Below are 72,089 nucleotides of genomic sequence, written 5' to 3' on the forward strand. Positions count from 1 at the left end.
GCATATTTTCATAATGACGGAAAAAAAACAGGAAGACACAGTGCTGTTCTTAGTTCAGTTGAGCTATAGTGTGCACATTACCTACATAGGTTGCTTTATAAGGGTAGAAAGGGAAGAAAGCCTTTCTTCAGCTCAGTGATTAAACCTTAAGAAGGAGTCAGCTGAACATATTTAATTGGAGAATTTTAAAGTAAATCTGTAGTTTTTGCCCCTTTCCTTTTCCTTTGAGAAATTAACTATTCCATTCGCTGCATAAATTTTCAGGTTTCACTTGTGCGACACTCGGGGGTGTTGAATTTTTTATGACAAAAACGGTCTAATAATTGTTGAACAGATGTAAGTGTTGGAGAGTGGGCTCTGGCAGACCTCATAAAACAGAATTAGCATGTTAACCCTGGCAATGCCATAAAAACAGTGAAGGAACGCAGTGGTCTGGGCCAGAGATTAAAATACACTTCATCACTGGCTTTTTAAATAATTTAGGGTTGACCTGTGCCTGAGCAGAAAAGGATGGAGTTGACCTTTCTTATTTTTTTTAACCATGGGCTTAAAATAAATGAGACACATAATGAAACCTTTACATGTTTCTCATGTGTATGTAATGTACAACATAAAAGCTATATCTCAGATCTGAACTAGTTTAGTTCCCAGCTTGATGTGCTGAGGGAAGCTGGGGCTTATTAAAATCTTTCCGCATCTCTCGCATGTTTAAGGATATGAACAGAAAAGTAAGTGCCTATAAGAATGAAGCAACTTCACCATTTTTCTCCCTTTCTTTCACCTAGAGCTGACCTGTGGCTAATTTACTGCTGATTGTCTATGAGTTCAAAGTATATCACCCCAGGGTATTCCTTTAAAAGAAATATTGGCATATATTTATGTTTCGTGTGTAAGGAAGCACAGTGGTCCCCTGTTGCCCATTAGCCTGTGGCTACCAAATATGTACTGGAACACTTCTGGAAGTGTGACTGGCCTTTCAAGTGCGCAACACGTCATTTCTGCAGGCCTAGAGAGCCTACAAAAACCATAAATAACACGGTGGATGGCATAATTACACATTTCTTGGGACTCACTTCAATGCTAAAATAATGTTAGGCATATCATATTCGATGAGATTGTGTACCATGTATTTACAAACTACATGAAGAAAAACCTCTGTGAATCATTGAAAAGCTTGCAGGCAGTGGGGCACTAAAACAGAGGCTAGTGCTCTGAGACAAAAGGATTTTTCCAAATGGTCCTGCCACCCCCTCCGTTTCTTCATGTAATTCCCAAGGCAGAACATCACAGAGAGACAGGACAATCACACCTGAAGTGTAGTGGGAATGGCGGCTGTGTCTAATGGCACCCAGCTCTTTGATTTTCAGTTTTACATCTCAAGCTCTTGTGCAGAGGCTGTGGTGTCATGTTCTAAATTGGGACTGACACTGTCTTTAAGTGTATAGACTTATTTTTGTATGCAACAATTTAGAATGGCAAGTTATTAATTAACTTACTTTACCACAACAACTGTGTGCTAGGACAGGAAGGACGGAAACAACACACACATCCTCTGAAATCTGTTTGTGTCTCTGTGGGGGTTATTGAGGTTTTCCCAGGGCTTGATCTTTACTCGGAGAGGCCAAAAAGCTATGCTGGAGTTGTTGTAGATAGAGAAGAAAACAGCATAGTGATTTGAGCTACTTTTTATTGTACCTCAATAAATATGCCGTCCCACGATAAAAAATCAAGCTGTTATCTTCACTGAATTTTCCATTTGTACTAAGAAATAGCCACAGTCTCTGTCATTATGGAAAATGAAAGCAGAATAGAGTATTTGATAACAGGCTTATCATAAATTTATTACAAGTAATTCTGTAACGGAGTGCCACTGTTTCCAAATAATTTTGTGTTCAATTATACATTAAAATAGTTCTTCAACTTCAATTTATAAAACCCTTTCCCCCATTAATCTCTTAAAGCTCTTAGGTGGGAGATGGCTATTACAGCTTCTACAACTTGGTCTGAAGATTTGGCATTACAGTAGGTACCAGCACAAAAAACAAGCATGTTGTCTCTTTATAAAAATATCAGATATGCTTACAAGACCACTGTCCTGTGGTTTCTCTATTCTGTGTGTCATCTCCATGTTTTCATAGCTGGAGACACACTAACTGCACTTCCTCTGAGCCAGAATTTCCGTGGCATGAATGGGTCATGTGGATGAGTCAGGTTCTTGTCCTGAACTGCTCTTCTAATATTTGAGAACTTCATGTAACACAAAGACAGCTGTACAAAAGCTACTGAATTGCAAGCATATATTTTAATCTTGAAGTTCCAGGCTCTGTAATAATTTTGGTTCTCATGTCTTTTAATGGCCCAGATCCCCTCTGTTCCCATAATGCACTGGAGCCCACATATTACTTTGTGTGTATATATCAAACTGTGTGAAATATTTCTAACCCTTGAAACCTTTAAGCTAGACAGAATTAATTTTGCATGAGTATCATATTATGCTGTCCTGTCAAAAGGGCAATTTTAAATATATATTTTCATTATAAGAGGTTTCTAAGCCATTTAGCTAAGGCAGATGAGAGATGAGGGGTAGGTTCAGGCAGACACTATGTAGCCACAGTCTAACAGCAATCACAGAAGCTGTGAGGTGACTCAGCTCTGAAAGTTCATCTGTTTTCGGTTTTCAGGAATGTAAAGGTTTTGTGTGGTTCTTCCACCAAAATGGGGAATTTTATTCTCTGTATTTTCCATTATGTGCAGAACATGCCTAGTGCAACAGGCTTCAATCTTCACTAGATAACCTGCTGCTGTTTGATAAAGTTCTTTAATAATATTATATTAATATATTCAACAACAGTAAGTTTTAAATTCAATTGCTGTTAATTACTTGTGCTTTTGAATAATTTACAGAAAAAAATCTATCCCTCTTCAACTGCAGTTGAGCATGCATCTTTAAATTCAGAAGTTAGCATTGTTTAGGCCTCCAGAAGAATGCTTTCTGTTGTAAATAATAATTTCTCTCTTTTAATATATCAGGCAAACGCTGTCGAGCACTTAAAAAATTAAACATTTCAATATCCACAGCCATGTTGTGACATCATATCAATATTTAAAATCTTTTTATGCATGTATGCTGGGTTGTCCAACTTCATTAAGGACATTCATCATCCCTGAGGCAGGAATTTCTCCCACTGGAGCCGTGGGATTGAGGCCTACCAGACAGATTCTTCCTGCTTCCCAATATGCTGCTACTCTCTGTGCTGCCATTCACATCCAAAGACAGATAAATAAAATAAACTACTGCATTAACCTTTCTTTCTCGCCACTCAGGAAAATGAATTTAAAACATAATAATTTAGCATGGAAATGTTTTCTTTTATGTGCATTTTGTATCTAAAATATGAAGAAATACATGTACATCTATTTCTGCCATACAAAATACCTTATCTAAATATGTATAAATGTTTATGAGGTATTTTATACACCCCTCGTTAAATAGTAGACCCATATTTATTTGTGAAACACTGACATTTAGAGAAAATTCACTTAAAACTGAATTAATTTTCCTGTCATTATGTATTATTACAGGAGAATTAGAAGCTTAACTTGTGGTCTGTCTTGACATTTTTGTTGTTTATTATTAATAGCTATTGTAATCTCAAGTATATTATTTATAAAAAGTGTAAAATTAGGAATCAAGTTTTAAATTGTTATCATCTCATCTTTTCAATATGAAACATTTAATTTCCCACAACACTTTTTTTTTTGTCAAAATGCTTCACAGACCCAGCACTTGATGCCTAATGATTCTCTCGGGTTTGCCACTGAGTTGCTCAGTTTTGATGCTTAAATAAAAATAAAAAACCCCTCAATATCAAGATACTGGTATTTTAGTTTGCTGTAGGAACTGCATCTTTTTAAAAATGTTTCCTTGAATGAAGCAAACCGATTACTGTAAAGCCTGAACAAACAGGGTTTGACTTCCGATGAGATGAGTTCCCCTGTCTCCTGTCTCCCCCACTTCTCCCCGTAATGTCATACAAGCAGTATACCTAAAGACTGCACCTGGTAGACTAAAGACCTAGAGATAGCACCTGGTACCTACAGCTACAAGACAGGCTTCACAATACGTTTTGAAGTCAGTTGGCCCATTTATATTGGAAAGCTGTGCTCTGGAACAATGACATTTGTGTGTACAGTCCAAAGAACATAGAAACGACAGTCGGTACTGGGACAACATGTCCAGTGGACATGTAGCCGTATTCCTAGACTGCATGCAGATGTCAGAGGTATTTCAGACAATTCTGTGCCGACTGGTGCCCATTGCTGATGTCCATGGGAGCGTGTTTCTATGGTACCATTTTGCATTTGGACAGAACTGCATCAGTCTGAATGTGACAAAGAGTTTTTTGAAAGCGCAGTTGTTTGAAAAGGCCAGAAAACAATACCAGGGCTCAATATGTTAGGCAGAAGGTTTATACAGTAAATAACACTGTAAAAATACTTTCTCTAAAACCACTGTTTCTTTTTATATCTTCTATTTTAATTTCAATGCCTTTTTTTGAAAACCTCCTGAAATTTCCTTCAAGAAGGAGCACAATAAGTCGGTTCTAAGTGGCGCCTTGTGCCTGTGGGGGGCAGTGCTTTCTCCATTAGGGTGCCCAAAGGGTACCAAGCAAGACAAAAGCCAGGGTCTGCACTTGATTGGCTAACAAAGTGGGTAGAGGCACTTATGAATTCAATTGCATTTACCCATCACCTCTTTTTCCATGGCTAAATTATTCTCTCATACTAACAGCTTCTATTAAATCTACCATTGCCTATTCAGGTGCTAATTGAGATGAAGCTTAGGTTCGTCAAGACGATTATAAGCAATAGCTTAAAATGGCTATAAATGGCCTGTGCAGGAACTGAAACAGTAGGGGGGTATTTCTCTTTTATCTACATGACACTAATAATAATAGGTAAAATTATCGCTATATCACAGCTGCAAAGATGATATGATATCATTATGGGTTTTTTTGCAGTCCTGGATGAAAAATTAATTTTTGTAGGAGATAATTTAGAAAGCATTACATGTCATTATATTAGCTTTACTTTTCACTTGTAATTAACACCACACAAATGAATCCACTCTCATGTCTCTGCCCCCTGACACTTCAGAAGTAAAAGTTTTCTAACTTAACTTCAGGCTGTGTTCTTTTGGATACTCCTAAGTTGACCAGTGTTGCAAGTTTCTAACAGAAGGTGTGCAAATAGTGGATGGTGCAGACACTGTGTTGGGTTTGCATGAGAAGTCTTTTTTTTTTTACATTTTGAAGGTCTAATCTATTTAAAAATAAGAAGTTAGATTATTTCCTAATACTTTGGCACATGGATATTCTCTCCTGGTCCTAAGAGATGTCAAGTTTTCACTGGACTCTTTATGACTTGATTTAAACTAAGTGTAGATGTATTTTCTATTTTAATTTCGATAACTAGATATCCTAATATATCTTCGGATTTGTAGCATTTATGTTTTAATTATACAAAAACAGATGCTTAAGAATTCTTTCCTCTGTAAAATTGCAATTATACATAAGAAGTTCAACAGAGCTAAGTCACATAAAGACATTTCCCCAATCGTAATTATAAGGAAATGTAATGTAGAACATTTCATTTTGTTAATGTAATCTTGCAAGTTATTTAAAGCTTCTTTATCCTGCATCAATTTTAAGATCTTAATTTAGATTCTGGCCATTGAAGGTGTGAATGGCAAACACCCACCGCATTGATAAAAAGTTATGTCACAGATTCAGCGAGCATTCCCTGCATATTTATTTTGGGATCACAGCTTGCTTCCTTCAGAATTTGGAGCTAGTGGTGAATGATTTGTAATCTGTGTAGCATAATGATAGGAAATATGTATCACAGTATATTACTGTTGGCTGTTGTTCTGTTAAAAAATGAAACACAATTGGTTATATCACCACAGTTTATATAAATAGATTATAACAGGTACACTCTTGTCATAGGTTACGTCATTAGCGACATATGTACTGCATTGGTGTCCAAATCACATCTTTACCAGCAGCCAATTTTCAAGGAAAAAAAGAAATGAACATCTGAACCATTTTCAAGTTGCTTTTAGCCTCACTGTGTTGTTTCTGGCAAAACCATGATGCAGTGCAAACAATATCTTCCATTACTATGGAGCTGACAAAAATACAGAAAAGTGAATGTGGTCAAACTGTACAACTACAGCAGCAGGAGACTTTAGCCAAAACAGTATTAGAAATAAAACAGTCCATGGCCTTAAGTCAGATTTTTGTTAAACAGTTTTCTGTTACTTCCATATGAAATTATATACAGTATTATGAATTACAGTGCAGTGTAAGGCTAAATCTACCACACTGCAATCTTTCGTTGTATTACATTGTTATACACACAACATTAAGGCACAGAATTAAATTTAACATTCCAATATGCTTATTTAATAACAGTGGAAAGGGAGCTGGATACGCACAGTTCAGGGCTGATTTCTGTGATGAAAATTAGCTAACTGCACCGAATGGAAATAACACATAAGTTTCATTTCTGATAATGTGATGATATAATTCTCACTGGCTGTGGAGACATTATCATTCCTGGTAATGCTCTCCCAGCTGTTTTCCAGAGTCCTTGTTAACCCGAGCAGAGTCCCTGAGCTGTGTACCAGGGTATACTATCGGCCTTTTCACACTGAGGATTCAGACTGCAGGGGGAAGGCCAGTCACTAATTTAGACTGTGGCCATACATTTACTGTATGTTAGGATGACAAAAGAAGGAAGAGAATAAAGCAGTATATTATCTATTGAGCACCATTTAAACAAAAATACATATACTGTATATAGATATACTGTACACCTGGATCTTATTCACACCCCCACCATATTTGCCATGACTCTTCACATACTGTACATGCATCAGATTTAATGCTGTAGATATACAAGTTCAACTTTCACCCCTGCTCTTGAGAATATACTTTGATTTGTTTCTTTTTCTGAAGACGCTCTTTGAGATGTTATCCTCAGCAGACACTCTTGTTTACCTGTTGATGGTTGATGTTGGGTTCAGTAGTTACCTTACTATAACTCTGCATTGGCTCCTATTTGGAAATGAAAATACTTATTGTAGAAATTAAACTGTCCGTGACTTTTGTATGCGTTTAATTAGTTTTCACAGAGTAATAATACATTTTAAAAGGATTTGTTACATGATTCCTTCCCATGCACTTGCTACTATTGTTTCAAAAAAGCCAAATTTAATAGTAAAAAACACAAAATGCTAGCTAAATTAAGGAGCATGTTGCTCCTAAAGGCCATTCTTTGGCATATTTGTAATGATCCATCTACAAAACTGTAGAAATATCAGAGTTTTAATTATAAAGCATTATTGTTGCTTTTTCATTTGCATTAAAAAAATAAAAAGCCCTTAAGCACAAAGCAAATAACACAATGTTAATGGCTGATTTCCAAATAGGTTCACATTTGCATCACACTAATGGCCAGATACTTTTTATTCACACTTTCCTCTTACTATTGTATAAACATCCAGCGGCATTTTTCAACTAAGGTTTGCAGAACGTCTGCAGTTAATGAATCAGAATAGTGCAGAAGCCTTTAATCTTGATATAGAAAATCAGAACGGAGATCAAAACATATCTAATGAAGGAATTCTTTCACCGGATAGTATTGTTCACATGGAGAACTGACCATACAGGTGAGTAATCCTCAGGTATGAGTCGTAAATTAAATTCTGTTTTCATGAAACTATTCCAAGTCACCATCTTTTATGCTGATCCAGAAATACTAAATAACTGCAATGGCTACATCCTTATTAGTAATTACATAAACAATAAAATCAGTGACATGCCAATAATTGTTCTTTCTTTGGCATATAAAACTGCCTGAAAAGGGAGACAAAACACCATACAGGAAAGACTAGGCTCTGAATAAGTGCAGTGTTACAATTGTTAGTTTATTTAAAATCACAAAGGTGACTGCGTTCCAATACTTATTTTTTAACTATGTTCTTATATACAATAGTCTGGGCCTTATGAAATACCATGGTTTAAAAAAAAGCAACAAACGTGACATTTTCACAGTTTTTATTTCTTTTATATTGCATTTGCTTTCTTAAAGTGTTAGTGTCATTTTCATTTTAAATGTGGATTACCAATTTGTCTTTGCAGCATGGGCAATTTGAATGCTCGGGCTTTTATGCAAAAGCAGAGCATTTTTCCCTAAATTGGACATTTTTATGGTTCTAATTTTGCCATTTTGACTGCAAGAAAAGCTGCCCCAAAGGGACTGTGCCTCTTATCTTTGTGCTCTTACATGACGCCTGGATGACAAGTTTCTTTAATATGCATGGAGAACAGCAATTTTGAGAGACTTTTTGTCCTCAGAGCTTGACATGGCAGATTCTGTTGGAATTAACCATTTCACCATTGAGGTTATATAAAATGTCAGCACTGTTTTTGTATTGGCTGTGTACCATCACGCTTTCAGTCCATCGCCAGCAGTTAAGTGTGAAGGGATGGAAAGAGACACAAACCAGACACCAATACATTAGCTGTGCAAATGAAGTTTTTTTTTTCTGGATGCGCCAACCCTGTTTATGTGTAAGGAAACCCGCGGTGTCTTCTGTTCAGAAAGACAGGTCAAATCTCACTTACTGTACTTGACATTCCTCTGGAATACCTGCTGACAGATTGAGGTTTAAACACTTTTAGTAAGTACAACACTAATTTTATACTTTAATATCATTTACTTACAAAGCACCTTGCTTGCTTTTTTTATTAGATATTGGTGAATGATAATGTACATAACTTAAAAAATACTTTTGAATTACGTTTGAAACACAGGGACAGGGGTTAATAATTGAGATATATTTATCTTCTCCATATTTTTTTAACATATATATGATATATGAAGCAATAGTTATTAGGTAGTTATGCACAGTGACAGTGTCATATAGTAGATATTTACTACATCTACTTTATTTAAAAAACAACAACTGCTCCCCTTTGGAAACAACCAAAATTTATTTTCTAAGTCCCCAACCTTAAGTGGCTTAGTGTTCTAAAGTCCCAGCCTTTCATCCTGGTTGAATGCCCTCTGACCCATCAGTCTTGTTACCAATTGATGAGCCAAGAAAAAAGACAGAGAATTTTCATGTTCACACAGTGATCGAATTCCATACATTACAACTTTCTAATGAAGAATACATCAATTAAAATTCAAAGTATACTACTGTATATATTCTTTTATTTACTTTCTCCATTAAATGTGAATATTTTAATAAAACAGCATGCCTTTCAGTCCAATACCCTTTTCTTTCTTAAAGGAAATTTAAATGCTAAAATGCTTTTTGAATATAAACAAACTTTAAATTGAAACCTTTAATTAAGAAGGCAAGACAAACTGTCACCTAACTTTGCTGAGTATGTGTGCACTTACTTAGCTACTTGGTGGCCTTCAGGCTCGGCATTCTGGTAATAAAATGTTTCAGGACAGTGGCTCTATTTGCCAAATATGCTCAGTAAATAAATACTTTATACACCTGAATGTATAAAGGTTGAATGATGTATAGTGCTCTGGCTTAACAATGAAACCTTGTTGTTCCAAGTGAAACATTACAGAATGCTTTCAGAGAACCATGTTTTCATAGATATAGGACATATTTAATATTGATTGTTTTTTAAATATATACACATACAGTACATTTGCATTTTCCCATATTCCCAAGTTCCCACTTTCACACCTTTAAGTAGTTATTTTTAAAAAGTATGAAAAGTACAGTTTTATACAGCAAGACCAAGGAGGCTTTTTAATAAGCAAACACAATGAAAGTGCTGACTTTGACATGTAATTCCAGATTTATCAAGAATTGTGCGATATAGTTTAATCATTTGCACCCTTTCTAAAAGAAAAAAAAATCAAATCCATTAATGTTACCAATTTAGATTTATTAAGGCTTTGGTAGAGTTCTTAAATTAATCAGCCAAGCTGCTTAGTGTTACTAAATTCTCAGAATTAATAGAGAATGTGGGGCAATTGCACTTTGGTTTAGAGATAATATTATTTCATTAAACTCAGATTTGAATAATTGATGAAAATAAACCTTTATGCAATTAATCATTTAATTTTCAAGTGATAAAGTGCAGCACTTTGTAATACTAAAGTATTTGATATATACTGTATTTTCACAATAAATTAACATGGTGTTTTGGAATATAATTCCTAGTTTTTGTCACTTATTGAAGCAATTTGGATTAGCGAATGTACTCTGTACTCTGTTACTGCCAATGTGAATTCCAGTGATAACTTGATTTATTTTATGAAAATGAAGCCCCTGAAGTGCCCTCTGTAATTATGCAGACAGTCCGGCAGATTTCTAACATCATGGTCTAGTCTTGTTAAGCTGCGGAGTTGCAAGATATTTTATTAAAATGTTTGCAAAATAATGCATTCTGCATTGTTGCACAGTAATTGCATCTGAATGCCTCCAGTTTCTTCCTGAGGTGGCATACTGTGTGGCTCTGCTAATTTTGCTTGACATTATAATGTTATTGGGGTGGGAGGTGCACCTATTACAGTGAGTGTAGCATGCGCGTCCACGCCACAGCTCAGTCTCTGTCTTTTTTTACAATTAAAAATGCATAAGGTTAGGAATGAATTAGATGCACTTTTCCCAGGTTCACTGATCTGTAATCTGAAGCTGTCACACGAGGCAGAAATAGCATTGGCAGACCTTACGACCCTGTGTATGTGAGCCATAGTACTTTCTCCACCTCTAATGAATCACTCACTGTTGGTTTTATTTACTGTTCTTCTTCCAGGTCTCATCCCTCACCTGTCCGACACGTTGAGTAGCCTTTCATCTCTCCCCGATCATGCAGCATCCATTGCCTCCACTGCTCCTGCCACTAGCACATTTACACCTAATCAATCTTGCAGCACTTTTTACTAGACGTGACGAAACATGGTGCTACATCCTGAAAGATGAGGCTTCATTGAAAAATGCCAGATCGCAACTTAAAATAGAATAAAGCAGAGGAAATCAGGAGTTTCTCCTTAGCTGGATTTCCCCTGCATCACATAGAAAAGTGCAAAAATAAAATACAAATAAGTGATAGAATGGTTTAGCTTAAAACTTTCCGCTGGAAAGCACGGATCGCAAACACAGTGTGCCAAAGTAAAAGAGTATTACAGCTGCGCAAACCAGACAGAGAAAATGAAGGTCTTTTGAAAGTTTATGTCTTCTTGCCTTTTATGTTGCATAGCTGCCAGGCTTGCTACAGGAACTCAAGAGATCAATTGTCAGGGCTCAAAGTCATTTGCTTTGAGTACCCATTTAAAGTTGGTAGTTCAAGGATAGGCTGGTTTCTATAAGAGGTCAAAGCTTATAATATTCTGTAAGACACAACAGAGTGCACTTACAGGGATTGCCAGTACACATACAATGTGCAATCAAAAATGTAAATGCCCTGCAACTGTCTATTTTTCTATCACAATACTTATACATATTTTACCTGGCTATACTATATAGCATTTATAACTTTGACTCCATTCTTGCTGTAAAACTGACACTTTTAATGTGACTTGAAAAGCATCACATATTTGGTTTGTTCTATCATTATGGTTTGTAGAACTGGCTTTTGTTAATCAATTAACACAGAAATCAATTACCCAAAGTTTGCTCAAATTTATGCCCACATCGATATAGGGAAGAAACGAGACTTTATGCCACAGTATTATCTTTCCAAGCCTTCATGAGGATAGCATTTGCATAGCCAATCATGGGAAGAAAGAGGCCTGCCCTTGATGTTAAAAAGACCAGTGACCCTGTCAGCTCAGTGTTTATTCCTTCCTTCTTTCCAAGCCTGGCTTGTCTTTTTTCACACTATCAGTTTACCTCAAAGATATACAGTCTAAAACATAAAGAGCACGATAAGGAATGTAAATGGCTAGCATTGTGGATTAAATAAGGCTGTTTAACTTGCTGCAATAATAGTTACATCATCATTTCATCACTGCATAACTAATATAATCATTCCTTTAATATAATCAGACTTTTTTAGTCCACTTCATATTTTAATATTGCCACATTTAAATAAGTATTTTTCTATGGAAATCTTAAAATCAGATGTATCATAAGTATAGTTGGTTATTTTCCTTGTTAGAAAATGTAAAGAAAACAATGCATTGAACATTTAAGCTTATTTGCATATACAGAACAAGCACAAAAAAAAAACTTTCTACCAAATCTCTGTTCTTCAGTAGGTCAGTAGGTGAGGTGAATGAAATGAGTGGTGGATAAGTACTGCTGTTTGTTGATGCAGGGAAAATCCTCATACCAACTAATGTTGAAGTACAGTTCCTCAGTGGTCAGCACACAATTTGCTCTCCCAAGTCTCAGTCTCTGTGACACATGACAGAAAGCTGAACAATGGACAGCAGGCATGTATGCTTGTATAAAGATGCCATGAACATCCATGCTTATACTACGAAAGCTTCCAGTCCTACAATGATAAGGCAAGTTCAAACTGTCAGTATTCGTTGGAAGACGGCTTGAGGATTTTGCCATATTGTTTTCATGCCTCTAATAAAGAGTTTCCTATGATCTCATCAGGCAATTTATGCTGAAGTACTTTCTCTGCTGATATTTAAAGATACAGTACCATCAGATGTGTAATGACTTCACATCATCTACAATAAGTGAAGCAGTGGAGATAGAGTACACCAGCAACTTAATAAATAAAACATCCTTTCTATTTTCATATACACTCAATTTTTTTAGCTTCTGGAGACATTTACCCACACAAGTCTGTGCTTTGAGTCGTCAGACTACAGGGTAACCTACCACAGTTTCCCACTAGAGTGTTGCAAATAACCCAAGGTAGGATATTTTCAAGCACTTCTGTCCTCATTCTATTTGCTTTTTCCCACCGCAGATCAAATGAATGCAGGCAAACCCACTTGCTGATTTCCTCTTGCTTTGGTTCTTTGGATCGCCACCATTCCTGATGGCTTGATATGTCTTCCGTTAATAACTAGGGCATGGCACATGTGCTTAGCAGAAAGAAAAAAACAGGTTCATTTCAAAATCAACACAAAGGCAAAGTATCCAGCAGGAATTAGGTAGATTAACAGTCATTAACTATAGATTAACAGATTGTAATGTCTGCTATTTGATTGTTTCAGCTGGCATCGCAGGATGAAAGAACTGTTTTCCAAGAATGTGTTTCATCTTAAACAAAGAAAAAAATACCTAAGAATATCCTCATTGCACAAGTGTCTCTTTAAATACAATACTTCCTGTTAGACTGAGCTGGTCTTGAAAAAAAAACCTTGCCGCCCTTCTGTTTCTTTTTTCAGTCAGGCTTTGGACATAAAACTAGTGGCAACAAGATTCTCACCACAGAGACAAGATTTCTAATGATTTTATTAGACTGCAAAGAGCAAAAAAAAGTCCCCTAGATATATTGTGACAGGTTAAAATGTGTACAAATTAGATGAACAGAGAAACTTGTAAATCCTGTAGTTACAGAATTGTAATACAGGCTTATGGATAAGCTGGGTTTGAACACGTTTCATCATCACAACCATCCAGGGAACCTCTAGAAACACATGCAGATACTCTTACTGTACACATACTTAAAAATTCCCTTTGCAGAAAGCATACAAACAAATAAAGAAGCCGAGAAAGAAAAACCTCTGTGAAATATCTATTTTACAGCACATGAGAAACATGCAGCTGGTGTAGAAATGAACACAGTAGGTTAAAGACTATGTACTGGAGAGATGCCACTGTCACATGACTGAGCGCCACACTGTTTTCTAGAACACAAAGGACACGGTAGTTCGGACATCTCCCAGCGTCTGCCCTGGACCCGCTCACAGAGGCTCATTAGACAGCCCGGAGAGGCAGCAGTGTCTCCGGCTCTAAGCCTCTGCTTTGACATTCACGCAGAGCTCCGAGTCAGCCGGGTCTCAGCTCTGATAAATTTGCATCTCTTTGAATGTGACGCTTGAAAAAAAAAAACGGGGAAAAAAAAACCCCAGCCACTAGATTAAATTTTGCCGTCTAGAAAATGAGAAAAAAGGCCTCTATCTCCTGGAGTCTACTGGGAAGATCTTTATTCTGATTCTTGTTAGAATTGTTTATCACTCTGACAGAGCAGGCCTGGGATGAGATAAAGGCACCGCTCCATCACAAGCCCTGACAGTCGTAGGACATGCAGAGGAATGAAAGGAGCCAGGGAAATATTATTAATAGATGCTGACTTGATTTGCCTCGATTGCACGTCAAGAAGTGGGGCCATGGCTTGATTGCAGCCTATGAAGTTCTGTCCAAAAGGGAAGCTATTTTTCATTAAGTGATAGAAGTCTTTTTTTTCCCTTCGCGTTGCTTTCCAAGGAGCTGATAACTTATGCAGTTTATTCTAAGCGTGCTGATTTGTGTCAGTGAGAAAAAAATGGAACTTATCTCTTCTTTCACAAAGTAAACTGCCTAGCGAGAAAGGTGGTTTGGTTGAGGTACTAACCCAGCCTGCACACATGGGCGATCTTTTAGTTTGCTTCTGTGTATAAAGGATAGACGTCCAAATGTATTTTGTTGGGTGGGAGCAAAACAAAAACAACAAGAACAAGAATAAAGTGTCATGCATTGTTTTTTATCCTCCTATTTTCTTTAAGACCCAGCTAAATTGTTTCAAGATTATCAAAAATACAAGAACCTGTACAGGATATTTTTCAAAATGGGTTTGCGGAACTGGGGCTTTTCAAGTGTGCTGTTGTGAAAGGAACTGCAGTTCTGTATAAATCTTCCTCACACGCACTCACAGACAGATGGGACAGCTAGTCAACGCATCACATTTCCCTCAGAAAGAACAAAAAATAGAGCTACGATAGGTAATGACAGCCTAATGTTGGATGATGTGTTCTGTTAGGAAGAAGACATAATGAAAAGATTCATTCATTCCGTCTTCGAGGCTGGTTGATCAAGTGGAGCCGCTGAAGTTATGTTAGAAATAAAATATATATATGAGCAGTAAAATTAAAGAAAAATGTGACACATGAACAATAACGTTTGATTTAGGTGGGGTACAGCATGTTCACTGTTTGAAAGTGAATGGTCTTTGCTCTGTGCTGGTTGTTGCAATGTGAACACCTGTCATATGCTCAGGAGGAGGAGTGTAGGGAGTCAGACAGAACACAATGGGGGCCACAGGAGGGTGAGTTTTTTATCTTTTAAAAGACTGAGCTTAAAACTTTGGCAAAAACTTGAAAAAAATGTAAACTAACCTCCTGGAGTTTGGAGGTGGGGGGTTGGGACTCATGCCTTAATATCTTTGCTTCATACACATTTGCAAGAGGAGTAGATCAGCAGAACTGTCAGATCTTCACCACCCATGTAAACCCACTTTGTGCTGTCTTAAAAATGTTACCTACAGTACTTACCAGGTCATTTTTCAGACTAATTGTTTGCTTCAGAAAACTACAGCATGTCATTGAGAAAGAATCTACAAAAAAATACATATCATGATAACTAAGACAACCATGTTTCTAATACAATTGACAGGAACAAGGTGAGCTTTTGAAACTGTTGTGATATTCAAACAGTGATTATGAATTCTGGAAAAAATAAATATAGCAGTACATACAAAACTCATAAGAAATGAAGTTTACAATCTAATAATAATCTTTAATCATTACTTGACCTTTAAATTGTTTAACTTTTAACATAGAATATATTTTATTTTAATTTTGTGCTGTGATACAGTACTTATCTTCCAGAATTTACATCTAAATAATTTTTTAAAGAAATGTGGAACTCGCAAGTCTTCAGAGTTTTCCACCATGTGTTGCCTTAACTGAAAAACTGAAATAATAAACAGTTTAGAAGAACTGTCTGTGTGTGAATGTACTTGCTTTGAACAGTATGTGCTGCTTTTAAAGATCAAGATTAATTCTGCCGCCAGGCGTGTTTACCTGACAAAACATTAGGTAGATCAAGATTAGTGCTAACTGAGGTTTGTGAAACTATTAGCATTGGTTTTAATATATTTTTTTAAATGTACAAAAATGTGACATCAATTTGATTTTAAATATACATGAAATCTGTGAATACAAAAATGTATTTTACAAAACTTCATATATAATGAAAAAGCAAAAAAAAAGACAGTTTATATGTCTACATTCATGAATAGAGGCTTAAAACATTATCAGTATTGGGTATTTAAAAGACATATCTATTCCAGTTTGTCTAAATATGCACTGCACAACTTTTTTTGCTCCCACTCAAAATTTAGTTCTCAAATGTGTTCTTAGTCATCCAGTACTTTAACAAATTCTGAGAGTTTACAGAAGCTTCTGGAAATCACATTGTTTTTTGGAGGCTGCACACAGAAACAGAATATTCAGAAGCATGTCACCATGTGAAAGACAGAGAATTATACAAAAATCTCATTAGGTTAAAGATTATGTATGCAGCTCGAGTGACAACTTTAAAACAATCACAAAGCATCCCAGTTTTGAATGTGGCATCCATATTCAAGAGGTCTGTGAGAAGAGCTCATACCAAGCTGGTGTCCACAGGATATAGTGTGTCTGAGGCCACTGTTCGTGGTTGTCTTTATGAATTTAATGTTTGAGGCAGGGCTTCATGGAAAGAAAAAAAATCAATTTGCCAAACCTTTTGCTTAATGCAGCTTGAAATCAATTATTTTTATTGGCCATCATAGTCTCCAGATCAGTCCAATAGCATATATATGTTTTATGTACTATAGAAAGCAAAAGGCAATTTGAAGTTTGGCATGGGGTAATAGGTAAAAAGCTCTCAGAAGAAGTGCCTGAACTTATTAAAGGTAACAAGAAGCACTTTCTGTATTTTATTTTAAGCTAAGAATCAATGAATCAATCAATGAATTACAGAGCCCTAGGTTGTGATTAATTGTAAACACTATATATTTATAAAAATATCTTAGTCATTTTTAACATTATTTTTTCAATATTAAATATAATTTTGCAATGTATTTGGTTTGCTAATTATATTGCTGTATAACTTGCTCTGTAGATTCAACATATACTGCTAAAGAGAGAAAACAGGTTTTAACATAAAGTTATTTTTATCTTATTGGTTCTCATGACGTAAAAAGAAAAGCATGAAACATGTCCCAAGTGAATCTACATTGTTGTGCTTATATATGTGACTGAGACTGAAGCATATGTTTTGTTGCTACAAACACATATTTCCTCCTCTGTAGGAACAAGGAAACCAACACCAGTCACACGCCTCTTTTCACATTATCTGTGAGAGTTCCTGGGCAAGTATACCGTTATAATCAACTTGATTTCTTAAATATTTCATACAGTTCCTTTGTAACATTTTTTTAATTGAAGCTTCAGCTCCGATTAAAGCCTTATTCACATTTTTGAGGGGCATAGTACCCCCATCAGTGCAATACGCATACACTTCAGAAATACTGCAAAAAAATAATTTAAAAATAATATGTAATATGATCAGTAGATGGCAGTAGGCATGAGATGCTCTCAAGCACAGTGGTACTCCAGGGAGTGTCTGAACGATGACTATTGGAATTTACTTTCTTAAATGTAATTCGCTATAGTATGCTCAGAAAGCAGATTTGTATGTTCCTGATCCTGTAAATGTATAAATTTTGACAGTTAAATGAAACACTTCTGATTTTATGGAGATCAATTGAAACTTCAGCACATTATAATAATGCTATGCTTTAAGATCCTTCAAAGAAGGTTATTGGCCTTTTCTTTAACTAATATTGTTGCAGGGTTGCAGGGAGCCTGAGACTATCCTGGCAAGTCAGGGCAGGTGGGCAAATTGCAAATTAGGGATATAAAAGCAGGTACAGCAGAAGATACAGTACATGGTTATTAGAAAATGGAGCAGACACTGACAATAAATAAAAGCCTTTCTGATAAGAAAGGTTTTGAGTCTAGATTTAAATGCACACAGGGTCTTTGACACTCTGATATCCTTTGAGCTTCTGGGGCACAGCAAGAGAAGCCCCTGTCACCCACTATAAACACCCACTATACTCCAAGACACAAGATTACTTGCAAGCAGCCTAGTCAGGATGCTGGGTGCTGAATTCTGGACATACTGAAGTTTACTCAGTGGGGATTTAAATTCCCTAGTGAGTATGGTGTTTTGTAATGAATTCTAGAACAGATAAATGTATTGGCCAGCTTTTCTTAAGCTTTTTTTAAGTTACAGTTAAAGACAATTTAAGACAGAAACTGGCATTATTTCTAAAGAGTTATGTTTTTACAATATTTTGCCATGATCAAATTTAGACCACTAAAGTTTTCCATTTGGATTGAAATTCAAGCAGAGTGCCATCCATAGAGAGGGTCACTGCATTAGCTTTCTGTATGTGATGGGAGGTGCGGAGTAGCATGACTTCAGTCTTGTTGCAGTTTAAGTGAAGGAAATCATCATCCAGGATTTAATATCAATTAGAGAGCGCAGAAACAGCTACATCAGTATCTGGTTTAGTTTGGCTATAATTTTGAGTATCATCAGCATAGAAATGGTAATTCTGTGTTTTTTATATCAGACCAAGTGGTCACATGTAACTACTGAATAGCAGGGGGCCCAGTATTGAGCCTTGGGGAACACCTGAAGTTCTGGGACCAAAATTGAGCCATTCAAGTCTGAAGTCATAAACTCCAAAAGTACTCTCAAGATGGAAGTGTAAAATGTAATTATTAACAGTGTCAAAAGAAGCATTTAGGTCTAGGAAAATTAGGATAGATAAAGAACATGAATCAGCTGCCATAAGTAGATTTTTCAGAAGACCTTACAAAACGTATTGGACAGTGCCTTACCAGGACAAGGTTTAGATACAGCTGTCCGTATTTGATCTGAGACATTTCCCCTCCCAAGCTTCTAGACATCTATGTAGATAAGATTCCTCCATGTCACATAGTTCCAATCTCAACTTAACTTATATACAGTAGCTACCTACATACCAGCTGCTCTGTGCATTTGTACAAACACAATGACGACATTGTCGTAACTTGCTTACATGGCACAGCTAGAGACAAGAAAACAACACCTGGCTCCCTTGTATGCATCAGAAAGTGGTTCCTATTTCACTCCTGCATCATCTGCTTGTACTGCTCTATACTTCCGCATTACGCTCAAATAACCTTGTGTCATTCACATTCTCTCATTTGTTTCACACTAATATTTTGGCTACAAATCTGCTTTGTTCCAGTGGAACTGCTGTGGAACTGACTTGCTGTTAGCTTAACACTTTGAATTCTGCATCAGTGTTTTTGGGGATTCTTTCTGTGGGGTCCGATGAAGCCATTAAGGTGCAGCAGCCAATTCCCTCAGTCAGCCAAGCTACTGCAAATATACTCTGCATATTTCATCCCTATCTTGCTTTTATTAGGATCTAATTGAACTACTGGGTTAAACTACATGGTCTTCAAAAACCCAGTGATTATAATAAGTGAAAATTATTGAAAATAACCTATGAGTTCAACATTTTTCTTTTCTCATTTATTATAGCTTACTTTTTTCTTCACCAAGTTCAACACTATATTTTCCCAGTGTTCAGTACTGCACCTGTGCAAGTCAGACTTTAACAATCATATTAATATTATATAGTGTAGCATCTCTACAAATGTCTTTGTATTGTAGTTGGCAGACCTGCTCTGCAAGCCAGTACTGGAAGGAATTGTTACTAATTGATCTGAACTCATTCACTGCCCCTTTGGTACAGTATACAGTATCTGTATGGGCACATTTACTTTATCACATACCTAAAGTAGATAGGTGCCTTACTTACTCAAGGTACAAAAGCCTCAGCTGCTAAACTGACTAGTGGTCATCTATGGAAATAATAACCCTTTTTGTGAGCTTATTCCTGCTCTATGTCATGTGTTGACTTTGGAGACTTATGAATAAATCTGCCTGCTACATATTGTCTAGCAGCACCTGAAGGTGCAGCAGGTAGGATTTCCATCCTTCAAACTGGATCATGACTGAAATGTCCTGTAAACCAGAAGGCAGTGAGCTATAATGGTACAATCCAGTCACAATTCCACAGAAACAGTTTTCTCTTTGGCAGAGTCAGCTAACAGAATCTGCCAGCAGCCCTTCTTGAGGTCCAGGGCTGTGAGCTTTATGGAGGACCCAGGTGGTTGATGAGCTCATCCACTTGCAGTAAGCATCAAAACGTGGAAACCATTGAGGTGATGAAAACCTTTGCACATTCTCTTAGACCAGTTGGGTAACTGAGACCAGAGCTGTGAGGCTAGAACATAGACTGAAACTCCTCAATTACTTCGAGCTTCTCCACTTCTGCCTGAAGCACCCATCTTGTAACTGCGGGCACCTACCATGAGGCACCCTCACCACTGCCCCAGGAGGAGTAAAACTGTCATGTAATGAAACAGCATTCATTCTTCCAGGAAAGTTAGACTGTTAAACTGATGTTATCAATTCATTTGCATCATTAGGGCTGGCTTGTCTGTGGCTCTGGGCACACACACTCCTAAGTAACAGATCAAGGACTCCCGTCTGATAGTTGTGGAAATGACAGACAAAATGCCATGGAAAACCAACATTTGTAGACTAGTGCCTTAGTCTTTGTCTATTTTTTTCTCATGACAGGCTGCTGTTCATCAGCTTAAGGAATACATGTTTCTACAAGTATTGACCCACACTTGAGTACAAAGATTCTCTTAGATGAAATGCACTTTAACTTTATTTTCTTTCATGCACTTTGCTTTCTATTGAGAGGACAACTGGTCTGCCCTGGAGGAGCAAACCTTTTCTATCTCCACGTACACATTCTCACAATCTATTTTAATTCTGCTGTATTCTTCAATGTACAGTATCCTCAATCATTAGAAATTTTAACGAATTCAATTTCTGACAAATTGCATGTGTTCAGTTAAGTCAGGTTAACAATTCCAAATGAGGTATTAAATTAGTTGTATAGAGGCAACATCTTAAGCGCTATTGAAGTTGCACTTCATAAGCTACTTTGTGTCTTTAATATGTGTAGCTGAAGTGTGAGAATAATACTAATTAAACAGTTTGATACTGGAATATACTGGCACTCAAGGCAGTTCTAATTATTTCCTTTAAAAAAGGAAAAAGAAACATTTTAAAGTGGATTGTGTCATGAAATTCGAAGTACAATATTACAATGTTCCTGAAATGCCAAATTGTAATTCTCTGTAACATATTTATTCTCCCTCATGCAGAGTGTCCTGAATTGTTTTAGACGTACTAGCATCAGCATATTTTTCTTTTACTTTCTTGTTTTTAAACAATTTTGCTAGCTTTTATACAGCATACAGTGCACTGAGAGCTGAGGTGGAACGTTTTATACAACAGTTTAAAGAGAATGTGTTATTGTTCGTGTTTTCAATGAAACACTTTCAGCTTTTCTGAGTGTCTTCAGGGTGTGCCTAGATTTCTGTCAAGAGTCTTTCTTATGTTGTGTACTTTACAAAAATCTTAAATAATGACCTTGGAGGAGAATTGGGAGTATGTCCTTTACTGCAACACAAGGCATTAAAAGAAAGTAAAGACAGAGTACTTGGATGTCGCTGACATCTGACAAAAGTCTATTATTTAATTCATTATCAGCATTGTCTATCCTTTGCAGTTGACTATGATTGTCTTCCAGGAACCCGAAGGTGACTGATAAGACCCATATGGGATCTATACAATCTCTGGCAGATGGAGCAGGTATTGTCTCTGGAGATATGAGGTTGTGTCCTGTGCAATCTAGTTATGATGGGCTCTCTTCAACAGTCTCACTTTTCTTCCTCTTTTTGACATCTTTGCATCTCAAAGTACTGCATCTCAAATTATGGTCAAAGTCCATAATTTCCCAGGAGTTGATACTGATTTTGCTCTAGTTTGCTTTTACCAAATATTTTAAATAATTCTGTTGTCCCGAAGTGGCTCAGCTGGGAGAAGGGAACCTTCTTTAGGAGTTTGGAGTCTGACATCCCCAACAGAGCTGATAGTGTATGGTCACAGCTTCAATACCTGTAGTGTCTGCTTGTGAGAAAACACTGGAGCTGATGTATCTGTCCTCCCACTTGACATAATACTGTCCTCAGAAGATTGGTGATGTGACTCTACTATATTATCCTTGTTTCAGCCTAGTCTTCTTGTCTTTTAATTGGCAATGCAAACTCACAAACTGGAACCAGTACAGGCTCTGGGACATTATTGACATTTATCATCAGTTACTTTTTAAAAGACAATTGCTTCAAAACTAACAGCACTGTTCATAACATTGACATATTTTATTTATTGCTTTTAGAAAAAATCAAGTCACTTTTTCAAAAGCATAATGTTATCTTATCTTTATTTTTATGCTAGTTAAAAAAATACTTTTTCAGAAGCAATTAATACTGATAGTTGTGTTGAATTATTGTTTCTAGGAGCTTAATAAATAATGAGTGGGACACATTAATTTCATTAGTTTTATCAAAGTAGTGTATAAATAAAATTAGTTATTCCTGTCAAAATTGTCAAATTAACTCTAATATGTTATGCTCAGATGATAGTTATTGTTAATTATTTTTGTTCATCATTTAGCTTACAGATAGTTTAGAGCTCACAATTTGAGTTTGTAAAATAAACAAAAAGTACTAGCTAAGTCTTTCAGTGGATGATGATAAATTATTTTTAAGGAAATATAGCTTTCTTTTATGGCCTTGAATCAGTACTTGCAATAATCTGAGGGCCTAGATATGAATATTACAATTCCCATCAAACAGTTTCGGCACAGATAAACTGGCACTGTTGCACATTAGTGGACAGTCCTGCTCTTCCCTTGCAATGAATCACTCTGATCCTAGTGAAGCAGAGTATCATTGGACCAAAACAGCAAAACTACAGCTGCGAAAGAAGTAAATGCGATGCTGCCCTCTAGTTTAAAACTGCCAAGCAGTAACATAGAATCATTAAAAGAAGATAATACATGTTTTGCAAAATTTGAGAATCAGAATTATCAGTTTGGTGGTCAATTTAATTTAAAACCAACAATATCTGGTGGCTATCCAACTACTTTGTAGAGGTTGTTTTTCACCTCAGTATTTGTAGTTTGAGAAAAAAAATTGCAATCAAATAGAATTTCATAAATTTACATAAGGATCTGTGACAAAATGTTAAACACAGACATTTAATCTAGAACTTAAATGATTATATTGTATGCTTATTCAGGAAGACTAGTTGGTGGTACTCTTCCTTCAGGACAACATTTCCTTGACTAATGCCAGAGTCACACAAGGAGACCAGAGACACTGTGCTGAAGAGACACCTTCCTTTTGAAGAGAAGTTAATTCAAGATCCTGAGTCTCCATAGTTCTTCTTTTATTCAACTGGTGAAGCAATTTTTCACTTCTCTGCCAGTCTGCAGACTTCTCTTCAGTTGTGGGACTGCTGGTGCAGAATGGCTGCTGTGTGTCACCCAGGTGGGGCTGCAACTAAGTGGTGAGTAAAGTGGATCCCCTCCTGTATGTTAGTGTTTTGGGTTCCTTTGGGATGAAATGCAATAAACGATTGGAATTATTTATTGTGCCGCTAGGGGTGGGGGGAGGGTTATTAAAAATATAATTAAATTGCAGTACGGTAATGATAAAATGTTTAAATCTTCCAGTATACAGCAACATTGAAAAAGGAAAGCAAGTTGCTGGAATCAGGCAGTGGTGTGGTTTTTATACAAGAAATAAAAAATAATAATCTGGAGAAAATGTGCTTGAACATATTTTCATTCCTCACAAATGTCAATTTGCTGTTTGAAAATTTTAAAGAAAATCCCATTAAGCACATTGCCAGTTGCCTCCCACTACCAGTTAAAATGATCCATGTCACCACAAGCCATAAAACCAGCAACTTTAATTATAACAGGGAACTTTTGACTGAACTGCTGTGCTTGTCTTTCTGCATTTTCCTCCTTGTCTGAGAACCCAGTGACATTTTTCCTGTAGATCCCAGTCAGAGATAAATGTGCCAGTTAAGTATCCATTAGTCTGTGCCATCCCCTTTGAGTCTGAAATCTGCTCAGATTAAAGTTACACTGCTTTCCCAGCCAAGCCAGCTTCCTTACACTGCACTACAGTAAGTGTTCACAATAGTTCATCAAGACTTTCACTGCAGTATCCAAAGATCACAGCACAGTAAAAGCCTGGTCTGTGTTGCAGTATTCATAAAGGCACTTGGATATACCAGCAGAGCACACTAACCGACTAGTATTGTCTAACGAAACATCAGCACATCAGAGGACTAAGGCCTGGAATTCACTGATAGCTGTCGTAATTGGAAAAGAACAAGTAAAGATGTCCTCAAAAGTGCTCCCACAATACATGGGGGGTCCCCAGAAATATGTTATTATCCAAAGGCACCTCCCTCTATAACTCAAATGAGGAAAGCACTGTACTTAATATCAACTTACATAACCCCTGCAATCAGTATTATTTTGTGGCCTTGCTTTACAGTCTTAATTATATTTTGGTAAATATTTGTAATAAGCATTGTGGAGACTCCAGTGGCAGAACAATAAATCTAAAAAAAATCATAATGTACATGTAAACAGACATTGTAGAAAGGAACAAAAATGCTACACATAAAGTAAAACAGAATGTAAAGCTGAGATGCGTAAAGCTGAGACTTATGAGATGCGTAATAATGCAGATACACTTATAACACACATAATACACTCGCTTATAACACGAACAAAGTACAGACAAATTTCTAAAAACACACATAAGGTGCTCATAACACACACAAATGACACGCACACATTAACACACTGTTGATGTTTATATATAAAGCAGGATGATTCCTGTAGTGTCTCTCAGACATCCTGTTTATCTCTTCGCTACCACTTCGCTGAGCCTTACCGTTAAAGACACTAAAGCGCTGTCCGCTGAAGAGCTCTCAGAGCCATTAGGGGGCGTCCTGTTGCCTTCCTTTACCATTCATTGAGATAAAATACTAATATGAGTTAGCAGTATGAGGTAGCCAAAGAGCGCCAAAAACAAACACATTTTAAATATTTGCAGTCTGGATTCAACATAATTAATACAAATTTAATTGCATTTCTAAATCCAGACCTTGATTTCATAGCTGTAAGAAAATATACAAGCTGAATCCTGTATCAGCGCACCAGTTGTGATAAAGTAAGATGAGCGAGATCTCACTATAGAGTGACTGAAAAAAATCCACTTTGACATGGAAAAGGATCATCTGCACTGATGGAGCTCTCTGTGCAATGATTGACTGAACAGGGATCTTCTCCAATGGTGTTATCAATAGTAGTGGTAAATCCTTTAACATACAACAACTGGATAAATGATAGTCCCTTGTGTTGCATTTTCATTGTTTTTTTAAAGTGCCAAGCATTGCACTTTCCTCTGACTTACTGTGTTTTCTCATATGGTCTACTGTACCAGAAACAAATTAACCCAAAAATAATGAAATGCAATTAAAACAAATACGATTTCAGCACTTTGACAATCTGTGTATTTTAAATGATTTCACATACAATAATTTCGGATGAAGTCTTGATGTTCCTCTCATTTTCACAGAAAGGTGTCGCGAGAGGCCAGTCAATATCTAACAGCGTGCAAGCTTTATCTGCAAAATCGAGAAATTCATGCACAAATGCGGTATGCGCATGTCATAGGTAGAACTCATTACAGGAATGAGAATAAAAAAATGAAAAAATGCAAAAAAAACACAGGAAATTACTGCACTCCTCTGCAATTATTTCCACCTGTCCCCACCCACTGCCCTGGGTAGACCCTTACACTGACGTCCTGCACCGAAACTCCACGTCAAAACGAGCCACAAGTCTTCCTGCCAGAGCCTTCGTACTGGAGTTCAGTTAAATAAGGACTGAATAAGAATAAGCTGAGGTACAAAGGGGTGCATACTCCCAGCTACACCTGCACACGTCCATGAAACAAAACCTGATCTTGAATGGTTCCTGATCTTGAATGCTCTTGGGACCTTATCAGGTGGGATCACTGAATTATATCACATGTAGATATCACTGCAGAAGTACAATTTCTTTATCTTAAAATTGATTCAAATTCAAATACTGCCCTACAGAGTAAAACAATCTCACATCTTTATGGTTCTGAAATGCTCTGTATCCTTAAAATATTTTCTTACTGCATGTATGAATTATTAATTAGAAAACCACATGAAAATATCTTAAAATGGACTAGAGGAACTCCATCAAGATCCCTTTGTCCAATCACCTGTTTTAAAGTAGTTCACCTTTTTAGGGTTTTCACAATGAAGTAACTTGAAAAGATGTAGTTTATATCCATCCATCTTCCGATACAGGGTCGAGTGGGGGCCAAAGACTGTCCTGGCACGCAACAGACGCAAGGAGAGCACTCCCTGGATCGCACATCAGTCTACCGCAGGGCACACACAGACATAACACACACACACTCACACCAGGGCCAATTTTCCCAGGAGCCAATTCACCACCCAGCATGTGTTTGAAACCAGAGCACCTAGAGAAAACCCACGCGAACACGGGGAGAACATGCAAACTCCACACAGACAGCATCCTAGGGCCCCATCCAGCAAAGGATTTACAATTAAATTATTAATTACAATAAATTATAAATACCAAATCATAGAGTTCTTCAGGTCCACAGTCCTGTTTCAATTTAGGATGCCCAGTAATTGTAGAAAAAAAAAATGTAATGCCTGTGATGGTCAGATTTGGTCTTGATCTCTTTTCATTCAGGGAACTGAAGAGGTGTTACAATTCTTTATCGATATTACTTTTTCAAGCTTTTCAAAATCTGCTCAACTTTAGTAAACATGATGGTGCAGTAAAACTTAAAGATGGTTTCATGAAGGATTTACAGTGCAAAATAGAAAGAAATGTACTCACAAATAAGCTCTATTAATTTACATATTAAATACATAATATTTTTTAAAGGAGATCACAAGTGCCATAGTGTTACATTGAGAACTGTACTAAATGGATATCCAATAAGTACTCAACAGACAAAAAGGTGTATTGAATACTGTACAGTATATGCTTCATGAGTCACAGCGGGTTTTAATTGTGCCAAAATTGCATACCACTGCTTATTCCGTATTATTGTGAGACCTGAATAGGCATTTGAATGTGACAAACTATTGATTGTGCCAAAATGGCCAATTTGTATCAGAAAAGTAATTTGAGGAATCAAAAAACTTACTGATTTCAATTTTAAATTGTGAAATTTTGTGTAAACTGTTTATGGTACCAGATTATTAACTGCTGCCATTTAATGGCAGGTACAGTAGCAATTTCCCTGTAAAATAGAAATACTGTATATATTCAGTTGTAATTTAACAACCAAACCATCTATACAGTGTTAAAAAAGAAATTGAAGCATTGTTTTTTATGTCATGTTTTGAATGCGTTGGGTATAAGTGCAGTACTTCCTTTCCTCTACACCAGTGTAAAGTGCACGTCTTATAGTTCCGCATTTTCAACCAAGCAAGGATACAACATACAAGCTTCTAAGTCAGGTTCATGATATCATGCTTTTGTCTTTGTTTTTCTGCTATTAAGTCCATTCAACTTGTTTTCAAATAAAGTGGAAATAACACACAAAGTGTATTGAAAAATGCGGAGGGGACTGTGTTGTAATATTACAAAGTGTATTCTTATATTTACAGTAATAGTGAAACTCACACAAGTGAAGCAGATGATTTAAAGACTTTTTTCTTCAGAATATGTTGTCCCTGCTCATCAAGTGCATCTGTATGTGAGTCAGTGTGTAGCACAAACCATTGTGTTTCCATGTCGAGAAGTCTGACAACGCCACTTGTTAAAATATGATGCAGTTTTGTTTTCCCAGAAGACAGCTTAGGAAGACAGTGCTGGGATGGTGTGTGCGGCAGTGAAATTAAAAGTTTTTGTCATTGCGACACCTAGCTCCCAGTAAAGGAAGGAACAAAACCAAAAAGAAACAATGATAGAAATAAAACTTTTACATTCTTCCTTTAAAGTACCACATCTTTTACTGAAGTTGCCCATTTCTACAGGTTAAGTATGTGGGAAATGATTAACAGGAAAGGGACTTTCCCCACAAATGATAAATGGGTACATAAAAGATGACAGCTTGCAGGTTTCTTGTAAATTTCTAGCCTTTTTTGGTTATCTCTGATGTGCGCGTCATTTCGGGTTATATTTCAAACGCACAATATCCTTTCTGTGAAGTGCAAATTGACCAAACTGGTATCTGAGTTAATGCAAAGTGTCAGTGCTTCAGGAAAAGGGCTGGGGGCCATTTGACTACCCTGTCTGATGAGTTTTCACAGTCAGGGGGTGTTTGAATTTTATACTGGCTTGAAAGCTTTAATTTAATTTGCACAGTGGTTCAGGGAATAAACACCAGTTCTAAATTAATTTCCAGTTTTGATCATTTTTAAAATTAGCTTGTGTTTCCAGAATTGATTTTCTTGATCAGAGGAGTTGCCTGTGCCTCTGGCTAAATTAATATATTGTGCTGTAAACATTAATACAACAACGAAATGTACGTACAGGGATTTTTAAAGGGAAAGTCTTATACTTTTATTTCTTGTAGACACATTTATGACCATTTACAATAAAGACAATACATGCAAAAGAGTGTCAATAGATAATAAATACAGATTCTAAACTGTTTTTTTTTATTTTGACAATAAAACCTACGATCTATTTCACCTTTGAGATTTATTGATTAGAAACACTGTGCTAAGCATTAGACAAGTATGTTCAGCCACACTTTTTGTTTATATATATATTATACTTGAAAGTCAAAATGAATGACTGCGTGGATATAGTAACACATTTTATTGTAAGTATATTTCATAAAACAATGTTAAAAACACTTTAGAAGAAACTACCAAAATGTGCAGATATGCCCTGTACAGCTATATTACGCTTGCTGCAGAACTTTATCCTGACATGCTTCAAATGCTGAAGCTGGTCATAAAATAAGAACAGAGATTCAGGATTTATAGGGAAAGTTAGTCATAGCACTACTGTGTATCTGGGTGCTTACACATAACACTTCAGCATGTATTCATTGACAGTTGCAGCACATAGAGAATACATTACTTAATGAATATTTCTCAATTAACTAGCTATTCTGCAAGTCTGTGCTTCCAGTATGTTCACAGGTGCACCAGAAGTAATCGATGGTGAATAGTGTGCCAGCCTTTCAATAGTATAGAGATAGTAATCATGATAGAGTATGATAAAAACTTATTCTGGATATTTTCTGTAAGATAATCAATTGCAGTGCTATGGTGTGGATAAAGACCACAAAAAGCATTTCGCATGTATTTTATGCAGGGAAACATTTACAAACTGCTTCAGCATGTTTGGACTGTTAAGGTGTAAACTAGCAGTTAGGTGACATACATTTTTTGTACAGAAACCACATACACACCTGTGCTTTGCAGCTTCTGCAAGACAGAGCATCATTAACTGCCTTGTTTGTGGAACTAAGTGGAAATAGTAAGTAGAACTTGAAAAAAAACAAAGTTGTTTATCTGAACATTTGTTAAGATATTTTCAAATTCTTGTGTTTCATGGAAAGAGTCAGGAGTATCAGAAGTACAATGTGAAAAATGGCATGGTTCCTGAGGTGGACACAGAGATGGACACTGAGGTGTCCACTGTCCTTATTCCACCTCTTCAGCTGAAAGGTGTATTGAAACAATTTGCAAGAGGATAAGTTAATGATTTCTGACTGCAGGCAAATGCTTGTGTCCTCGTGTAAGAAGACTTCCTGGCCTACTAACAACCAGTAAAGGTCATTGCGCAGGGGGGGGGTAACTGAAACTTTTAGCTGATACATAGACAACTGCCCTAACTGCCACAGATGTCACCTTTTCTGATGTGAAAAATATGAAAATGATTGTGACAGTCAAAAGAAAAAAAAAAACAATTTATCTTTACAGTAAAGGACCTGGGGCTCTAACCACATGCTTACCTCTGGTACCGGCGAGATGAAGGCGAGTAGTGTGGTTTTTCTGTTTTGTACTTCATTGCGCTAGCCAAACCCCACTCAGGAAAAGGGCGCTTGTTTTCGTGCCGTTATCTCTTCACACTATCCAGCTGCTCATGTTGAATCTCACTTTGTGACATAAACACCTGTTAGCCTTCTCCAAAGAGTCTGATTCTCAGAGCCTCTGCAAGCAGACCTCTCAGCTTCAGCCTGCTTGATGTACAGTATGTCTGCCCATGCATACTGTATAGAGATTTTACTGTTATAGTACTGTAAGATCATCCACATGAGTGTGTTTCAGAGGACTGATTACTCCTATGAGTACCATATTTTATTGCTCTAATATTTTTCTCAGTCTAAAACCTTGTATGTTAATAATTACATCCATAATAAAACAAGCAAAGGAATAAAGCCGGCTTAATAGTTGTACTATATTTTTAAAATAGATAAAGACCTTTTTGCGCGGCAGGATAAGAAAGTCAATAGGTTTAGAATTCTTTGCTGTATGATGTAGTTTAGAAATCACTGCGAGTAAGGCCCAATTTGAATGTGGAAGGTAATGGCCGAAGGTACATTCATCACTAAAAAGATAATTCTGTCATTAAATAGTGATGTGTTAGTCTGAGTCCTTGAACTCGTTGTACAGGAGCTTGTACGCTGGGTCTTCCCTGTTCCAATGAGAAGAAGCCCTTGGAGAGGCTCCATGACATTGAAGGTTTCTCTGCCGATGGAGGGCATTGCTTTTCATGAAGGGCATTGCTGGGAAAAAAAACTGGTATCCAAGGGGTGGAGGGGGATGTGGAACAATATCTGTGGTACTTTTTTACATCTTTACCTCTGGATTCTGCAGCTCATGCCTGCACGTCACGTTATTGTTCAGCTTCATGTAGAGGTCATCTGCTCTGTAGCACCATGATAATACTATATATGCAACATGTAGATAAAGAGTTGATTTAATCCACAGAAAGTTTATCCTTATGTTCTCTGGTCATGAACAAAAATGTAACAATCTACTACACACTACAATTTCATATGGGTTTGGGCTCAGAAGGGAAATTCATTCACATTTATAAAAAGGTAAAAATTGAGCTAAACAAACCTACCAAAAAACAGTACATTTCCAACACAAGGATTATTCTAACAGAAAAATGTAAGTTTGCAGAAATATTTATTTTCTTCTATTGTCTTATTAATGAAATTGGTCATCTTGTAGTTAGTACTAAATTCATAATAAGACAAACCTCACAGAATTAAAAAAACAACAGTATTAGAAGCACTTTGGACATATACTAGTCTGTACAATAACTAGCAAAACTTATTTGACATTACACATGAAATTTTGTGGAGGTATTCATACAGATTAAGTAAAGATCACAGCTGTTGATTTTTTACAGTCTTGTCTGTGTTCATTATCCCAAAACATTCCTGTGTTAACCTGCAATATTTGTCTTGCAGGCCATTTAAGATTCAAGGAATGCATGCATAGCAGCATATTCTGACATAAGGATAGCAAATAATCCTGAACTTTGAGTATCAAACTAGCCCAGTATAAACAGTAGCTTTTCTGATAATCTAAATTTAGAAGAATCACAAAAACAAGGATTAATTACTAATCTATAGTATAAGAGTCCGGAAATTAGCATACAAAGCTGTTTTGGAAGGTTTAGATTTACTTTAGTCATCTCTCATTCTGTTTCTGAATGTTTATTGTCCCTTTTTTAGAAATTCATTTTCTGTTGCATGGGTGCAAAAAAAACTCCTACTCAGAGGGACAGTCCCTCTTTACAACCCAATAACATCGTTCTCTTCATTGCTCTCTTCTGTCCTTGAATATTTCCACCCAAAGGACCAGTTGTCCTTTGTAAACATGAAATGTGTCCTCTGCTGTACTGTGGTAAAGCACAGTAAAGAGCTGTAAAGCTTAATTAAAACATAACAAAATCATTGTAAGACATAAAAAGTTAGAGTCAAACCGAAGAAAAAGAATGTTAATATGTACAGGGTTATTAGTATGGGAAAGTATTAATATGGGAAAATGCAGTACCATGCAAAGTGAAATTGGTCAAATTTTATGTCTTGAGTGCATGTCATTTCAGATGACAGCCCAGTAAGTCTATTAATTCATTATTTTTTTTATTTTCTGCTATCCCTGTTTAAAGGAATAAAAAGAGCCTAAAGATCAGGAATAAAGGATTACAAGATCAAATAATTTTTGGATTTACACACCTCCATAATCCAGTCATACTCGGGTTCCAGTTGCTGGATTAAATATTTTAACTCAAATAATAACAGTAGCCTGCTGACTTGAAGGATTTAAAATAGGCTAAAAATAAATGTTGTCTTTTTCATACTGAAAATATTTATTGGAATAAACTCCAATGAGATAGACTGTGCTAAAACTGGTTCCCTCCCAGATAAGATTTTGTGCTTCTTAGCATAAAGTTATAAAAATATCCTTACAAAAGCCCACTTAGACTTAAAGTGTACTGCACTTCTGTAAGACAAAAGCATTAGACATTCAACATCTTTGTCATAATTTCTAGTTTAAATCATTTCTGTTTCTTGATTTCAGAGAATTACTCAGAAGGTCCCTTGGTCCAGCTGCAGGACTTAAACATTAGTGACTCTATTCCTTGTCTGTGCAATTCTGCCTGACCCGTTAAAGCTGCTAAATGCAGCGTTTACTCCAAACTGTCAATTAGCTGCCATTCCAGTTCTGATTTTAACTAAAAGCAATGCCACACTTCATCTCACTGACCACCGCTGAAGATGCAACAGAGTTTGACTGCAGCTGACATTTCCCTTTCCCTGTACGCAATTAATAAATTTTGTCTTTGCATTTCATCTGCATACAGTGTGAACTTTCTATAAGAGATTACACTGAGGAAGGGTGGGATAGCCGATGGTCTCGATATCCTATTTTCCTTTTTTCTTTTGCCTTGGATTGTTCTTCTGTGCTGCAGATACCCACACATTTCTGAATATTCAGCATAAAAAGTTGGAATCTGGTAAAAGAGGGCTGAGCATTTTTTTTGTATTTGCCTAAGGTAATTTTAAAAAGGAGTTGAAGAGTTTAAAATTAATTAAACTGCTGTCTGCATCCAGTACATACACCACTGGTAATTCTGAAAGGTTATTAATTGAGCTGTGGTCACCAGTTGGCAGTAGGTAGCTGTCCAGTTCTGGAGCTCAGCTGGGATTCCCTGGGTATCTCACTGACTCCAGTACTGGAGAGTGCTTTGTCACACTGCCTCAATAAGTCCAGGCAGCACACCCATAGACGGAAGGTGCATTCTGTGCCCTGGGCAATTTGTTTAATTTAATTGGATGTTTAAACTTTGCTTCATTCTAGTTCAATAACAAGTCTGCTACTGTCCCAGGAGCATGTCCTTACCGCATCCTCTTAAAAACAGTCCATTAGTATCTACTGCTCTTGTGCCTCTGTTACTCCTTTGTTGCCTAGGCAGCTGTGTCGGGCCTACCTCTCCATAGATTAACATAACCTTCTACTGAGATCGCTGTGCCGAACCTTCAGCCACTATGTTCTCCAGGGTAGTCAGGTCTCTGTTTCCATGCACAGTCCTGCTCTGGTCCCATGTATCTGCAGATGACAAACCCAGCAACATTCCAAGCAGGCTGTCTCTGCCTGCACGGCACGGATTTCACCGGGATGCTGAATGCTTATGTGCTCTTGTGTTAGCAAGACTCTGGGACTCTCTTCTCGAGTCAAGCCCCACAGTTCCCCGCAAGGCTTATGTATTACTCTCTGTGCAGGAAAGCTAGCAAATCCAATTTTTCTTGCTATACAAAATATGGAGTTCGGATATTATACTCACTAAATGATGATATGGCATCTCCATTATATACAGTATATAAAGTACAAAAAATCTGGCAGAGAGATTAAGAAACTGATGTAATATGATTAATTGTTTTGTGTTACACTGAGGTTAGAGCCTATGGTACTAAAACAGGAGTTTATATAATTGGTTGGCTGTGGAATATACGGTACGCAGTCAGAGCAGTGCTGCAGAGAGCCTTACAAAGACTATATTCATAGGCAGATTATGTTCTTGTATATGGCCCATAGTTACAGTTCTTCCCACACTGTGTCAGACACTGTAAATTATGTGTTTCTAAGGCTTTGAAATATTCAGTGGTTAAAGGTTACATCATTACAATTTGAGTATACATACAGTATATACTAGTAATAATGTAGAATAAAATAATATATTTTTCTCATGTGGCAGGTGTATCTACTCATATTGGTCTCTTGGATGATGAAATTTTTATCATAATAAATTTAAAAACAAATAGAACTACATTCTGTATTTTTTTACATAACTTGCACTTTTTCAGTAGAAATAAGTGTCAGAGTTACAATTGATATTTTTCACAAGCTAGCAATTCTATATTCACCCCAGTTCCCTTTTCTCTGGATTCTAAAGATGTGCTATTTTAAATCAATTAAACTTACCGAAAGAGTAAACCTCATTGGTTAATATAAAGATGTACAGAATATGTTTTCCATTTTAGTTTTTTTGAAAGTGAAATGTCTGAATTATCACTGGATGAGTTATGGTTCATTCAGTTGATTTATACTGTATATGAAATAACAGTGGAAAGTGATAAAAGGCTATATCCTAGATACTCAGAGCAACATTTCAAATCTCCAGTGGGTATAATAATACATTTAATCATCTCAACCTGGATTAAAAAACATAAGAAAGCGCATTACATCCGTATAATTAATCCAGTTCACAGAGAAACCGATCTCTCCACTTACCCTAACCCCCTATACACACACATTTTCTGTTTTAATAAGCTAAAAACAATCCCATGTTGTGATAAACACAAGAATTCAACCATTCAAGCATCAAATGGTAGTTTAAATAAAGCTCTGGAGCTGCAGAAACAGGCCTCTTATTTCATTGCTAGACTCATACTGACAAAAGAGGGCAGTATGATGACATTGACAAAGTGGACAAACTTTTCTCTTCCGTTCCTTGTCGCTCTGAGTGAGAGGAGCGTTCAGATTGCCTGAAACAGCAGAGTTCCTCTGGCTCCAATCACAGGGAGGACTTTAACATGTGCCTTTTAAATGATTAAAACCCATAAAAAGTGAGGAGGGATTTTCACTTACCTCAGATGGGAAGCTGAAGAAGAAAAAAGCTAAAATTAGTGATTCCATGAATATGTTTTTTTAAACCCTTATCAAACAGATATCTAAATACAGTACATATATATTTCAAAATAAAAAATGAAGACTTCAAAGGGAATATAGGCTATGTATTGTTAATGCCATAAATTTGAGTATTTCTCAGCATTACATTCTTCCCTTGCCATACGCATGTAGGGAAATTTGCACAAACTCAGGTCTCTAGAGTGTGGTACGCTATCTGAGCCAAATCACATCACATGAAATCAAGTCTTCATGGATGTGGAGAATAGTTGCAGTGCACGACACATTTTACTGTCATTTTTACCACGTTCACTGGGCTTAATTTTGTAAGTCACATTTACTAGCATAGACGTAAAAGCAAATCTGAAATTTGTTTGAAATTGATTCTCTAGCAGAATGTGTGAACAGTTATTATTTTCCAGGATTTGTGTGTCACTGAAAGAAGATGGTTGAAAATAATGGTATGTCTATTATCTTAGAAATATTAAGATAATGTAAAGAAACAGAGGCCTTCATTATGCATGCTAAAAAAAATCATAGAAAATAAACTGTTTAGTATAGACATTTTCAAGAAGCCAGTATTGGAAGTTTCATTTTTATGATTACAATAAACAGAAATATACTTGCTAACATTATTTAAAGAAATTCTATTGATAAAAATTATACACATTTTTCATATGTAACCTTGCTTTCTTCTACATGCTTGCTGCTTATTTCACATAATTTAAAATACAAAGATAGTTGGAGGACACTTTCTAGTAAAACATGGTTCCTGGATATCCTGGTAATACTGTTGTGACCTGAAGCAGGACCAAAAGTACTAAGCAAATTTTCTTTTCAGCAGTCCCAAGCATTCTTCAGATTTCATTAGTTAATAGCTCATGCGCAAATAGTGCTATTATCTTGCTAGGACATGATTCCTGTACCAATTAAGTTTCAATCCAGAAGGAATTACACAATACTACAATATAGAATGATACTGCTCCTCCCTGGGTATTCTTTCAATTTCACTAAAACATCCCCAAATCATCAGGGACTCTCTATCCTATTCACTCTCGGCTGAGCACAGTAGCTGCTGCAGTGTTCCCTTCTCTGCTGCCTAACAGATGTGCTGATTGAAGTCAAACAGCTGGACCCCAGTTTTTGGAAATGAGTACAGTTTTGTCTCGGCTCCTGTGGCTAATCTATTATGCTGATGTCTCTTCTTTTTTGGCTCCATGTTATTTTGCTGTGAAGGGGCAAGGGCGGCACTCTAACACTTAAGAATCATGAATTCACCAGAAAGGGTATGTACTGTTTCTAGAAACATGCATTTATGAACCCCAAGAAACAAGTCGCTTCACCTATATGGATAAACATAGTTATATAATACTTCATGTAGAAGTTCTACTGTTACAAAAAAATCTTTGTTCATCTCCATTTAACATCATTTTTTTCCCTCCAGAATGTTAACCTCAGAATACACATCACATTTTTAATGCAAAAAGAAAATCTGATGAAAGCATCGTGGTTTATCTCTTTTTTCAGCACTCATTGTGGTCTACCAGCAAAAGTGAGGCATAAATCAGGGACAAAGAAATCTAGAATATTATAATTTGGCTGTTAGAGAACAAAGACAATCGCTTCTAGTGTTTCCTCCTATATTAGACTGCAATTTATTCAATATTATTCTAGCTACTTTGTATAGGAGTTCGTGTAAGGTATTCAAAAGTCAAAGTAAATAAAACTTAAATAATTTGCACAGGAATCCATTTAGTACTTGAGTGTATTCAACTCAGAAAGACCTCAGTCCCTTGAGAAAGCCTGGAGTGAAATATGCTATTGCACTTTAAAATGGGCTCTGCTAACCAATGAATTAAAGAAAATTAGAATACACAGTATTTTGCTTTTTCAGTAGTTATGAGGTGATAAATTACTCCTGCAAAATAAAATTGATATAGTGCATAAAAACTCTTTGCTATGTGTGAAATTGAATTTAATATCTATTCTTTAAAAAAAGAATTGAGAAAGGGATGCAGTCAAATTAATTCAACACAGAAAATACTTTACATTCACAGATTTTGTTTAAATAATGTAGCTTTTTGGATCACTGTATCATTACAAAATAATTGCAGACATAGTATAATCCTTTTCTATAAAAGCACTTTTTGTAATCACAAAAAAATAGTATGCCTTGAATTAAATAAATCCAAATAGTATGGAAAACTGCATTTATAGAAGGCAATTTTTGTACTTAAATATATTTAAAAGGTAAAAATGAGTTTATATTTTAAATGTCCATTTTATATTATGAGTAGGAACTCTGACTTGATTCAAACTGGCAGATATTTAACAAGAGCAGAAAACACAAGTACAGGGCACTGAAGCTATAAAGTTTAATCTGCAGATGTGAAATAGATGATTTTTGCAAATTAACATATATATGCAAATGAGATTTTAATTAATTGCAAAATGTATTTTGATTAAATACTCAAAACGTCATGATTCTAATCTTTACAAAACTTTTAATTAATTTTGCTAGTTAAACCTCATCAACACATCCAATGGAGCTTAATTAGAATCTAGCCTCTCCCTATAATTTTAAATGTGAAAATAAAAAATTAACCATTGTTATCACATTTGTAATGCAACCAGTAAGGAAGATGGAGCACTGATAAATTTGCAGGGTCCTAATTTTCACATGCAAGTAAAATAATGGAGCTAATTGGCAAATATTCTAATATTGATTAAATTAGGCACACTACAGTTTTTCATTAATTCATAATTCTAATACCATAATTCGGATCATTCTCTACATACTTATACACAGCTGAATTAACGAATGAATCTGCTTCTAAGAGTGAGGAAAAAATAAATGCATAAATAGCCAAAATGTCAAAAATAAAAAATGTCAGTATTATTTTAGTGCAATAAATGTATAATGTTATGTTAAATGCTCACTTTCTAATCAATTAAGGCTTGTGTGTTGAATTATACTGTGTATAATAAAGATGATTTTCACATCTTTCATGAAACTTTTGGTGCTTTTTCTAAAAAATATTACTGTAAGATTTTCTGATATTTCTGTATTTTATTCCTTTGAAGTTTTCACCAAAAGGTCTTTACTCAGGTTTTTCAGATTTCTCCTAAAACCTTATATTTCTAAGCCTGCAAAGTATCAGCCTTTCCATTGCGAGTCCATTTAAGAATATAAGCAGGCTTACAGGGATAAATCCCTCTCAGGTGCTTGAGGTGAAATAACCAATTACACGTGATCACTTTTGACTTTTCTAATCTCCATGTATCATTGGATTTCTGTTGAATATATCTGTGAATTTAAGCCTTCTCAAATCAACAGCCTTTGTCTTTGTTATTTAAATGTAGATCTTTTTTTGAGTCTACTGCTATGTCTGTTTGGTGAAAGGCTGGCCTTGTGAATATCTAAGATTGGTCACTCTCTGTTGAGGGCAACCACTGATGCAGAAATCAGAACAAACACAAATCCAGAATCCTGAATAAAGCCGTTTGTTTTTACTGGCATATGTGGGGTTGTTCAATATTTTACAGATGTGACATAATACACAGAACATCTTTAAGAGGATCTATATACTTGAGAATAGCACATAAATTTCCAAAGTGTTTCTTTTATGTAGAGTTTCTTTATGGATGTAGACAGAGCTGTGCTGGCTTTAAGAGTCAGTGGTAGTTTTGGTCAAACAGTGTAATTGCAGATTTTTAAACCTTTCCCACATTTTTCAATTTTATAATAATGTTGTTCTTTTTTACAACACAAAAAAATACATTTTATAGCATTTGAAGCTTCAGCATTTCATCGACATAAACGTCTAATGAGAACTGGTGAAATATAATAATAATTATTATTATTATTTTTATTTTGTTTATTTATGAATGTGTGTAGGGTAACTGTCACGATCGTAAGTCCCTCCTCTTAAGGACGCTCCAGCCCTTTCTTGTTTGTATTGATTTTCCCTCACCTGATCCTGTTCAGCTCTTCCCCTTTAAAAGCCAGATGCTCCCACAATTCCAGGCTCAGCTTTGGAAGATGGACACCAGGAAGCCCGCCTACCAGCTAATCCAGTAGGGGCTCGATGGCATAGGCTTCACAACGGTTTGCCTTGCACATGCCGCCCTGAGCACCAGCGCACCTTGGACACGCCCCCATTTTCTTCTTCCAGCCCTGATCCTAGTCTTTTTTCCCAGTGTTTGTCTCACTCCCCTCCAAATTCTGTCGTCTGCATAGGGTCCTGAAAAATGCTTCATGACAGTAATTAAAAAAACTGTACCACAGAATAGAAATACAAATAAACTAATAACAACAAATCAACAGAACAAAGGCACAGCAAACTGATCCAGTAAAACCCTGGACCCGATACTTCCTGTAGTGTGTCAAAACTCTGTTTTAACATTGCCAGGACCTCGCCTTCACTATCATGAAGGATCATCCAAGATCATCCAGATCATCCAGGATCAGAGTCGCTCTTGACACCTCAGCTTCAACTCTCCACTCAGAACAAGTGCTCTGTCATCATGCCATCTGAATTTTTCCTTCAAGTCTCCTAACATCAGCAAGCCTCCCAGAAAATATAAAAAACTGTAGCACCTGTTTCTGCAGCGTTTGTCTCCCCCTCCCCTCTCTCCCCCTTCTTACTTCCCACTCTCTTTTTACTCACTCCCACTCCGCATAAAGCCACAGTTTTTTGGGCTCTTCACCTCTTCCCTATCCTTTCTTTAGCTGTCCACTGCTGGAGTTCCAGGTTGCTGACTACCACTCTGCCCTGCGGGTGCGAGCACATGGAGTCAGTCTGCACTGGAACCGGGCTTCCCTCTTTACCACCGCGCTGTCTCAGGGGCTTGGGCCTAGGCAGCTACAGTGATGGGTTCCTGCACCTCCTCCCCCCTTTTTACTTTACCCCCTTTTTGGTTGATGTCCAACCGGTCAGTACCGACCTTCAACTCTTCCCCCCCCAATGCCTCTCACTGGATACAAAGCTAATATTCCTTATTTTTTGGGAACATTCAGATTGCCATCTAGCTAAATTAAGCAAGCAGCAGTCCTTTTCCGTATTAGTCTACTTTTTCAGGCCAGCAGCTCTTTTGGGCACCAGAATCTTCTATTGCACAGAGTTCTGATCTCAGACTAAGCCAGTAGCTGGTAACTCCCTGCTTTCCTTCAAGCTTGGCAAATCACGCATAACACCATGACAACTGCTACATACAAAACGACAACATTGTTGTACAGTAATTTGCTCATATGGATACAGCTGGAAACCAGAAAAACAAGAACATAGGATCCCGCTCTCCTGCAGTCATCAGGAAGTCGTTCTTATACCATCTCCTCGTCACCTATGTCTGAACAGGAATCTCAAGCTGCTCCTTCTTGGTACGTGCGGAGTCCTCCCAGTTATAGAAGTCTATGGTGTCCAAAATCTAAAATATACATAGCTGCCTAGAGAGAAGGCAACTTTTGGGACAGGACCTCCAGAGATTTATTTTCTTCCAATGGGAATTTTTGGTTTCCGTTCCACCCCACAGGCTATACGATCCTGCTACTGCTGCCATCTGTTTGCCTGCTCACATTCTGTCACCCACAGCTCACATGCTTCTCAGGCACCACATCCAAACATGCTAGCTCATACAAATGCAAGCCTGCATCATACAATACAATCGATTGTTGCACGAATATGTTTTTGGCTATACTGTAAATCCACTCAGTTACAGTGAAACTGCAGCTCAACTGACTGGCTCATGGCTCAGCGTTTGAGCTCTGCATCTGTGTTTTGTTTGGGGTGGGGGGGTCTGGGCAGCCTTGTCACTCAACTTTCTCTCGCACCCGTTAGAATCCAACCGAACCGAATAATAATAATAATAATAATAATAATAATAATAATAATAATAATAATAATAATAATAATAAATAATTGCTTACACTTATATAGCGCTTTTCTGGACAGTCCACTCAAAGCTCTTTACAGGTAATGGGGATCCCCTCCACCACCACCAATGTGCAGCCCCACCTGGATGATGCAACGACAGCCATAGTGCGCTAGAACTCTCACCACACATCAGATATCAGTGGGGAGGAGAGCAGAGTGATGTAGCCAATTCATAGAGGGGGTTATTAGGAGGCCATGATTGGTAAAGGCCAGGGGTAAATTTGGTCAGGATGCCGGGGTAACACCCCTACTCTTTTCAAGAAATGCCCTGGGATTTTTAATGACCACAGAGAGTCAGGACCTTGGTTTTACATCTCATCCGAAGGACGGTGCCTGTTTACAGTATAATGTCCCCGTCACTATACTGGGGTATTAGGACCCACATGGACCACAGGGTGAGCACCCCCTGCTGGCCCCACTAACGCCTCTTCCACCAGCAACCTTAGTTTTTCCCAGGAGGTCTCCCATCCAGGTACTGACCAGTCTCACACCTGCTGAGCTTCAGTGGGTTGCCAGTTGTGAGTTGCAGAGTGATATGGCTGCTGGCAACAATGGTTGGATCCGAATCTTGCACGCTTCCGCTCGCCTATGTACGTATATAAGTCTCAGATCTGGGACTTGTCGTAGCGCATTTCTGTCATACCCCTCCTGCCGCCCCATCTACACTCCTGTGGCAACTCACACTGTGGACGGGGGTTTAGGCTGTCGGTTCCCTCAGCCAGGAGAGCTACGATAATCATACACTGCATATCTTGTCTCTTTCTTGCATTAGGGTCTAACTGAACCACTGAATAAGGTCTGAGACACAAGTAATAGTTTTTATTTTCTCTAAGAACCCTGTCCCTACAACAGTGAAATGAGAGTTACTGGAGCCTAATGTAAACACTCCCTCCCACCAAACTATAATCTCTCCTCACTTCTTCCTGTACCACACAGCAACTGTACTCCTACACCACTACATACACCAGACCTCCGACAATTAAATGTAAGCCGAACTTTAACTTAAATCTGTACTTAACTGAGTTGTACTATTGATAACGCTATATTATTTTGCGCTGTTTGCTCTGTTTGTGTACTTTTGCACAGTTTTTAACAGATATGGGTACTGTCATACTGGTATCATACTTGTTGTTTACATTATTGTTATTGTATTTACTGTCTATTGTCTTGTCTGCTGTTCTGTATACACTGCACCTGAGAGACTAATGAGAAACACTTTTCATTATACTTTGCATCTGTGTAAATATAATGAAAAATAAAGTTGTATTGAAATAAACAACTGGTTATTGACATGATTTTTTTTTGTATGGTTTGTTGTTAAAATTAGAACAACAAACATTATGTTCAAATTATACACTGAAAAAAGCATCGCATAGGGTCTACTACAAGATCTGACACAGATTTCAGTCCGTGTTCGTGACACTTTCTGACGCTGTTTTGGAAAATCATGTTTTTAAAATGTCTTGGGCTATGTTTTCAAAAATGGTGAAAGTTGAATAAACAGTGTTTTGGGGGGAGAAAAACAACTGGAATGTTGAAATTCCTTTTACCTGAGGCCATAACCTTTAATTTGGGATGGCAATAAAATGTGCAATTGTTTTTTATTTTCTAGAGAAGCAAAATTCTCATGTGGCTCTGTGAATGGAGAAGACAAGAATAGAACAATTAAAACAGTTGAGAAACCTTGATTTAAATTCCACACTGAAGCAGAGCAGCACAAGCAAAATTCTCATGTATGACATTATTGTCAATAGATAAACTAACGAGTAATGGAGATTCTGAGAACCAACCCCATATTGTGCTATATTTTCAAGTGACCATGACATTCCCCTCTATTTGAATTGCCAATTAGCCTTCATCCAACAGATAAAACCAGATGTGAGGGCAGGACAGTGAAAAAATAAGACCGTTTTTTGATACTTCCACTTTGTCATTTCTGTTTTTTAGAAACCAGATGTTTAAGGGAAACCCGGAAACTGTGTTAGCAGCTTCCATTTGCTTTGCAGAAACTATCAGATTAATGCATTTTGTCCACCCTCATCTCTCAGACAAGTGATGCCAGTTTCCTTCTGCTGAGATTAACCCCCACAGGAATGTGCCCTGATGCTGTTCATCATAGAAGAGGTAGGATCTCTTTGGTGAATTGCTGGCCCTGATGTGCCTCATGTATCTTGGAAAGTTGACTAAATTATATGTTTCACAGCAATAATAGCAGGTAGCTAATAAATTGGAGCCATGGAATTTTTATTTAATCTACAAATCACTTTTGTGTCTTTCTTACCAAGTGCCAAAACCTAAACAGGCAAGCTATAAATAGCAGGGTACTGCATAAATAATCACTTTCATATTTAGAACAAAATCCACATGATTTAAGAAAAAGCACTCTCTTTTCTTTTCCCACATTAAAGGGGAACGGACAGTAGGTTTTGAATAAAAAAACCTTCAGACTCAAAGAGTGTGGCCTGTGTGAATGTGTTGAATTTAGTTTTAATTTCTTCAATTTATTTGCCATTAATCATCGGGCATGATTCAGTTGGATCAGCAGTATGACGAAAGTTAATTACTTATAGAGTGGCGTTTTGGCAGCGGTGGCTTTAGTAAGAGCAATGGCAATTTTTTTTTGCCTCATCTTGTGATATATGAATACAATGTGTAGATCTGGTTGACTTTGTGAACTAGATGCCAGACCACATCAGAAGATATGCTGAGCTTGCAGAGTGCCCTGCAAAGTTTCTCTCTTCGCTTTCTCCTTTCTCACAGACACTTCCGGACTTCTTGGGTTTTAGCTACACTTTAACCCGATCGTGCACAAGGCCTAGTCTCACCGTTAGCCAATACACTGTCTACAGAGTATCTAAGGAGATGAAACTTCGAATAGAACGTTGAGGAAACATGTTGTAAATTGTTAGGGGGTTGGATCAGAACAAAAGTTCAGCAGGAAAACTAAAAAGTGCAGTGACAAGTGAGGACAAATGTAACAGGTGCAGTATGGCTTTGGGCTTTACCAGCATTAATTATTTTTAAAATGAGACCAGTTAGTCCTGCTTCTATTACTTGGATTAATGCCAGAGTTTTTTTAGAATGTTTGTGAGAAACCTGAAAGAACAATTACTTCAATAATAAGAATAACGTCTGCCAGTATAGGCGATGACTCATCTTGGAGTTTTAGTGGACTAAGGGGTTGATAATGGATGGTTGAAGAAAAATATCCTTTAATGTTTTTAACGCCTTTTATGTTGAAATACGTATCCATTGAAATCTTAGTGACCTTCAACTGCATATAAAACTTGCATGCACAGACCCTATTGGAATACAAGATATTTAGCTATAGGGAAAAAAACAAACATGGGACTGAGCCTTTATTAGAAATTACATAACACAGCCAAATCAGCATTTTGAATGCAACATGTTGCTTTATGACTACTGGAACTCTTACGTGGTGGGGAACCCAAATTAAATTTCTATCCATTACAGTGCTTATAGATACTTTTTATAATAGTTTTGTAAAATTATACAGATAAGTATTAAATTTAATCTGAAAGGGTCACATAACCCTTTTTTCATATTAAGTAATTAAGCCTGAAACATTGACAGTGCAAAATTCCCAAGAATTAGATGCCAACATTATTGTTCACTTCAATGTTATTTTTATTGCATTGTTGCCTTGAAAATGAAAGCTAAGAATAATAAATTAATTACTTGACTTTTATTAATTTTTTAGCATAGGCAGTCTCCAGTTTTTGACTAGTTTTTAGTAATTCTGATTGGTAAATTACTATAAAAGCTGACCACTCAACTTTATGGTATTTTCATGGATAAAAAGCTTCATATTTTCTGATTACATGGTTAATAATGATTTTAAAATGTCATGCTTGTCTACGGCTTTGTTTTTGCTTTCCTGACTTTAAAAAAACATGTCAGGTACTGAACAATCTGTAACACCAGGCCAATTAGGATAAATGTATCAATAACCTTAGATGTTTTCCAAGACAGGCAAGAAGGTTTGTTTATTTGTGTGTGTTGTGCTGTTATGCGAGATCCTGTTTCTCACTTGATTATATGACAACTCCACAAGGGTGTTGCCTATAGACATTTTGCCCCAGAAAAAACCACCCTGAGGTCATCCAGCACTTGCATTGCAGTTCAGAATGTCTGCAGCTCTGCTGCCTGTAACCTCTTGCTTCAGATTTGTCATGACTGGCTTAAGATCACCCTGTCACCAGTGAGCCCTCTCAAGCCACTTCTCGGTCTAGTGCTCTGGTCTGAGAGGCTGTGTATTAAACTAGGAGAACAAATACAATGTTTTATCTGTTGTTTGAACCCCCTTTTATAAAACATAAAATGTTCAGTTTACCCTCTTCTGTCCTAATTCTGCTTCATGCTCTGCAGTAGGGGTCTGCTCAAAGATAGAAGCATCTTAAACACAACTTTCAACAAATAAATGCACCAAAATAATAAAATCCAGAGGTTATTCACATGAATATTGACCAATACTTAGTTCCCAAACCACCTTTGTAAACTGGGTCATGTTAGAAAAGCTGTAGGAAAGGGAGTGAGAACTATAATAGTAAAATATTTTATAATAGTATAATATAGTAGTATTTTTTAGATATACTTCTATTTTTTAATTAGACTTTGCAATCAACCTCTTAATTGTAACAAAGAACACTTTATGTTGCATGATAATATGATAAAAGGGACAAAATTGTTTAATTTAAGAATTAGAATTAAACATCTATAAAATGATCCCTTTGCCCATTTGAAGGTCAAATGTACCAGTAATGCTTTATAGGGACAGTCTAATTTCTGAAAGTTTTGTTTTGACCCCTAACAGGCTGAATATACATAAGGATGTTTAAAATACACTAGATATATTTAAACAACGCAGAAACTGTAGATTTGTTGAAGTGAAAGGAAAACAAAGCTTGGATTTCAAGTGCCAAAATATGGATTAGAGTGGACTTTGCACAAAATGCATGTCATCACACTCAATCATATTAATGTTGGCAGTGTATGCAGGGTCTTGTATTAATTTAGTCATGAGTGTATTTTACTTTTTTGTTTATGCTAGCAGACTACACTGCAGAATGAATGCAATATTTTAGTTAAACACTCCAAACCTCTTAGTTTTGCAGTCCTTATACACCTTGAGCTGAAGGTGAGAGGTGATGAAAAGAATACAGATTTTACACAGGCAGTGGCAGCAGAAAAATACTATTGGTCCTAGAGATGATATTGGATGATTGATACTGAAGGATAAGCAAGAGATGATGAAGAAGTCCAAAATAAATGCTGCCCAGCCACAGTTTTTTTTATCTGGCAGAATTTAAACAGCAGAGATTTCTCTATGAACAACGTGTGGTTTGCCATAAACAGTAAATACACAAACAATTACATATAAACCTGCCAGAGCTAATAAAATGACATGCAGTCATAATGGTATAGTACAAGCTGATATAGAGAAAATATAGATCGGATTACAAGGAAAACAACATGCGCTGACGCTGTATTCAGGCTGCAGCCTGTTCTCACAGCTAGGGCTCTCCCACATTATCCAGCGCATGTATTTCGTGAAACCTGAAGCCTCACTTGGAAAGTTTCTGACCCGTTGAACAATCGTCAAACCAGACGGGTAATCTAACGGTCTCCAATGGCACCCTTGCTTTTATTTCTTTTATTTCTTTTACAAGTGAGGGTGCAGAGTTTGCACAAATAGGAGAAGCTTTGAAAAATAAGCCCTCATTTGCGATAAAGTGGATTCAGATGGTTGGCTTTGACTCAAAGAGAGTGGCTGGTTTGGGTCAGCTTATTATTTCAATGGATACGAAGCAATGATGTTCTCAAGTCTGGTGTTTTTAAATTAAAGCCATGGTCATTATGATTTAGGTCAAGGATAGACTGCTTAGTAACTCGCTATATTTGGACCTTTGGTTTGGATTCGGACAAAGCAACTTTGTCTTTGACACCAAGTCTGGGAGCTGAACCAAGAGTAATCAAAATTAGAAGCATCTGTGGGCTAGGGAATCCCAATTTCAGAATATACAATATGGTCTGAGCTGTTTAAAAAGCAACTTGTTGTAGCTACCATGAACAAATATAGACTTTTTGTTTTATATATTTAACCTTTCTGGAAAATGAAGCCACTGTATTAATTACATACGGCTCTCCTTGCCTGCACATTTTATTTTGCAGTATAAGAGTAAAGCTTTTATATTATTTGGGCAAGGCATTTCTTTTGTGTTCTGAATAAAGGTTATTTTTAAAGGTTTGTATTGAACACAAACTACAATAAAACCAAGTAAACACGTTATCTATTCCTATGCTGAGGCTTTTAGGTACCCAAGATACTCGGAGACTTTCTATCATATTATACTAACCGAAAAGAAAAAAGTGTTGACTGTTGTTGATTACACCATTTTTGGACCAAGAAAATGGATTTCCATATGTATTTACTGTGCATATTTATTATACTGCTGACATCTTTCATTCTTATTGCTTCAAAAATTACCTGCAACATCATCTAAAACTGCATGTTTTAACTAACATTTCTAAATATTCTGTGGTTGCATTCCAGGCATATTATCATCACCTGCCGGCATCAGAGACACCTCTCACTTTGGCTTTTTCTAGAAATTCTTATAAATGTAGACAATATAGTGTTACAAATTCCTGCATTGCACTCTAATTTTTATGAGCAAAACTTTTGAAACCAGTACTTCCTGTTGTGATATGGAATATTTAATTCACCCCTTTTAGGATAAGTAGAACTTATCTCTACGGTAGAGAATCAATGTTAAACAAATGGCAGTAGGTGACAGTGCTAGACAATGTAACAGTTATATGCTGACACTGAAAATGGAAAGAGTTAAAGGTCAGATGGTATTATTGATGAGAAGTTTTGTGTTTTTATGAAACAATTGCATTAGCGTGCTGACATCAGCAACACCTGAATGTTTTTTTTAAGTTGCAAGTCTGAAGGCAACAGACACATTTTAGTTTAATGTATTTTACCCATTGCTAAAGTGTGTATAATTGGTGTAATGCATATATGTAACCACTGTGACACAGGAAGAAGCTGTCTGACAATCTCTGTGCGAGTCGGTCGTCAGTGGATTCTGTGCAGAGAGGATTTCCTACAGTAGCTCAGATGGGATACTGAGGTGAAGGGAAGTCTCTTTTCTCAGTGTGTCTGAGACTCAGAGTTCTCATGATGTTACAAAAGAACTTGTTTAAAATGACCAACAATAAAAGATCATATAAAAGCTGAGTGACTGAGTGACTAATTCTGACATTCCAAAGTCAAACGATCATGACTAAGTTGATCTTCATGATGAAATGAGATAATATAAAAAATACATTCTTGAATTATAAGATATACATAATGATACACAGTTCTTTTTCCCTCTATTATTTTAAAAAATCCAAGTAAACTGAAAACCTGTCTGATCACCAGATTCTTCTGTAGATAGTACTCAGAGAGATTGCTCACTTTGCCAAATGTGACCACTAGGATATATCCTATGAGCAGTAGAAAGGATGTAAATGAGACAAGGCCATTTGGTTATCAAGTTAAAGTTTAAACATATAAATACAGAATATCTTGACATACAGTATGTTTGCCTTTTTTGGTTCCCCAAGACTACGTAAATGATAAATTAATATAAACACTTAAGACTTCTTTAAGTTATGAATTTCCTATTTTGTATTGATAGTTTATGTTTTAGATCCTTGCACGTAAAACTTTGCACACAGGATTGAATTTTATCTAATTCTTTTTTAATTTCATTTGCTGCTTCTATGGTGCTTGTTAATCCACCTCATTAGAAAACATAGCCAGTTTAATAACTACTGTATGGCAAAATCTAAGTCATTGATATAAATGAGGAAGGGTGGTGGTCCTAGTGCAGATCCCTGTGGTACTCCACTAATTACATTACCCCAGTTTCAGCTTTCACCCCATTCGCTGGGGAGCTAATCTGTGGAGGGGGAGGACAGCCGGGAATGAGGAGAGAAGATAGGACGGTGAAAAGACATGGACAAAAGTAGTGAATCCAGCCAAGGTGTTATACAATAGGCAACAAATGGGACACATTGACAATAGGCTTGGCCCTCAGCACAGTAAGTTCAAATGTGAAGGAAACAGCAGGAGGAAGATTTGATTACAGCCCCTGGGACTGAAATTATGTCAAATTTCGGCAGAATTCAAGGAGTGCTACAAAATGTGGGAGGTTAGAAATGTGGCTGCGAGGGTACAGAGACTTTTGATCCAATGTTTGTAGGAGACACTTTCCAAAGTGTCCCAGTACACCTGCTGATTTCACTGCTGGAGGCAAAACTGCAGCTTTAGAAAATGGATTTGGCAATTCAGTCTGCTGGGTCCAAAACAATGGCCATATAATCACCCATTTCTCTGTGGTGAATAAGATATTGCTGAAATCCACGCAAAACTGAGAGATAGTTAAGGATTTACTAGAACAGGAATCATAAGATTTTAAATCACGGCAACAGTCACAATCAGTGGTTCAGGCGCTGGTGATATCCATGTGATGAAGTGAAGGAGAGGCTAACATCTTCACCTTGTAGACTCTGCTGACAGAGTGACGGGAACAAGCAGAAGGCTGAGCATAGGTTTGAATGAGGCAGCAGGGGAACAGCCACACACAAAAAAGTCCCAGTTGAACATGACAGGACAGGAGCCCGGCAGAGCTAAGGTAATATACTGTATACAGGTATGTAGAAAATAGAACAGAAGGACACCGGCTCGGGTGTGCACATCTGATGGAGAGGCCACAGGTGAGACAGCTGAAAGGGCAAAAGCCCCTAAAGCAGGGATGAATATAAGCGGAGGAGTACACTGTTCAAAAATAAATTTGAAAATGACATCCCGTGTTGATTCAGCAACTTCTTCAGACAGGCGACAATCTGGCACTAAATATTTGGAGCAGTGGATTTGGCTAAAACATTCTGGCAAACTGCTATAAGGGTGAGCACTGGGAGCAATCCAAGCAGTACAGACAAAGAAATGACTACCAAACAGGATACAAAGGCTGGCTAATTTCCTTGTAAAGCCTGTTTCTGGAAAAATCGGGAGGGTGATCTAGTTAAAAAAGCTGGTTGCTAAAGCCCAGAAAGCAGGAAGATAAAGGTGTATATCCAGAATATTTGAATACAGGCAGCAATAAGTAGGTTGCTCATTTGACCAGCAACTGCAGTGGCAGTGGGGACACCTGTGAAGTGGTTGGGAATGTGAACAAAAAAATTAACAGAGATAAGTGAGGAAGATGTGTTATGTGATTTGGTGAGGTTAAGGGCTTGTCTTCTGCTTTGAATCTTTGTTATGACCTCCAAACCTCCCCACTTTACTTCATATTCTTCTGAATTGATAAAACCACCATACTTACATATTTTGATACTTATGCACAACTGACATTCTCCTAAAATGACTCTCTCTGACTCTGAAAGATGGACTTGTTCAATCGAATCTGTGTAAAGCCAGAGTACCTCTTAACCTGAGTTTGCAGGTAGAGGAGAGTGGGTCACACAGACAGTCCCAGCACTAATAAGCTCACAACAGTAAAAAAAAAATCAATAAAAACAGGAAAAAAAGATAAAGTGTATAACATATACAGCATGTGTAGCTGTAAGGCTGTGGCATAGGATAGTTCCAGAAGCAGCAGATTTGTTATTTTTGGTATGTTTTTACAACTGCATCTAGGCACATCGTGTCATCGCTTTAGCGTTTACATTAGTAAGTATCGGAATACAAAAATATTTATCATGGCCCATAGCTGTCTAATTTAAACTTAGTAAAGCATATTGTTTACACCTTGGAGCCATGCTCTATTTCTTACTTTCCACTGCCTGAAGTACAGCAATTTACAGTTAAATTGCAGCACTTTTGACTGGGAACATTGAGTGTGATGAAGTCAGACAATTTTTTAAAGGACTATTGGTCACTAGAACTTTGTTTCCATCTTTTCATACAGGCTCTGTCATTCAGGTTTATACTGTTGAGTAGTGCAGAGTTGTCCAGTCCTTGCTCTAAGAGTGGTGTGCCTGCAGGTTTTCATTCAGATCACCAAGTTACTGTTGACTTAGACCTGTTTAATGGCTTTTCCCAGCTCCTCGGGTGCAGGAGCTTTAAGGGAACCTAGAAGCTCTACAAACTCACCTGCATTGTAAGCCCAGGAATGAACACCCCTGCAGTGGAGGGAGAAGGCTCCAGGCTCATTATTTGATAACTTTCCTTTCTATTTCTATTCTGAAAATAAGTGATGATGGAGCATTTAATGCAAGGTTTCCTAACTGTACAACAAATAAAGATGAAGTACATCTGACAATTTAAAAAAATGTCCACACACTTACACATTAACAGAGGCCATTGGTTATTTAACATTATTCTGTTTCAAACATGAAATCGTTGTGTATTTAATCAGACAAGCTCAGCTTCCCTTGCTTTTTTAAACCAGTACTTATTATCAAAAAACAAACAGTTAAATTCACTCTTCAGATGCATAAATACGATCCTTCAGAAAACACTACAATAGCCACAAATTGTGCAGCCATTATATTTAGAAAACCATCTGATTTTGTGATATTGTCCTATACACTTTCAGGATTTACAAATTGAGTCTTACACCCAGGACATGAGACTCAGAAGAGAATGTGTGAACCTGTTGGGTCTGCTTTTGGAACACAACAGGCTTTTTACATTTCAGAGAGAGAGGCACAGAACGTACAGCCTAGGAGGAACAAGCAGAATTCGTTCAAATCTATAATATAGAAGGCTAACACCCACAGTCCTTCTGGTTAAAAGCTATTTTTAATCTTTTCAATTGTAATGTGTTGAAAGAGTTAAAATAAGAATCCTGTTTTTTTACACTAAGCACTGCATAGCTTCTCCTTGATCCCGCTCTACCTCTCCTTTCCTTTCTGTCTCTCCCCCATCTGCAAACTGCCCGACCACAACAGTTGTATGTGTGCATATGAATAAGTGGGACACATACAGACCCTCTGAAATATCTGTGGTTAGTGGCGGGGGTGAGAGGAGGGAGGGAGAAGGAAAGAGACTCGCTTTTAATCAACAAGATAATGGGTGCCATACGTTGTCACCACATTCATTGACTGATTCCCCTTTCCCACACTACAGACTGCACCAATTGCTTTGTTGGCCGAGTGGAAATTTTGTCCTTTTTTTTTCTTTAATACATATATATCTGTATATAAGAAAAAAGAGAGAAGACTGATCTTCAAACAAACCTACAATTTAACTGGCGTCGGAATGTTTACAGCCGCAGTTTGTTTAAGTCTGATAAAACTCACCAGCTCTGAGCAATCCAGCGGAGCCCCACAGCGCCCCAGCCTATCTCCTAACAACACGGGCCGAAAAACTTTTTATTAGTTTGATTTCAAACATCTTTTTGCTTTTTGCCACCAGGGGTCTATGCGTTATAAGCTTGGATTAGAAATGAAGACCTCTTTTAATAAAAAGTAACTGCCTATTATGTAATATCGGTTCGAAGGCATGTTCCCAAATTGATTGTATTCTCTAGCAGTTAATTAAGTTATTACAGTATATTCCACTTAATTTGTGATAATAAATTACACTTTTGCTTCTTTGACATGCATATCATCCATGGGATGATTAAAATCAATATTGTAATGCAATCAGGGTGTCTAACGGCTTATTTATTTAAGTGTTCTTTTAAAATGTAGACCTTTTTAGCACAAAAAAAACACAAATGAAGAAAACCAGTTGAATTATTTTAAACTTAGAACAATTACTTAAAAGTTTGTAACATAAAGGTTGCTTAGAAAAATTTAGGCACATTATTATTGATCACATGAACAACAGAAAGGAACATAACAAATAACATGAGGGTGACATGGTGACACAGTGGAATGGTCACCACTGCCTCCTCACAGTGTTGAGGCCCTGGGTTCAATCTCTGGGTGCTGTCTGCATGGGGTATCTATAGTATATTTTCCCTGTATTTGTGTGGGTTTTCTCCTCGTGTTCCCATTTCCTCCCACAGTCCGAAGACATGCTGGTAGGTTAACTGTCTTCTGGGGAATGGGCTCTGATGGTGAGTGTGTGTGTTTATGTCTGCGGTGTGATGGACTGGCATCCTGTCTAGGTTGCATCTTGCCTTGTACACATTTTTTGCTGGGAGAGACTCCCACTCCTGTTTGATCCTGTGTTGGTAGTAGTAAGAAAATGGATGGATGGACACTAATACGAATCTGGGTAAACATGTTTTAATTTTACCTGGTATTTTTTAGAATGTCTTGTGTTTTTTATGTTACAGTATGTGTTGTTATTTCCTTGGAAATTGTTTGTTATTATTGTTATTCAGTCAGGGTTAGGGTTGGCTTGCTGTGGTAAAAATAATTTAATGTTTTAAATGAGCTTGACACTTTTATCTACCTAATGAGGCCAAGTGCCTTTGTGTAGTTGGAAGTACAGTGTATGACTTCAGCTGCTATTAAACATCTTTTTTAAAACAAAAATATTTTCTGACCATTAATAAGAACACGAGGGGGAGAAGTGAATTAAGTTAAGGTACTGTGAAAAAGTCACTAGTCCCTAAGTTTTCTTATGCAAAGTGTCAGAAGAAGAAGAGGACTGTAGCAAGATGCAGGTGGTATAATGTGACCTTTCTTAAGTCATTATAAAATACATAAACAGCAGCTCAGGGATAGCATACATTAGATAAGTGGAAATGGACCTTTGCATGACTGAAACAACAATAAGAAGGTTCTTATTTTGCAGTTCATTTATTAAGACAGTAGTGGTTTTAGGTCCATAGGAGCTTCTGACACTAGGTAATGGTTAATGAACAATGGGGAAAGCAGCCACCACCACACACACAGACATATACAACTTATCTGTTCAATTAACAAAACTGTTGTTTGATGGGACTGACTTTTGGTCAAACTGGTACAAGGCCAGCAGCAGCTATAGTTTACAGACTGTATCTCTCAGGCAGACAATTTTTTTCCCTTTGTTTTTAGGCTTTGAATTAAAGTCTTGCATCAGTGCCAGTTAAAGTGGGTGAGTGTTGAATCATGTTATAAATCAAGTCTCTTTTGGTGGTGTGGATTTTCCATTTGCTTCTGAATATATCAAAACTGACCTCTCAAAGCAAAACTGCCCAGTCTTGGGTACAATACTTCCTCACCTGCATTTACAGCCTAGTCAGCTGATCGGCACTCCCATATAGACCCCATCTCTTCAGCATGCCTTCCTGTTGACTGTGCCACTTGTGGCTCCCTGTTCTCACGGGATGGTGAACGAGATGTAAAGCTACAGCTCAAGTTCAGATATTAAGCCAATTTTTGCTTTAGCAATACAGGGCAAACAATGCGTTTCACACCTTTCTATTTCTGTATTAGTAGAGTGCAGTTAGCCACCCAGCTCTGCATCACCATCTCCTCTATTTCCACACCTCCGGCCCACAGAGCCCAAAATAGTGCCAAACCCACTATGCCTTTCAGATTGGGAAATGTGAGCTGTCGTGGGGTTTCTAGATAGTGATCACTTCAACAGCCACTATGAGACGTGTAAAGGGAAGATCTTTCCTAGAAGGGCAAGCTTACTCCCATAAAATCCGGTGTTTGATCTTCAATCATTTAGGATATTCACTGCATTTGTAGCGGAGCTAGTTCGGAGACATTGACGTCATCACTCTCACTGCGCGTAGCAGGGACCTCAGCTGCCTGGGCTGAGGGAGGCCTCCTTTAGCTCATGTGGCTGGGACCCTGTTGTGCTACGCCGGAGACCCGGGTTCGTGCTCCAGGTGCTGCAAGACGAAACGGGGCGGCGGAGGGCATGAGACCGTGCGGAACCACGACAGTCACACATTTTCCCATTATTCTTCATTTTTAGTTTCTTTCAGATGGACAGTTTTTTTGCAGAGTGGTTTATTGAGTAAGACTTAAAATGCTTCTTGGATTGTGGCCCTGGGGGACTGGGGTTATTCACCTATGAGTTTTAAAGACAATAAGGACAAACATAAACATTTATAAAAGCATTAGTTTAGCAACTTGTCCATTTAAGCAATGCAAAGCCCAGCCTCCATAAATTCATGAAAATGATGCTTTCGTTGCTTCTCTCGGTGAGTTTAGAGGAATCTGTGGTGCTTCCCATTGTCTGTCCCCCTTGAAAGGTGTGAGATGTTTTCAAAGAGAGATGGGTGGGAGGGAAGTGTGTGTGTGTGGTAACAACTGCCACAGTACTTCATTGGTATCTGACTAAGCCAGACTTCTCACACCATTTGCTGATCAAAACAGATATCGTTCCTCAAGGAGGGGAAGCCTTGAGGTTTGTTTTGCTGAATGGCTCCTGAGTTTCAATGAACTGAAAATGCAGTTATTACCTATCCTATGGGTTTCTGGTTCTGCCTAATTGTGTAATAACCTCTAAGCACTGCATAATGAGAAGCCTGTTGAGAGGCTGTTTGGCCTAGTTTTGAGGTTAACGACCAGTGAGATGGCAGAGCTGATAAGTCTGAAATATGTGAGTGCAGATGTGTTCAATATCCTCTCCTCCTCAGAGAACCTATGCAAAAATCCCCCCAAAATGCTGTTATGCAAGCATGCACAATGTGGCTTTCAAGGAGAGGTTAGAAACAGTTAAGAGCTCATAATGGTTTGTCAGTTGCTCTTCAGTGCAAATCACACACCAGGTTTTGTTGTGGCTAAGGCTCATAGTCAACTGTTTCACTTTCCAAAGCTCATGCTTTGGCTGGCTGTATTGTTCACTTTTTCTTTTGAACCTGTCGTAATAAAATAATGCTACAGCCTCTTAAGCTTACAGTTCTTTCCTAAAAGTTAGATTGCCGTTGGTAAAATAATGTTCCCTAGAACAATTAATTGACACCACCACCCCTTTCACTAAAATAAAATACATTTATTTTGTAAACCTATTAATTTTGCTATTGTTCTTATTAGAAGCAGGATATTGCTGGATTGGTTCTTTTAAGAATCATCATGAAACAAGCCTTTTTATCATGAAGCACATTATAAAGTTTTTTTTTTCTTCCTGGAATAATAGAATGGTTCCACTCCCCAAATGTTTAAATAGTAATAATAATAATAATAATAATAATAATTGCTTACACTTATATAGCGCTTTTCTGGACACTCCCCTCAAAGCGCTTTACAGGTAATGGGGACTCCCCTCCACCACCACCAATGTGCAGCATCCACCTGGATGATGCGACGGCAGCCATAGTGCGCCAGAACGCTCACCACACATCAGCTATCAGTGGGGAGGAGAGCAGAGTAATGTAGCCAATTCATAGAAGGGGATTATTAGGAGGCCATGATTGGTAAGGGCCAATTGGAAATTTGGCCAGGACACCGGGGTTACACCCCTACTCTTTTCGAGAAGCGCCCTGGGATTTTTAATGACCACAGAGAGTCAGGACCTCGGTTTTACGTCTCATCCGAAGGACGGAAATAATAGTGATACTTTATTATATCTGTAGCATCAGATCCCTGCTCTCTAATACTTGTCTGTGAACTGAATGTCTGTTGCAAGCGTTCAGAGCAGCAAGACGTGCAATCAAAAATCATACCACTACTAGCAGATAGGAATCAGAAAAATACTCCAATGACAGTAATTTCTATTGCCTGAATTTCAATGAAGACCCCAAAATGTTTTTAAATTGTATAATTTAATTTATTAATAGGTCTGTCATAAACTCTTTAGTTCATGGCAATAGTAGGTCCCCTGCCTTCTGTTTAGTGAGAACACTTATAATTTACTGCTGAAGTAACAAAGTGGTTTTTGCCACAAAATCATTGCTGAAAAACCACGGCACACTGGTTGGTGTGAATCCCAGTCATGTGGGACTACAGTGTAAGGTCTACAAATCCTTCCAAAGGCTTCAATTTTCTGCGCTTGCAGGCCCCAGGAGAAGACAGGATCCTTGGTAAGCAGATAGTTAACAATTTGAGAGGTTCACAAGTAAGCCAGAAGCATACATCACCAGATGGTCCCCCATTTCATTTTTTTAAAATATACTGAGCTTAATGTGAGAAATTGTCATGTGCGCACCCCTGAGAAATACAGGATTCTTGACTTCACCATGAACAAATACACAGAATACCAGAGAGATAATATACACTAGCTCGATCTCTGATCTCCAATTTAGTACATTAGTCCTAATGGAGGCTCCGGTTCTGAACTGAGCAAAGCAAGAATATCCTTAAGTCAGAGGTTAAAGTCCTCTTTTTTTAAAAAGATCTAATTACAAAAGTGCTGCATCCTAGAAAACTGCTTCTTATTCAATTCTTATATTCTACCTACAATAGCACTACTGTACATCAGTTTTGGTACAGTAGATGATAAATTATTTGTATCCCTTATGCACACAAAATTATAAAGTAAATATTATTCCCTAATATTTGCTTGAGCAGAAAAGCCCATAAGTGTTTTGGAGTATATGACATTCAAGTCTTGTTCCATCTCTCACTGAAACAGTTTCTTATGGAACAGTTCCACTATTAGAGAAATGTGTGGTTTTAAGTTGAGTAAAACAACTTTCCTTCTTTAACCTCTAATCAACAAGCCATGAAACCATGGCAGTGTGCAAATCAGAGCTGTTCTGTGAAACTTTACCCTACAAACACATGTCTCCTCATTTAAATGTTGTGGGTGAGTTTGAAGTTGCTTGATTTAAAATACATAAACAAATCAAGTGGCTTTGCCAAGCGTTTCAGTATTTTTATTTTTTTCTCATCCATTATAATTAAAAAATGAACACAATAAGGATGAAAAAAATGTAGCCACCATGTAAATTGACACAATATACTGTCAGTCCCAGCACCTCTGTGGCTCTGAACAATAGAGCACTAGGTACAGGACAGTCATTGTTCATGGCCATTGTGCATAGTCCTACATGGCTGTGCAAACCTCCTTAGGACTCAAATAGCAGTTGATCTTGGTCTTGGCAACAAGTGCAATAAACTAAGAACCCCCATCCTCCACAGTGCAGGTATATCAGCTCCACTTTTAGTACAATCAATAGAGGGAGGCCTATGGCCTGATTGACTTATGGGCAAGTACTGCACTATTCAACAGGTTTTCTCAACCTTTTTTGTTGAGGCCTTCTAAGAAAGTGGACAATTTCATCTAGAATGCTACTGCAGGTTAGGGCAGGGGCCAGTTAGCATTGCTCCAGGAACTTGTGCTGGTCCCTGGCTGAGGGGCTGAGAAAGATGGCTGTATTATGAAAGGATTTAGGTCTGGTTCTTCCACTAGAGACTGTCTGTATTTGAACCAAGCTTTACTTTATGTTAACCAGTCAGATGGACAAACAGAAACTGACATTCTATTCTCTCGTTAAACTGGGTAGAACGTTGCATGTGATCCACAAGCAAGAAAATAACCAAATTTTGTCATATAATCCAGAACTCCTACTGTACAGAGTTAGTAACAGAGCCCTACCGCAGGAGAGTAAGCAGCTGTACTGATTTAATAACATATGGCACATGGTATGCACTAAAGCAATCACTTTAATATTTTGCTCTTTGTATTAATATTGAGATACCACATCACACAAGGTAGACGTCCCTTTGTAAAAGTATAATTACAGCTTGGTTAAATTCTTTTATTTTATAAAAGGAGCAAAAGGCGTTACATTTTAAAAGTGCAGAAAACTAACACTAAATTCCATTTACAAAGGTCTAGCCGGGCTGCTCTCTACAGACTAAGGTTTGTATTTCTGGGAGACTCTTCAAAGCTTGATTCAGTCTCACTTGAAGCCTAGCTGTCTTGATGTTCTTATAGTTAATCCTCGTATAGTTATATTACACATTTTACCACGGTTTATTTGAATTTATTTGCGTTTTAACAGAAATTATGAAGTCATATATTCTATAAATGTCCCATGACACATAATGTCAATATTAGAAAGTAAACATATAAAATCATAATACTCATCAAATGGTAAAGCATTAGATAATACTTTTAGTATAAATTAGATATAAAGTCATTCTTTTTGGTCCTTTTTATTCTTTACATTACTATCCTTTCCTTAGAATTTGCATTCTTACTGTTATTATACTGTTATCTTTTTTTTTTTTAAAGGCTACAAAAGGCATGTGTAGGTTAGGCTTTTGACTGTTTTTGTAATAATTAGCAAAGTTCAAAATAAAGTATTGTGATTTATTTTCTAACTGAAAACTGAAAGCACTGCACATGATAACTGACACTTATGAGCAATCTGGGGTTTTCACTTATTGGGTGTTGACATGAGAAGCCGTTAGAATTACTCAGCATTATTTTCACACGCTGTGTACTGAACTGACTGTAAAGAAAATCCAGTTTAAAGGTTCAGATCACCTGCTGCCTGATTTTCTGATGAAGCAAAACAGGCTACCTTACCTAAAAGAGCTGGCCTGTCTCTCAGTGCAACACAGACTTACTGTTGATTCAATAACCAGAAATCACTGCTACAAAGCACAGCTACAAAACATTTTGAAGTGTTTTGATTGTTCAATAACTCAAATAAAGTTAAGTTTGAACATTTGAATATTTTCGCCCTTTATGGAGATTTTTTTCATTTTTCTTTCTTTCTTTGCACCAGCCCGCTAAAGTTTCCTTCACTGTGCGGTGTCAGTACAGCCCTGGCCCAGACTCTGGGACACCCATATTTAGTTTCTGGCAACAGGCTCATATCTAACTTGCCAGGACATACTGGCAGCACTGGAAAGGAGGCCATTGCATCTTTACAGTTTACAGGAATGTGTCAGCAATAATCTCTTGGCGATCGTTGCTGGAAATTCAAAATGACAAACTAATGAAAGCATTGTGATACAATATGGCAGCAAAAGCCTTTCCTAATTGTGTCTATTTAAAGCAGCTGTTATGAGCTCTGATTTGGTTAGAAACAAATACATCTTACATGACATCACCCCATTGGTGTTGATTAATTAGAAGCTAGCGATTGTTTTAAATAAACATAAGTAGCCAAGGAAGGCCGTTAATGATTCTCTATGTTTTGGCCAACAAGACCAGTTGGTTTCAATTAGGTCGGCTCAGGGTGCTTGAGTCTAAATATTATCGGAATAATCTTTCCCGTCCATGTGTCCTCTCCTGTGGCAGCAGAAAGAACTGCTCTGGCTTACAGCTTGAAATCTAATTTCAATGGTGACCTCTTGGCAAGCAATACTCTCTTTTTTTAAGATGAAAGATGACTGTGTTGAAATCCTTAGAATCTGCCTTTGCTCCTTTTTCTAAAACACTAGCAAAGCACTAGTGGAAATACATTATACACTTTTTAAAGATAGGAAGGCCTGTTTGTTCAGGGTGCAGACTGATCTTCATTCAGAACAACAGATGGGGCAGTGCTTTAATAGATAAGCTTTTCTTTTCTTTTTTTCATTTTAAAAATTATGCATCAAATTTAAGGTAAAAGGTCTTAAGATGACTCTGGAGAGCTTATCAAAGGAGTCTACAAAAAAGTGCAGTCCTTGAAAGGGCTTTTTTAAAGGTAATGGTGTACCTTCGAAATCTTGGCAGTTGTCATGTTCTTTCTTTTATAAAGAACCTCAATATCTACTGTACTCATGTTCATGGCAAAGTCAGGCTTTGTTTCATTTGTTCCAGGCCTGAGATTCTAATAATAATATTTATTTTTGTAGTGCTTTTCATGACTTGTGTAGTGCCTACTCTGTCAGGCAAACAGTACTGATTCCTTTTAGTATTTAACAGAGAAGACTACAAGGGATGGTCTGTTGATTTTACACAATGCATTAAACATTAGTTAGAATGTTAGGATCATTTTTGTCCATCAAAATACAAAAAACAATAGTACTACTTCTGAGTCAGTCCAGAGAAGAGGGACCTGATGTAACATTTCCATGCTCAAAGGAATGTCCTACACTGACAGACTTACAGAACTAAATGTTACAATTCAATTCAGCTTTATTTGTCATTATACTTACACAGCTGCATAGTATAATGAAAAGTGTTTCTCATTAGTCTCTGAGGTGCAGTATATATGTAGAACAGCAGACAAGACAGTAGACAGGAAATACAATAACAATAACAGTGTGAATAACATTAAGGTACCAGTGCGACAGCACCCATATCTGTTAAAAACTGTACAAAAGTACACAAACAGAGCAAAGTACACGAACAGAGCAAAACAGTTCAAGTTCGGCTTACATTCAATTGTCAGAGGTATGTCGTATGTAGTGCTGTAGTACAGTCGTTGTGGGTGCAGGAAGAAGTGAGGAGAGATCAGAGTTTGATGGGTGGGAGTGGAGGGGTCAGGTTTGAGAATTGAGATGACAGAGTGTCTAACAAGCAGATCGTTGAACAAATGTTATAATTCTTCCTTGTTGAAATGAACGAGATTGTGAATACAGCCTCCCCTTGGTAGTCAAAGGTTGGGTCCTGTGAAAAAGGACATTAGTGTTGGTACAGTATGTGGTTTCTTGACATTTCATCAATGTACAGATCCTTTTGCCACAAAACAACAGTACCATCCTTGTCTGCTTCTTTGGCTACCAGGTTGTCCCTTTTAGGGAGTGATCAGAAAGCCTGGAGCTTTCCCTGGGTGTGGGTGGACCTGTAGTAATTGAGAAGAGAAAGATTTGGGAATGTGGTTATTGTCTTGGTAATCAACTGGAACAAAGTATGGGTTTTGCGGTAAATGGTTATTTCATTTACACTCTTGTGCAATATAGCCATTTAAAGTGAAAATGAAAGCAATCATATCCTGTAAACATGCAAAGGTTTCACAAAGTTTTCCTTGTCTTTTTATCATTTAAATATAAAGTAAGGACATAGAAATTAACTTCAGTGTTGTCCTGTGAAATATGTTCAACACATAGTGCAGTTTGGAGAGGATCCTTTGTTCTCTATCATTTAATAGTACTCCATACATAGTCCAATATCTAGAAACATAGTGAGCTGGAAATGTAAAATTGCAGGAACTATCTTCCCATGCCCTTGTTTTGTTAGATATACAGTAATGCTTATCTGCATAGTTCTGCAAAGTCCCTTTCCTTTAAGTCCTACTGTATGTTCTGCACATTTTCTTTTAATCCAACCCGTTATAGCACTTACTTAAAGGTAAAACTTTTAACAGGTTCTGTATTTCATAGTAAACATTCTGTTAAAGTCGACATTCAGTAATGCATGTACATAGGAATATTTGAAAAAAGGTTTAATATTTAACAGAAACACAGGAACAGAAATGACTGAAATGAATGCTGCTGTTCTAAGTGATGTATTTCCACTGATCTTGGGGCAATCGATTGTTTTGATTCATGTTTCGCCTCAATGTGGTCAAAAAGACCTTTGGCATTATGAAAGGTCATTCTAAGTACAGTACCACTTCTTCTTGGTGTCGCAAAGCCACGATTACACATTTTGTTGTATGAACGCTTCCTGTGCCTGAAAACTAAGATACAACTGGCTTTTTGTAAAACATTATTATTTATTGTGAAAATATTATTGTAAGAATTTGTTTCAGGAATTCCCTTACTTTACAATAGACTTTCTTGATGAAGACTCTTTCCTTTTAATGATATCAGTATCTAAATTTTCAATCTAAAAGACATAGATAAAAGTTTTGTTTCTGTGCATCTGCAATGACTTGTAATTAAACACTTTTTTATGTTGGGGCATGGGGGGAATAATACTTTTTAAGAATCATTTTTTTTCAACTTAACAATTTAGAAGTGAAAATGACTAAGTCAGTTGCAGACTCATTATTTGTGTATAGGTCCCCAAATTAAAAAAGACAAAGGAATAATAAATTGGAAAAATACCTTAAGATTTATCTATGGAGAGATTCAACATTACACTGCATGTGGTTCTTCTATGTCACATGGCTTCAGTTTCATTAGGGCTGTGTGTCATGTCAGGATTGTCCATTTTCTACTGTAATGCATTTTTCATAGGTGCATTTATATGTATTTCCATTATAAAAGCACCTGTGCCTATAAAGCTGCATGTGCATTTAAATAGGAGTTGCCAAGAGTAATAAGGATGTTCTGTATCTGCCCTCATTTGTTAGGAACCCACACACTGTACAGTGTCATCATAATACTGTATTGCCATATCTGTACACTTTTTTTAAAAGTGTTTGTTGTGGATCCCGTTAATAGACAAATTATAATTCTATGCTGCGCTTCCAGAATCATCAGAGTTAATTGGCAAACAGGAGACTGCGTTGCTGGTACCTGTAAGTTATGGTTTGGTAATTGCTCAGAAGATTGAAATATTTTCTATTCTGAATTACAAAATACGTGCACAGCAGTACTTAGGAGACCATCAAGAGCATTGTGATCGAAACTCACGTCTAAATTATCTTGCTCCCATCGTGTCATTAGGGCACAGAGGAGGACACCATGAAAGCACTGCTGAAATCTCCTTGAAGATGTAGGGAAAAAAAGAGGGTATTGATCTGTCTGTCCACGGATATGATACTTAAGCCTGGTACTCAGAGGTAGAGAGCCAGAGATCCATATCTCAAAGACTTTAATCCAACCTGTTCTCTTCTTGGATTGGCCTCCACCTCAGCCTCTTGACAACTGCTCCTGCAAGATCAGACATAGAAGATTTTATTATTTATTTATTGTTTCCAGCTCTTCAGCTAGCAGCACAGTGCAAATGCAGATGGCTGTGCTCCAGTAGCAGTGTTGTGGCCAAGATGATCAAATATTTCTATATTCATTACTTTTTTTCATTTTCCAATGAAATTATTTCAATTCCTGTTTTCGTGGTTCAAAAGGGATGATTTAGCCCCTGTCTTAAAATGTACTAAAGGGCATTAACACATATGCTGCTGGTGTTTTGAAGTGCAACTTGCCCTGACAAGTTCTGGGTTTGCAGTGTTGTGTGCTATTTATATAATTTTACTTTAAATGTAGAGTTTTTCTGTTTATATGTGGTCTTTTTCCTCAAAGGATCTTTCATAAGTATGGCAAAATAACATTTTCTTGGGAGGGTAAGGAACACTTATACTTGTTTTGAAAATTATATAAAAATAAGATTCAGTTAGATATTAAAACATTAATATTACTCAATCTTTTGTGTATTACTTAATAGTTTTATTACTGTTTTGGCAGATATCTAAAGATATATAGACGTTTTCTAACATGCAAATGTACAAAGGACTGGCAAGCTAAAAACATTTCCGGTTGTATTAGGTATGATCCTCTCCCAAGTACACTGTAAGAATGTCACTCCTGAGAACAAAAGCCAGAATTCCCACTCCTCGTGACAAGTGAAAAATATTACACACACACAATGCATGAAAGCAGCACACCTCAGCTTGCTCAGATGCCTGGAGAAAAAGAAAGAAAAGGGAACTTGCCTTTATGCAGAATCATAAATACTTTACTCTGAAAACCTGGCTGAAACTGCAGTAGCTCAGTGAAGTGGGGCCAGCATTTCACTAGCACTGGATCTGGAAACCATTTTGAGGGAGTATACCACATAAGATATGAAAAAGGGATTGAGTCTGGAAATAAAACGTAAAGCCAACAAAAGGTCAAATAAATTTAGATTGGACTCATTTTTACACACTGTTTGAGTCCTGGTCTTGCTCGTTTAAGAGGGCTTCAGGATCCTTAATGTTCACAGTATGATTCATTCAACAGTTTAATGCCTCTAAGAGCCACCATGATGGGTCATTAGTTGCCTACTGCTCGACTATCACAACTTTCAGAAGAGACCCCAATTGTTTGGAGCCTATTCCAAAACTCTAGACTTGACTTTGTGTGACCTGATGATACCCAATACCGAGATAATATACTTTCCTTTTAAAATGCAAATGAACAATTATTATTTTTTGTCTTATTTTTCAGCACGAATAGCACAAAACATAAAGGCAATATTTATGAATGCCTTGAGGTTTTTGTACAGGCATGTAAAAAATCATTATTACATAAGACTGGAAAAGCCTTTGATACTATGCGTAATAGGAAATATATTTTCAATAATGTCTCCGAAGAGCCAGCAGCTTGAATGGGTGATGCTGTAAAAATGCAAAAACAAATGATGAAATCATTAGGCCAGATATTTCAGTGAAAGGAGGATTCTGCTGGGCAGTTGAAGGCAGAAATCAGCTGCTTCATGAACACATGCAGACAGACTGTAGGAAGAGAGTGCTGCCTACCTGCCAGGGCTGAGATAAAGGTCTGAGCTGAAAAGGATCCCATTCTCCCTTCTTCTCTCCTGCGCTGCGCTTTCTGGTCTCTGGCAGATGTTGGCATACTAGTCCGAAACCTTAGGAGGTCGACTGGGGCCAGCAGGCTGGGGTGAACAAATTGTATTTACAAACACGCAAAGAATTAATCTTCCTTGTAACGACTCAAAGGAGTCCAGACAACAGAATGAGCCAAGATGCAACAGCTTTTTAGCATAAGAGTGAATAACCTGGGAGTTCTGCTTCTTATTGCTCACGCCATCCTTAAAATATCGCCTATGCTTGCAAACTTTTGTGTTCATCATCACTAGCGATGCAGAAAGAATTTTTTAACTGACTTGAAGTCATCAAATTTCCCTTGGATTCAAACCAAGATTGCATTTTTGTTTCTATCAACCAATTAGACAGCTGTGAACTGTTATTGTTGTTTAGTTACACTCCAGCAGGTCGGCTGAAGGATTGCACAGCAAGTTATCGTTATTTTCTTCTTTTAATTGACAGCATTCACACGTAAACCTTTTCAAGCAACATGTTTATTGTGACATATTTTTTACAGATTGTCCTTATTTTAAAATGTTTTTGCTTATAAGGATAATCATATATTATTAATAAGGTTATTAATCAGTTCTAGTGACCCCCCACACTCCACCCTGAACCATATACATCACTTATTTTTGAAAACTGTTTGACATAATTTTATTATTTCCAAATTGCTCTTTTAAATCTAATCAATTAGCCACATTTCAAGAGAGCAAAGGGGCTAATTCACTCTATTATTTTTCAATATTGTGACACATATTTGAAATGAAAGTACGGTAAATATAGTGTTACTTTAATCACTACTATTTATTATTGGTCTTTTTAAAGTTGTTCATTTGGGTTTAACTCTTACTTTGGCATTTAATATTCAGCTTTGTGGACTTATTTTAACAGCTTAGCTCCTACAAGATGGCTTAAATAGTAACCAAGGTAACCAGCAAGCAGCAGAGAAACTTGAACCAGACCTATGACATTGACAGAGGTCAGAGGTCAGGACTGTCTGGATAAGCACCCATTTGAAAACTTCCTGTGCTATTTGCCTGTCTGGTCACTGTGTCTGACCTTCATGTCTGGAAATTCCAGAACAAGAACGATTTTTCTGTTACTCATTTATAATTTGTGAAACCAGATTAATTTATGTTTATCAGAGGTACAAATCTGCCAAAACGTTTTCTAGTTCATTATTATGAATAAAGTCTGATGGAATAACCAACAAATGAAGAATGGGATCATTTTAAACATTATTCAATTTGTATATTGCTCAGATTTTGTAAGTCATATATTAACACTGTGCTAATTATTGGGTGATTGATAGCACAGTTTAAACAGTGAAAAGTAAGGAATAGTAAAAAAAGGAGTCTACAAAATTATTTTTGTTAATAACACTGTAATAGTTACAGAAGCTGAACTAAAGTTTTCTTTCTCATCCCCAAATCCATGTCATTGTCTGTACTGACACCCCCAGTCAGACGCTGCTGTGAGAGCCGGGCCTGGAGCTGCTGGAGAGGCTGGAGAGGCTGCTGTCTCTCCCCATGTGCAGGAGGCCCAGACGGGCCCAGGTGTGCTTCCTTCACTGCACAGCCGCCCCATAGGAACATGAAACAATCTACGAAGTCCTTCACTGTACTAACACAGCTCACCTTCAGGCACAAAACAGGCAAGGCATCCTACACAACGTATGAAAGAAAACAAAATGTTTATGAGATCATCATCTAGAAAAAATATTATGTTAATCTTAATATGCGACTGGAAAGATCAGGGGTGGGTTACTGAGCCATCCTACCTGGTTTGCGACAGGAAAACTATGTAAAAAAATTCAGAGATCTGTTATGATCCCATCTAGATTTACCAAGGCTTATTTCCGCTATATCTTAATGGATATATACAGTGTCACCTGTGTATTGCGAGTGGTGTGGGAATGTTGCATTTGCAGTCAAAACTTTATTGTGTCCAGTATAACTTTACATGTCAGCAGGAGAAACACAGAATCAAAAATGCAAGGCCAGAGGACACCATGTGCAAGTGATTGTTGTTGCTTGTTTTCTTTCACTTTGCATTTTACTGTAGGTCTTTTTTAACTCTATTTTTAAACATGAATAAAATCTGCTACAATGCTGTCTAGTAAACAGAGGGGATGGGGTTGGGGGTTGGGTTGTAGGCACTGGTGACGCAACTCGTCTACTGGCTGGATCCATCCTTTGGTTTGGTCCCCAGCACTGACCTAGACTGACCTGGCAAATCAAATGAGGAGCTGGCTCTGATCTGAACCAGAGATGGGCTGCCCAGCCCTGCTTAAAATTACAGTGCATATGTTGCTTGTGTAATGGCCTGGGGCCCCTGCACTGTGAGAACAAATGAACAATTCATCATCCACAGCTGTCCGACAGGCCCAGGTGACTGCAGATTCAAAGCATGGGGGCAGGTTTTAATCGGCCAAATGCTAATTGGATGGTCTGGAAAGATTAGAGCAGCCCTGGAGCACATTTCCTATCAATAGAGGCATCTTCAAGACTACTAGAAATCAATGGGCTCCTTTTTAAGGACAGAATACTATATAAACAGCTAAATAATGGGATACAATGGTGACAATTAGAATTATGATTCCTCTGCTGTGTGCAACATTTGGGTTTGCTCAGTATTCCCATTAAAGAGAAGGAAATCCTTCAGAGAGTGTCCTTATTTATCTTTGCTTTTCATTTATATTTTTCATGTTTAGTTATTCTTTGTTTTTATCTTTTGTTTGTTTCTAACCATTAGGAAGCAGAAGTGGATTGGACTGCTGCCTGTATTGTATTGTATCAGCATTTTAATTCTTTGATATGTATTATTTTCATGTGTTATCATCTTGAATTTAATTCTGGGCAATAATGACCATACTCTGCATCTAGATCGTAGCTGTAAGCTGCAAATGCCATAAGTCTTGATAATGTGAATGTTAACGTTATTTCTGCTACAACTGTTTGAATAAAGAAAAGCTGCAAATATGCACACCTGACAAATACAGAATGTGATACAGCACTGATAACCCTGTTGTCAGTGCTTATCTCTAAAACTGCACATTCCTCAAAACAAATTGTCCATAAAGAGCTAGATGAATGGCTTAAAGAATACACATTTTCTGTATTAAACTTAGAACTAGTACTGTATTTCTTCTATATAAACTAATGAATGTGTATAGATTTAAACTTCATCATTGAAAATGGAGTGGTTATTTGACAAATTTTAAAACCAAGTTTTGTTAGATATGTTTTTTATGAAAACCTGGGATCATTTTTGTGACATAACTGGAGGGTGGTAGTAGGAGCATGTGTGTGGTGAGGGGAGATAACTGTAAGTCACACATGCACCCACTGCACAGACATGAATCACCAGAAGGGTATCAAAATATATGCTGTCACTTTTGGTCCACCACATACTGTAATTACAACAGGAAAGTTGTAATTCTATATATCCATTGTATCACTTACATCATGCACCCCCTGCCTTCAGACTTAATATGTGCGATGTAGTGTTTTGTCTTCCTATAATGCATGTTGCCAGGCCCTGCTTCTCTACTGCCCTGTGAAAACACTTAGCAGAGGAGTACCTAATGGCATATACTTGTTATTAGACTGCAAAATACACTACAATGTCTTGAAATCGCATGAAGGATATCCAAGGCATGAGCTTGAGTTCATGTGGCGTGAAGTTAAAGTGACTCAATTGCTGTAGTGTCTAGGGCGAGCACCTGCTGTTGCCTCCATTCAGGACTGGAATTGGGAGGTATTTCTTTACAAAAAGACTGTTGGGAACCAACTGACCAGCCACATCAATGAAGCTAACACTTTGCGTTCCTTCGAGAAGTGGCTGGATAAAAGGTATTGATCAATTACTGAATAATTACTGATCAAATGGAGTGGATCAACTTGCCTCATAAGACTTTACTCTTGCAGAATGCACTTTTTAATTAACAAGCTTGTACAGTATGTATGATATGTCTATTTTTATTTGACATATTTATTTTTTGTTTGAGGCATTCACAGATTTCAAATACAAATCCAAATCAAATTTATACTGTTGCTCAAGCTGGACTATACCTTTAAATCCCATTAAATCAATAAAGAATGACAGCATTGTGGGACAGTTTCAGAATCCAAAACCATAGCCAAAGTGTCCATTAACTAGTTGTTCCTTTAAATTACTCTGTCCCCCACAGCTTGTAGAGTGGTGGCATTCTGCTACAGGTAAATCTCAGTCACAATCAGAATATAGTCCAGGCTCACACTGGCAATATCTTAAAAATTATACAAAGATTTTGCAATCAGCTAAGACATGAAATGTGTTCCTATACTGAAATAGTCCCCGTAGCTTACATGCTAAAACTACACCGCAAATGTCAGCTCACAGTCATCTAGGCTCACCCTCAAAAAGGCTCTTCACGGGTGAAATGTTCAAGTCATTCTGCTCCAAGATCTCTATTTGAGTTTTCACTCAAGAGCAGACCTTCTTTAACAGAAACTGGTCTTTTTTAATCAACATCAACTCACAAACATGTCTATATCTTCATGACCCTGCATCTCTGAATGCTTTTTATGACTAAATGATGAACAAATTAAAGATACCTATCAGCAAACTACTGTTCCAACAAAGGAACAGTATGGGTTTCGCCTTCTTTTCATCGTTTATCATTCATCGATAAACTGCCACCACAAAAGGGTTGATATCTCCATCCATGTGAGAGCAAAACCTTTTTGTTTTAAGTAAGAACATCCCCACTGCCCAGGAGCCTGGGGCAAAACAAGAGCTCATCTGGCCAAGCTGAGCATATGAGAACAAATAATGCCCACAGGACAACCTTTAACTCCTCTGCGCTGCTGCTTCTGTGGCCTTCTGTCTGCCAGCTGCAGGAGTTTTCTATCTGGGTGACTATTGTCCTGCATCCTCAACATGACAGCTTTGTAGCCACGTTGTGTGCAGTGAGACGGTCAAACATGTCCATTTTGTTTACAACACATGCCACTGTTTTTATGAGTGATGTTAGCACACAACTTGCCGTGCCTTTCTGAGACCTTAAAAACAGTAGCGAGCAAATTTGTGCATCAGTGGAAAAAAACATCACTTTGGTTCACTGTAGCCTGATGTCTTACTCTGAAATCAATCCTCTTTCTATATAGATATTTATAATTATTTGTGTGACAGACTTAAGGCATAGAAACAGCGGCCCTGCCTTCACATTCACCTTTGTTTAAAAGCAAGTAATTGGCTGGGAGATCAGCAATAGGAAGTTGTGCTGGAGAGTTAATCGAATAGCTCCGAAGAGAAAGGCAAGTCTAGGTGGGAATTTTGGAGAGGGCTTCCTGCTTTTTTTGTTCTAATCACTTCCACATGCCATTAATTTTAGTCTTTGATGACCTCTGAGAGTATTCCAGGCCATGACAACCCTTAGAATTTACAGTTTTTGCTGGAAGATTTCCATCACACTCAAAAGAATTGACTGCTTGACAAAGAATTCTGCATGTTGCTGAGGGTTAGCTTTGCCTTTATTACAGTATTTGTTTACAAGACTTTTACAAGCAATTAATGACTTTGAACATGCTGTACATAGTAGCATAGTGGTAAAATTGTGTACTGTACTTATTTAATTTGTGCATGTTAAATACCCAGTTATATTCATGTCAAAAGACTTTGTTTTGGTAGTGCATTGCTTTGTGCCAATATGTCTGATGTGCTGTTCTTTTCCAGGTACTTTTATTGTGAAGGTCACTTTTAAATGGACAGCAATGACTCTGTCCAATAGTGATCCATCCGCATGCCACTCAGGCTTGGAAATCATAGCTAATGTCTGTTGTTTTTTGATCCTTCCATCTTGTGACATGAAGAAAACGGGGAGCTTGTGAGTGATCCTCTTGTGTGTCATTGATAAAAATAATAACAAAAACATTTGTAGACATTAGTACTTATTTTTTCACTTACTGCCACAGACAAAAGTACCACGAGCAGCTGGTTCATTTTTTCAGATGTATTTTTTTTTTCATGTCTAACAGTTTGATCAGGACATATTTAATAAACTATAGGTCTACAAAACATGATCAATATTGAAATGTTTCAATATTCATGTCTTTAAGTGTCCCCTTCCTGAAGAAGTTGATGGGAGAATATGCTTCCACAGTTTTTTTTAAGAATAGTTTTTGTGCTATGCAAAAGGAAATGTTGTTAACAGCTTTTCAGGATTGGAGTAATTCCACCTGCTCATACCACAGACGTTTTAAAGCCTAGCAGTTAAACGGGTTCTCCAGATCACTCTAGTTCATATGAAGATGCTCAGGATATTTTCAATATGACCATCCACTGTCTTTCTGCTTTGGGTTTTCTGCTCCCTGAACACTGTGCCACTTTAAACCAGAGGTGGTACCCCAGTTGTTATCCTAGGGAGATGAATTATTTTATATACTGTATCCCTGTCAACCTAAGTGTACATTATTTACTCACAGATAGCAGTTGAACATTTTCACATTCTCTTCTTTCATCCTCCAGAATCCAGATGTATCCAGGCACTGTGTGAATTCATCACACTGAGGCATGTACCTTGCCTCCAAACTCTACGGTGGCACAGTGTTAAGTTTTCTAACACTGGCACTTTAAAAAATAATTTCAGCACACATACAGCCTTCCTGATAGAAGCAAACAAAGAAATGTTAAAAAAGGCTTTACCCTCTA

The 72,089-nt window shown here is 37.3% G+C and overlaps 3 long non-coding RNA genes across 4 annotated transcripts; 2 read left to right on the forward strand and 1 right to left on the reverse strand.

Annotated features, from left to right (window-relative positions):
• Positions 1–19,689: 19,689 nt before the first annotated feature.
• Positions 19,690–31,379, forward strand: LOC138241001 (uncharacterized). 2 transcript variants are annotated; one of them, XR_011190179.1, is made up of 4 exons: positions 19,690–20,268; positions 21,717–21,778; positions 23,459–23,539; positions 30,020–31,379. It is a non-coding gene; the product is annotated as an uncharacterized lncRNA (long non-coding RNA). The 2 variants fall into 2 exon arrangements; XR_011190178.1 differs by lacking the exon at positions 30,020–31,379 and adding an exon at positions 26,402–28,666.
• A 9,871-nt stretch (positions 31,380–41,250) lies between these two features.
• Positions 41,251–48,445, forward strand: LOC138240964 (uncharacterized). Its single transcript, XR_011190145.1, has 3 exons — positions 41,251–42,163; positions 43,227–43,302; positions 47,753–48,445. It is a non-coding gene; the product is annotated as an uncharacterized lncRNA (long non-coding RNA).
• Positions 48,446–61,123: 12,678 nt separating this feature from the next.
• On the reverse strand, positions 61,124–65,552 carry LOC107077727 (uncharacterized). Its single transcript, XR_001478729.2, has 4 exons — positions 65,325–65,552; positions 63,693–63,741; positions 61,678–61,763; positions 61,124–61,588 (listed from the first exon to the last, which is right to left on the reverse strand). It is a non-coding gene; the product is annotated as an uncharacterized lncRNA (long non-coding RNA).
• Between the last annotated feature and the right edge of the window lie 6,537 nt (positions 65,553–72,089).

Source organism: Lepisosteus oculatus, chromosome 8, assembly GCF_040954835.1.
Source record: "Lepisosteus oculatus isolate fLepOcu1 chromosome 8, fLepOcu1.hap2, whole genome shotgun sequence".
In the NCBI taxonomy this organism is placed as follows: Eukaryota; Metazoa; Chordata; class Actinopteri; order Semionotiformes; family Lepisosteidae; genus Lepisosteus; species Lepisosteus oculatus.